This window comes from Glycine soja, chromosome 4 (genome assembly GCF_004193775.1).
Source record: "Glycine soja cultivar W05 chromosome 4, ASM419377v2, whole genome shotgun sequence".
Taxonomy (NCBI): Eukaryota; Viridiplantae; Streptophyta; class Magnoliopsida; order Fabales; family Fabaceae; genus Glycine; species Glycine soja.
The window spans coordinates 3,807,482-3,864,497 of NC_041005.1; the positions used below are offsets into that span (position 1 = coordinate 3,807,482).

The window sequence follows — 57,016 nt, forward strand, 5'->3', positions numbered from 1 at the left end:
ATTCATTTTTCGAAACTAATTTGACCATCTCAAATCTTTTATAATCAAAAGATATCTGAAAATTCTTATTTTCACTTAGTTAATTCTTCTTTTACCGGATTAATTTATTTTAGGATAAAATAATAACTTCAGTTACAACTTCATATCCAAACTAAAAACAACTTTATTTGTGTGTGTGTTTTTTTTTTTCTATTGTGCTATGTTATACACTTATACTACTTGATTTTTAACCCACTTTTTAAGGAAGAGTGTCATAACTTAATAAAAAAAATTATCAGGTGATAAAAAATTTACTTAATCCCCAATGAAGTTGTTCTTCAGAATTGTCAACTGAACAAATATAAGGGAGGAAAGGAAGATAAAAAAGAACGTAACACCAAAATCCAACGAGAGACCATATTTTGCAAACCTGTTAATAATGAGAAACAATAAATAAAATTAAACTTAAAAAATGCTTATGTACCATAAAAAATAAACTAAAAAATGTTTGTCATAATAATCAGTTCACTACTTTACTCATGAATCATGATCGATAACATTTTTTATTATTATTTTGAGATACTTAATTGTGTTTAACTCCACCATTGGTTGATCTTAATAAGATGAGTGTAATAAAAAAAAAAAGTTGCCTGTAATTAAAGTAAACTTTTACAATCACTAATTAAATTATGAAATGAGATGCAGTGGAATTTAAAGTCAAATTTGAACTTGATTATTATTTTGAAAAATCTCTAAAAAATGAAACATAATTTATATATTTGATTAAATACGATTTGGTATTATGATTGAGTCGATTTTTATACCTAATGATAACTTGATCGGTGACTATATTGGGATTTTTTTAACTTGATATTTAAATAAATTATATAAATTTAAAAAATATGTATAGTTAAGTCTTGAAAATTAAAATAAGAAATTAAAACTAAGAAATATTTTGTAATGTATATTTCAAAATAGCTATATTAGTATAAATACGTCATCATGCATGTTATTGTAAAAAAACGAAAATTCAGATTTTTTTTCTTTATAACTAATTATAAAAAAAGTAAAAATTCAAAATATTATATGTATTTAAGAAATTACGTAATTGAAATATAACCTCAATTCTATGTCCAAACTTAATCATTCATTTTTTTACTGCATAATTAATCATTAATATTACCTGTAAAAGGCAATAAAGTTATTGTAAGTTTTTATATGCAACGCCATCGATCTATATATATCAATAGTTAATTATAATTTTATGTTTAGTTGTTTATTGTCCTTTTTTCTCCCTTCTCTATTCAATTAACACCCAACTTAAAACAATATTTAATGTTATTTATATCTTATTTAATGGGCACCGTAAATTCACTTGATAGGAAGGTCAATTTTAAATACAAATTATCACTCATACTAGGAGTGAAATGTAAACAACCAGCTCTGAATAAGACAACTGACAATGAACTCCCATCTAGTGACATTAATTGTTAGTGCAGGCAGCACACCCAATTATAATTTTTATTTGTTACACTACATACTCATCAAGATTTTTAGTGATTTTTTTATTACAAAATTTGAGTAAATTTGATGCCATGACAAAAGAAAAATATCTTTTTTCTTCATTTTCAAAAGAAAATAAAAGTATCTTTTTTCTTCATTTTCCAATCATAGCTATAAGAAAATTTGACACTTAGAGAATTTTTTTACTTTAAATTTAACCAAATATATTTTTTCTTTTGAAATTTGATCTCTTAAAATCAAATATATATTTTTTCTCAAAATAAGATAAACAAAAAAAAAAATACTAACAGCTTTTACCCCTGCTTGAACTTGCTGAAACTTTTTTTTCCTGACACTCATAAATAATTCTAAAAATATAAAAACCGAATGGCATAGATTTGGAAATTACTATCAGTTGCTAGAAATATGACATTGCATGATGTTTTCTCGAATGACAGATTTTATTATCATTGTGGTCCACAATGATAATACAATGGCATAAACCTCCGAGGAGTTGTCGCTCTTTTCTTTAATTATGACTTGTTTTCTCACAAAGGTGTACCATTGAAAAACAAGTTTGAAGGAGATACCTAAAACAAGGAACTAAGAGGAACAACCAAAACAAATGGAACAAATAAAGAAATTGTCATCAAAAACCATGGTCTGTGTGAGTTCATAAGAAAAAGGGTAGAAAGAGGAGGGGGAAATCTCCAAAAATGTCACAAAGCAAAGAGGAGGAAATTCTAAAAATACAAAAAATGACAGAAATGGAGGAAGAAAGAAGAATCAACTTTTAAAGGGCTTAGATAGGTTTTTAGTCATTTAAATTTGGGTAATTATTTTTTTATCTTTAAAAATAAAATTGTTTTTTATCTGTCACTCAATTTTTTGAAAAATTACTTTTAGTTTTCATTATTCATTGTGGTTATGATTTCATAATTTATGATTGTTTTTAACTACCAAAATAAATATTTTTAATTTAATTGTTTAAAAAATATATTTTTAGCAATTTTAAATTGTCAAAATATTTGACTCATATAGAATGATGACTGTTTTTTTATATACTTTGGTGGTTTTGAAAAAGAAAAAAAAAAGAATGTTGAATTATGGTGATTTTTTTGTATATTTTGACAAATTTAAACTTTCACAACAAATTATTTTTGAATAAATTAAATTAAAAAAATTATAGTGCTAAAAAATCGTTACAAATTGTCACATCATAAGCAGAAAAAATAAAGAAAGTAAAAAAAATTTAAAATAAAATTTAAGAACTGATAAAAATATTTTTAAGGACTAAAAAATAATTATTGAAATTTAAAAAATTAAAAATATATTTAAGTGTTTTTTTATAAGTCATGCAGACGCAAAGTAAAAAAAATCTTTCACCCAACTCAATAGGGGCAAATGATAAATTACTTTACTTGTTAATTGCCTTGATTAATGCAATGTGGTAATCATCGCACCCTTTAAGTGACCACAAAAATTGAGGAGGACTTACCTTTGAATGAAATGACCTTTGGACTTTGTAGATGGCATGGCTGAATAGATTTAAAAAAAATTTGGCAATATATGAAATAAAACGAAAATTTGTTGTGTATAACATTATGTTTCACAGTTCATTTATTTAGTTTTAACTTTTTTTTATTAACCAAATAGATTGTTTCACTTTTTGATAAATTATTTTAAAATAATTTGTAATATTTTTTGAGACGTTAATATTTTTTAAAACATTAACTTTTAATTTTTATATTATATTATGTTTTGATCCTTAAAATATTTATTAAACTTTCTAATTATCCTATTTAAATAAAATAGAATTTTATTATTTTAACTATTGTACTGTTTATAATATTTAATTTATTATGTTAATATTATACTTCACCAAATTGATAATAATACATTTTTATCTTTTTATATTTTGAATTTCATATTAGATGATTTATTTTAATTATGATGCTAATCAATATAATAAATGTATTTTTTTATCTGTACATAATAAAAATATAATGTCTATTTAAGTGTTTTTTTACTTTATTTTAAACTTGATTTAAAATATTTTAAAATAAAATATAAGACTAATATGTAGAATAAAAAATAAAAAAGTATCATAATTGAAACTAAAAATGTAATAAAAAATCTACAAATAAAAAATTAAAAGAGTTTAAGATTAATTGAAAAATTAAAATTATAATATCTCAAAATATACTGCTGTCTATAAAATAAAATTAAAATTTATATAAAAATATGATATAAATATATATATCTGTTATTAAATATTTTTATCTATTTTAATGTGTAATTTTATCAAAGATATGTGATTTAATAGGTTATTTATTTTCTCCTTTTAACTAATTTTTTAATTTTTAGTTAACTTTTTAACTATTTTTATTGAGTATAACTTAAGACTAAAAGATTAATGAAATAGTAAATATTATTATTCGAAACCGACCATAAATCATAGTTGCGTTGCCTTTAATCATGGTGCCATGTATAATCAAATCTAGTCCACATATAAGTGAGAGTTGTTTAATCAAACTAATATGTCATTTCAATTGCATTTGTCATCTAACCTTTTTATGTTCCCATCTAGACGCCTATCAATTATAATAATTGCATTACTTTTTTTTTAGTTCTTTACTCGTAATATTTTGTTTCGTATCATTTATCTTTTCTCATATTTTATTCACGCACAAACAGACGTGCTAGAAAGGTAAGTAATGCCTATCGATAATTAAACTAAACTAATCCCTTTATGTCCTCACACATCAATCATTCAGAACATTAAGTGGCATGCCAATAATGTGTAAGTTCTTGTTTGGACACTAATCATTCCTTACTCTTTCAGATCAACAGTGGTGCTTGTTTTAAAGGATAAAACCAAAAGTCGGATCTAAAAATCTTATAAAAGAAACCGAAATTTTATTCTTCTGCTGTAATTACTTAAATGTTTAACTTTTAGTAAATAATTTTTTTGAAAAAATTATTATTTTTATACATAAAATTGAAGCTAATTTTTATATTAAATAATGATAACCTTAATTGTTATCATAATAAAAATAAACATAACTAATTTTACACTAATTATTACTTTAATTATTATAATAAAATAACAAACACAATTAATTTTACATAATTTTTTATTAATTAACTTATATATATATATATATATATATATATATGAAAAGTTCCAACGAGAAAGGGCTTGAGTCCCTCCTTGTCTCCCTCTTGATCTGTCCATGTCTTGTTCTTTTTGGTGACTTTATAGTCATTTTTTGTTGAGTTAAAGTTTACATGAGTTTGGTTAGTTTAAGTGAATCTGATCTCGTAAACTTATGAGGACACCGCACTTACAAATATACATACATATTATTTACCAATAGATTAAATTTACATTCTTTTGAGATATGAATTTATTCCTTATTAATTAGATCAGTATTGACATGAAATGTTTATATATTCTAACATGAAAAATAATAAAATAATATATTTGACCTAATAGTGAGAATAAATCATAAATATGATAATTTTAATTAGATCGTATTGTGTCTCTTTAATTACCATACTTGTAAAATGTAAGTCTATCATGTGATATTTATCATCTGTTGAAATATTATAGTCTTAAAATGAAAATCATATTTCTAGTAGTCAAACATACCTAATTATCTAAGTTGAGGGTCAATCCAAATCAGATACTAGCCTATTAGTAATTTAAATTTAGAATTGGTTATGAATTATACAGCATTTAAATTTGGTTTTGAATTACATTGGCCTATAGTAATTTATGATACACAATAACATGCATACATTTATTTTTTAGAGGAATAACATGCATACATAATTGGTTATAAAATTGCCCTAGAGAAAATTAATTTTTTTATTTGATAGAATTAAGTTTAGAAGTAAAATGGTTTTTTCTTCATTAGATAGAATTGATTTACATACGCGACTTGTGAATTATATCTTATTTATATTTGTATTTCATAAACAATTTTACGTCATTCATAAAATAAAATATAAGATTCTGAATTCAGTTTAAAAATATCGTATATAAACATAAATTTATTTATTTATCAAAATTATTTCTTTCACACTTAACTTTATCGGAATTAATTATATTATAGTTTAATACTCATTATAGAGCATCGCATACTATCCATATTACAATGTGGAACCGACATCCCCTACTTTTATGTTTTCAAAATTTTGACTTTTTGACCATGAGAATGAAGCTTTTTAAAGTGTCATTTTTCCTAGAAATTAAATACATCATTCCTCAAAATTTAAATAAGAAAATTAATATTTAAGAAAAAAATAACATACTTTCTCCATCTCATTATAATTAGTTAATCATATATAAACAAAAAATTATCTTACATGTCTGACTTAAATATAAATAAATTTAACTAATTTTATCTTATTTAATACTATTATTCATAAAAAAATTCTTTATTTAATTTTAATTTTATTTTGATCAATTTTTTTTATTCATGATAACAAATTCTAAACAACAATATTTTAGAAATAATCTAATTTTTTATTTGAGATTAGAAAAATTAAATAATATCAATTAACTTTGTTAATTAGTATGCAATTAGTTATTTTTGTTTATATATGAGTCGAGAGGAAATATCATCTTAGATTATTTTACACACAAAATTATTTTACAAAATTAATCACATCATCATTAATTTATTTTTAATTTTCATTGCTCATATAATTAATTATAAGAAATATAAGTGCAAAAGAGTAATTAATATTATATTAAAAATTAAAATTAAAATTATAATTATTTTAGGATAATTTTTTTTTCTTCTTACCATCATTATTATGGAACGGGAAAATATGCATTAACGGTGTAAAATTATTTTAAGTAATTATTCATTATAAGCTATTGTAAGTTTATTCTTTGATAATAACCAGCTAAAACATGATTTCTAATAAATTCACAACAGTGCAATGTCATTTATGTTAAATCATGATTGTATCTGTTATTTTTTTACCATACTAGGAGGTAGATATGTTTGTAAATAATAAAGAAACTTTTTAATTTGATTAGATATTCGAAATTCAAAGTTTAAACCATCAACATTAATGAAAGAAAACGAAAGGAAGGCAGAAGGGAGTGGAGGCTATTTATGACAAATCACATCCATTATTTTAAATTGATTCGAATTCATATTAGTTCAAAATGTGTAGCACAGGTAGGGAATTTGCAGTTTCATGAATTTTTTTTGAAGTTGGAACTTGGAAGCATCAGACAGAATAGGAGGTAGGTAAATACACCCATAGAGATTCGGATCACGTAACTTCCAAACTTCTTCATTACAGCATCCTTATTTCTCTGTCACCATAGTGTCCCAAACTCTGTCAGATATGCTGTCTATTCAAATTTATTGCTCTGCCCCTTATCACGCCCCCATTTAATTTCCACATCTTTATATTCCTACCCAATTCCACTACTCCAATTCACAATTTCGCATCCCTTCAACAAAGTTCAAGTCCCTTTCTATGGCTTCAGCAAAACCCAAACCAAGGAAAAGGTTAGGAGAATTTCTAAAGGAGCAACAAGAGCCTTTCATCCTAGAGCTTTACCTCTTAGAAAAAGGTTGCTCAACAAATATTGGAGAATCTGGAAAGAGCATAGAGAGATGGTCAATAAACAAAAAGAGAGAGCCTCTCTTCCAATTTTCAAAAGTTCTAACAACTCTACACAAGAAGCTTGTTTTCCACAACCAAAGCTGTATTGTAATTAGGGACTCTGACATTATAGACGAACATGTTAATGTTAATGTTAGTGTCCCTCGTGAAGTTGAGAGCACTGATCAAACAATTGAGGACACAGATCGGTTTTCATTCTCAACAGCTACCAACTCAACCGTGTACCTCTCGTGCTCAGACATTGATGAAGATGGAACCTCGTTGTCCCCACATAAAGACAAAGCTTTGTTTTCTCCAAACACTTGCCAAGCTTCCAATATAGGAGCACTGCAGAGGTATGAACTCAGATTCTGATGTACCCTCACATCTGCATAAGTACTTTTAGAATTATTATTCAATCAGAATCATCAGAATGCCACTTTATCAAACTTTGTTAACCTTAATTTATTATACGAATTATTGAGATAAAACTTCAATTTTAATTAAAAAACACTAAAAATATTATATTTAAGTTTTGTTCAAAAATTATTTATATATATGATGGAAAGTAAGATCCAAGTTAGAAACTGCATAATGCATGTGTAGAAAACAACTGATTTTTAAAACAGTTCTATAATATAAATTGTAGAATGACAATTTTTTTTTTAAATAACTGCTTATAGTTATGTATTATAAGTATATATCAGATTCTGAGTTGTGTAATTAAGCAATGTGAAGTTATTTACGGTCTTGTTTGCTGGGTATCATGTTATAAATGTCTTGATATCCGAATTTGATTCTTAAAAGAAAATATTTGTTTATGAGACAGCAAGTGTATTGATGTGTTGTGTATGATTTTAATGTTCAATATCATATTTTGTTACTTTATCATTCGGTCTTCTATCAATTTAACCAAAAAAAAAGTGTATTAATTAGTTTTATTACTGTTACAAACAAAGCCAGCAGGCTACCGACAATGAAGAGCACCACCAGAGATGCTTAGAAGGTAGCCCTGTTCCAAACTCTCGAAACAGTAAGTTTCTTTGGTTGTTATAAACATGTCTAGCGTATTGGTTAAAGAATTTAACGTAAAAATTATGTTATTTATGTTTTTTTTCCTATATGATTTATTAAATAAATATTTTTTTTTTCTAGTTCATTAATTAATATCCTAAGAATACTTATCGTTGTCTTTTAATGATGTACTAATAATGTACCAGTTTCTGTGACGCACGCGACAATGAATCAGGATGTTTCGGGAATGGAAGAGAGAATGAGCAGTTGCTGTGTCTTTGTACCGAAGAAAATCACGGAGGATTCGCTGCTATCGGTGGCTCTGTGGAGTTCGCTTATTCAATCAGCCAAGAGAGAAAAGTGTAGCAAGGAGTTGCGAGAGTTCCTTGGGGCAAATCCAGATGTTTGCCACGTGTTGAAGTCTAAAACGTTGTTGCATAAGGCAAAGCAACTTTTATTTTATTGTGTGAGAGAAATTAGTACTCCTATAAATCTTTCGAGAAAAGATTGTAGACAACAACAATGTTTGAAACAATTGACTAGGGGACCCGAAGAGCTGGGGAAGATAATATGGGAAAGGACAAGGGAGTTGGGTGGAAATGAGACAAATCTAATAACAAAGTTACTGAGTTTGGATTCGATGGATGAATGGAGTGAGTTGAAACCGCAAGTGAGACATATTTGCGTTGAGGTTGCTGAAGCGGTTTTGGAACGCGTGACCTACGAAATTGTAGCAGAGATGATTCAAGTTTAGTCAGCAACCTTGTAGTAACAAGTTCAATTTATTTCCATTGTAATGACTCATGCCCCATTTCAGATTCTGACCCTTCTTAAATGATGCGTTGCCTTATCTTTATTTTTAGAAATTGAAAATAAAAATAAAAAATCAGACGTGCGCCCCACCCAACCCTTCCATTGGAGTATGAATTTTGATGATTTCTTTTTAATTTTTTGTTATCTGCAATGGCGATGTCATTCTTTATGCCGAGAACGAAATTTAAGTCATCTAACTAGCATTTTCACTACATCAATGTGATCACTTCTAGGATGACAATGGTAGTATTTAGTTAGAGTTCTACAACGTCTGTTTTTGTAATTGTATTTTAAAACAATGCTAGCATACAAGGATTATATTCGTATGTACAGTAATTTTGATATTAATACTTCAGTCATTCTATTTGGTGTAAAAGAATGCTTACGAATTTGAGTAGGAAAAGTAAACATCAACAACCATGCATGTGGAATTCATGTAAAAAAATGTAATAGATAATGTAAAAAAATGGGGAAAAAAAGTATAAAAACCAAAATTAAGAATGTGTTTCATGTGGTGACAAGAATATGATTAACGTATATAAAGATGAATGAATAAGGATTAAATTAAGAATTAGTGAAGGAATTAACAATTAGGATGGGTCTTGACATTTTTTGATCAAAAGTAATTAAAATAGTTGATAAGAATCCTTTAGGTATATTTTGTCTCTCCCACCAAAACAAATTTTATACTAATCAAAAGTGCTTAAATAAGTCAAAGTTTGGAAACTAAATAAAAGGTCGAAGTTTTAAAATTTTATAGTGTCTCTCCATTACAAAATATTTTTTCTCCTCACATTAAAATTATCTAAATTTCTTTTTGGGTTCTCTTTAACCCTGAGCTCTGGACAGTCACGCTTCAAAACAACCTAAACAACCTTTAGGGCCGACACAGTTAACTATTAACTTAGGGTTATTAATGATGGAATGCCATGATGTAAATGACTAAATTGGTAACATTTGTATATATAAAAGCCAATTTAATAAGCTTAATGTAAAAATTAAATTGAGAACCCGCAACACATAAGTACTAAATTATGTATTTAATTTTATTTTATGTTTATCTTTTATAACTACCATGAGAGGATATGATCTGCGTATAAATATGCATGGGTAGTGAAAGTTACAAGTGTGGCTCTAACAGCTCATCATCATCACTATTAAAATTTCTTTGTGGGGACAAAAAATAATGATCTCTCTACCCACTATGGCTGCTGCCATTGAGCCATTCTCCTTTCCATTAAAAGATGCGATTTTGCCTCAACGTGGGCTCAACGCCGCACTTGAAAAAGGAGGCAAGCCTAGGAGAAATATGTAGTACTTTTATAGCTGCATGATTGAGATGTAGTACAGACTATGTTTAACTAACCGCATACATTTAAGAGTAGCAGATGAAGGATTTTGTTTTATTACCTCCTTAGGGGCATGATCTGCTTTCAAATTTAATTCTAGGATGCAATTTCAAATAAATATTCCAAGTAGTGCATTTCTAGAAAGTCATAACTTTAATACAACATGCTATTTTCATTTCTACGAAGTATAGGTTTAGAACCTCAAATTATTTAATTTTTTTTTTATGAAACAATGACTTTAAACCAAAAATTAACCTTTTAATTTCTGTAAAGTGATTCAAATTTCAAAATCTTGGTATTTTTTTATATAGAAAACCATGGTTTCAAATGAAGATTTATTAAAATTTGTATTATTTCCTACAAAAGTCACACTATATTTAGTTGGGTAAATAGTTAAATTCATCTTTAAAAATATGATGCAATAATAAATTAATCTCTAAAAGATGAAAAAGATAAATTTAGTGTTTGAATATAAAAAATGCAACAAATTAATTTTATTGTTTAATTTTATAGATCATTTTATTATTAAGTTGTAATGTTCATGGATTAATTTGATAATAAGTTATATTTTTTGTGATCAATTTTACATTAAGTTAAAAAGTTTATGAACTAATTTATCATTAAATTGTTTATAAGACTAATTATTTTTTACATGAATTAAATTTAAAATTTTTATCTTTCAAAAAAACTAATTTATGAGCGTTTCACACTTTAAGAAATTTATCCTATTTAGATTTTGCTTTGAAATCACAATTTAATTATTTTTCAATCTCAATAGGAGTTATGGATCAGAATCGTTCCTTATTTTTCATTTTATTTTACCAACAAGATAGAAGAAATATAATTCCATTATAGCTTACTTAGAAAGATTAAAGAAAAGTCAACCTTGACTATTAAAAACCTGTCTAGCTAACACGCATAAGAAATAAATTTGATTTTTTTAAAAATGAAAGAATGAATTTTAAATTTTTTTTTACAATTGTATGTTAATATATTACTCCCACGATAGTGAAATCATATTTCCTTTTCTATTTTTTTCAGAATTCTCTTTCTTTTCTCTCAATGGCTGGCACTATTATTTTACAGGTCAATGCTACGATGGACAACTTGCATATAGTCTATTATGAACTACTTTTATGCACCGTTGGATTAATCAAATGTCCACATAGATTCAGTAGACCATATGTATTAAATCACCACCCTCCTAAATGAGTCATTGATTGATATTCCTCACTCACCGCAACTCAATCACCATTGTGGCCAACAAGAAAGACGACTCTCGAAACCTCATCAAGCAGAACCACTGCAAGCCTCCGTCCCCACTCGCCGCCACCGCAATCGTCACGCAAACTATCGCAAGCAAAAAAACGGCGACAGTAGGTTCGATTCGATTTGCCTCGCGCAACTCTACGGCGGTCGTCTGACACAACTCTGCAACTCCACTCCTCCGTCGCGTTCTCCACCAAGTACATCCTGATCGGAACCATAATGGAGCACTTGCATGTCTTAGTTTGAAATATGATGATTTTTGTTTTATTTTGGAGAGGGACATACAAATTAAGGTGGAGGATTTCGGATTAAGGTGGAGAGAGAATAAAAAAAGTAGAAAGAAGTGCCGCTGTAGGATAACGTCTCTGGTGACGGTGAGCGATATCCGATAACAGCGAGCAATTGCGGGAGAGATTGTTGGGAGAGACTTGGAAAAATTTGGTGTAGTGTGCCTAAGATAACAACATTATTCTAATAGTTAAAAAAACATGGTTCATAATAGTAGTAAGTAATAACTACTTTTCTTACTAGTTTTTTTTTATTTTATTTTCATGCAAATTAGCGTTAAGACGTTAAGTGATTCAACCATTAAAAATATAAAAATGGTCCATATTACATTCCACTGTTCTCCTGTAATGTAACAGGGCAGGAAAAATAAATTAACCACAAAATTGTATACAAATTCACAATTTGGTGGTGGAAAAGGCAGTCAAATTAATAACAAGCTACGTATCTTCATTCATCATGATGATGTAAACAAGTTACAAAACCGTGATTCTTCTCAAACACATTAAGTTCAACAAAAGAACTTTTATTGACATAAGGTGATATTGAAGTTTAGGATGACTCAACGAACTGGCCCAATGAACTGATAGACTTCATTATATTTATAAGTAATATTTTATAAATGTTTGAAAAAAGATTTTATATCAAAAAAATGAAGAAAAAATTTTCAAAAAATTCTGATAAAAAGAAGTAGAAGCAGTATTAAATTTTAGGAAATAATTACCCTTTTGTGGTTGTTATTCCAAGTTAACAATGATATGAAACTCCGTGTAGCAGTGATCAGCAACATGTATAAGAATCTATACAGTTAGCCACCTTTCAATCTAGATCAAAGAGCGACGGATAAAACAAAATAAATAAATAAATAAAACTAGTATAGTACAAAGATGTGATATATATATATATATATATATATATATTCACTTAATTAGAAGAGAAAATGGATATTTTAAAAATTAAACGAGTTATAAACATGATAAAATACACCAATTTATATAATTATTTTCACAGGGTATTTGATGGATATAGAAATATAAGTTTAAATAAAGATGAACAAAATCTATATAAATTGCAACTAAAAAAGATTCGTATGTTGATAAAAAAAAAAAAAGATTCATACGTAGTTACCACGTTAAGATCCTCTCAATTTTTTAGAGAAATGACATGTCCATTTCATTGGATTTAAAAATTAAAATTAAACGACTGAGATTGAATTTGCTTTAATAATTGGTGATGTTGGATCATGTTCCACTCTTCTGTCATGTGTTGTTTTTGCTAACCTAACCAATGGAGTGAAATGGTTGGCGTCTATGATGATGTAGAGAGGCCAGCCAAAGCTGCTGCCGCCGGTGACAGTGGGGCGAGAGGAGGACGCGAATTTCGGTGTTGATAATGATGTCAAAATAATCGATAATTTTTGGGTGGAGTTCAGAGGTTTGGGCACATAGTTGATCCTCGAGGTGAAAGAGGGCAGCATCGGTGGTTCCTCCTCCGCCATCAATATTGGTTGTGGTTTCTCAGTGGTATAGCCATTGTTGCTCTAGTTTAGAGAATATCAATATCATTACTTTGATAAGGTCCATTGGCCATTAGTTGTAAATATGTTGAGTTTAATTGTGCATTTTTCTGCTCTTTAATGGTGAAACCAATGGTTTCCAGTCGTGAAGGAGAGGATAATTAACGTAAGCTCTTAAAGTACTTAAGTCTTGATCATCATTAATTTTATATGAACATAAATAATAAAGCGATCACAATGATCCATTTCAATTGAAACAAATCCCCCAACAATTAAGAATACACATTTATATATATAAAATAAAATAAAATAAAAACCCAAAGAGATCATCAACATCAGCATATACTTCAAATAATTTAAGTGTTCTCAATGGCTTTGCGGTTACAGCTAAACAATGCTCATAACATCGTTGGAGAACTTACAAGAAAAAATATCCATATACCTCACTATGTTAAGCCAAGATCCATTGTTTTTATTACTCTTATTACTAGACCCTTTATGCATAAAGGGATCTTTGGGGGTTTCGGTGCATTTCTTGTAAGCTTTGACAAAAGGATCTCCTTTCTGATCACTCTCCAATCGGAACGATCTAATTCTCCTGGAAGAAGGTTGAACTGCACATAGAATAAAATTAGGATTCTCTGCGTCCTCAACTCGAAGTTGTTTCTTGCGTCCATTCCTAGATGATGATCGTGGAGGAGGAGGTTGTAACACTAAATTACTGTGCCTTGAGTCATTTTTCTGATGATTGACTTTGGAGAGACCAGGCTCGTGTTCCCATGAGAAGGGTACGCTTACTTTTTCTTGAAAATAAACATCGTTTTTAAGGCTATGCTCCATGAGGTGTATGCTATGCTATTGTTATTTGTGTTATTTATGCAACTCTCGTTTGTCCTTATGAAAGGGGATTATATATGCATGTTACGAGTTTCTCGATTTGTTTATTAACTAAAATAATCCAGATTCTGTTGGAGAGGGAGATAGCTTGTAGATTAATTCATTCATAGACAAATAAACAAGCAAGAAAACATTATAGGTTCACGCTATATTTGACAAATCATGATCTAATTTTGCAACCATAGAAAACTGGCAATAGGGCAGGCTACTTGGGTATGACACAACAGCAGCTAGCATAATATCAACCCACATATACGCAAATATATTCTAATGACATCATAGTTCGCAGTAGAAAAATAAAATTGAATGCCATGGAAAAACTCTTTTACTTGCGGATAATTGAAAAGTATCGAGTAATTACTCACACTTCCACTACAAAAATAATATTATTTACCAACAGTTTAATTAATAGATTAATTTCTTCTACTGTAATTTTGTCTATAGCATAAAAATTAAATTACCAATATGATCATACATTATACCAACAAACAATTCTATTAATTAGTATAAATATTTTTTTGGAAACAGCCAAAGAATATTATTAAGAGAGATTAGAGGTGTAAGCCGTACCCCTAAATCTCAGAAAGTAACAAGAAAATGAAATTCCATGAATCCCAGCAGAGTAGTATAAATAGATTAAAATATTAGTATAATGCATGCATATCGTACGTACTATTAGTGTAGACATTTAAATTCTATACTACTAGTTTAATTTTTATTAGAAGAAAATTATATTGCCAAAGACAATTTTAACACTTGATAATTAATTATTGTCTGAAAGTAAGTGACATTTTTTAGTGCATGTTGCTAAACAACAACAAAAAATGGTATTTGGAATGCTAAAGCACGTAAGTTAACAGATAAAATCAATAGTCTTGACATGCATTATATGACATACATGTTTTTCTAACATTGATTGCCTGTAATTTTGGTCAAAAGTACTTTCCATAATTGAATAACTGAAGTTGTATTATATATATTGAATATATATTGGCAGTTTCCTCCGTTAAGAAACGTTATGAGGATGATGTTAAATTTAATAATGGTATTTTCCGTCACTGCTTCATAAACGACAGACACGTTTGGTATATAATACAATACGTATTTTATGCCGTAACTGTCAAGGTCAACCACTTTGATTCACATGTACCAAAAAAACTACTTCTGTTCAAATAATAATGGTGCCACATGCCACTGCCAATGTTGTATCGAATAAATAAATGAATAAATAAATAATGGTTCCAATGCAAAAACCATAAGTTTTGGGGGCTCTGCGACTAAGCTGTAATTTATAAATTTGGTTGCCCAAGTTTGTAGCTTGGAGTTAAGTTGACAGTTTTTTTTTCATTATTATTTTGCAATTTAACATTCAGATAAGCATGCGACTAATTTAGCCGTTCAAGACAAATAAACTTTGGGGACAAATTTAAGTCAGAAGATCCTATTTAAAAACTATTTACGTAATATGATTTGATACTAAAAATTTAATCAGGGATGTCTGTTTTGCATGAAAGTTACAATTGTGATTAGCGATGAAGGCAGAACCGTCATTGCTATTAGCGAGAAAGAAGATGGCGTGGACGTCCCGCCAGTGGCGATGGTAAGTTAGGCTGATGTGGAGCATACCGCCAATGCATCTGGCGATATAGCTTGCAGGCTAGGGCACTGTGCAGATCAGAGTCACATGCACGTAGAGATCAGAGACACAACTAGGGCAGTGGTTTCTTGCCACTAGCGGGACTCTTGTTGTGAACATTGTTTCCTTCCTTTAAATAGACAGGTTGTCCCTTTAAAATTTGTAGTGATTCGTGAAGAGAGAAAGAAATATTTGAAGAGAAAGCAAAGAAAGCATAAAGCCTTTGAAGTTTGTTGATTCCACGTTCAGATTTTATTTATTTGAAGTAACAATTTGTATCATTGTTCAATGAATTTTTTACAAGCTTTCCTTCATTCTCTTTCAAGTTAAATTTTTGAATAATTTTTATCATTTACAAATTATTTATTTTGAAGTAATAATTTTTGTGGTTAGAATAAAATTTGAAGCTGAAGTTTAAGTGTAGCAATTTTTGGAATTATATTTTTTATTTTGAAATTATTACTAATAATTATTTATAAGCCTCTTTGTTCATGGTTTTTCTACCTTAGAAATTTTTACGTGTGACCCTTCTCGTTGTTGGAGTTAAAGAATTATTCATAAATTATTTAGTTGGAGTAATCATTTTTTTGTTTAAATGAAGTTTGAATGTGTAGTTTAGGTTTAATAGAGCAAGCAAATAGATTTTTTTTTTTAATTTTATCATTCACAAATTATTTATTTGAAGTAATAATATTTTTTGTTACAATAAAATTTTAAGCTGAAGTTTAAGTGTATTAATTTTTGTAATTAGAATTTTTATTTTGAAGTTATTTTTATTAAGATTAATTATTTATAAGCCTTTGTTGATGTTTTTTGTGCCTTAAAAATATTAATTAAAAAAACACAGGAAGACACACGCAGGAGAAGGAGAAGATGAAATATTATAGAGGAACTTGGGGAGGAGAAGATAAGAGTATACGCGTTTTATGCAGGATTTTTCTAATGGAGGATTTTTTTTTTATATAGAAGAGGCACTGCAATTGTGCATGTCTCACCATTAGTAATGGCGATATATGAAAAGCTACCTCCTCTGCAACCTGCTGCTGCTGCAAGCCTATGCCCTAGCTGCCCGTGCTGTGCATGTCTCGCCAATGGGAGGGGCGATTCTAGCTCCACGTCACCAAACTCGCCATTGTCAATGGTGGTATCCTCTGCATGCTGGCCACGTCAGTGTGTCTTGCCAACATCAATGGCGGCATGTCCACGTAAGCAACTCCCTCGCCAGTGGCGATGGCGATTGAGGGTATATCGCCATTGGCAACTACGTCAAGCTTGTAAAAAATGGACCCCCCTTATAAATAGTTTAAAAACAAACCCTGATTGGCAAATGCTTTCTAAATAGGATCCTTTAACGTAAATTTGCCAAACTTTGGGCCACCAGCTGTGATAATTAATCATATGGTATTTCAAGCTTTAAAATATTATATGGTGATAATATTGATGTCTCACCTCTAGCTTTTGAAACTCTATTTTCATATTTGAATATCAATCACATTTTATTATTATTTTTTTTCAAAAATACTCTCTTCCCGAAAACTGACATCCTCCCATTTCCAAAATTAATTAAATTTCAAATTTTATTTTCAGTAATGAATAGATATTTTAGAATTAATTTTTTAAAATACTACTAAAATTCTAATACTTTTCAGAAATTAATTTTTAAAAGTATTAAATCCGAAAACTTAACTTTTGAAAGAGGTTCCTCACTAAATTGGAACATACCACACCCACATTCATCTCACTTTCTCCTACATGGCAATCATTACATACTTTAAGGTTTCATTACTAACTCAAGGTTCTCTAATTCAAATTCTTTGTCTTTCTCATCTTCAATATAAAGAAGAACTTGGCTTGTGTTAGGAACATGTTTTGTGAGTTCCAATTTCTGTCTCATCTCCCTCAACTTGCAAAACAGATCCTTGATCTCCCTGTTTAGCTAAAAAAAAATAAAAAGGGAGAGATATAATGAAGAAATGGAGAAATGAAGAGAGATGATAAAAAAATGAAATTTTTTAGAAAGGGAGAGGTTGGAAAGGTGCTGGAGAGAGCTAATCCATGTCCCTCAACTTAATTAGAATATACATCCTTCGTTGATGGATTTGAAATGATACAATAATACATGACACGAAGTACATGTATTATATTTCTGTATATTTGAAACGATGAAATGATATATGTCAGGAGTAATGTCCAACAGAATCCTCAGTCCAAGCTTTAGGAAATTAAATTTTCAACACTTTTGGAATTTGGTTTTTCAGAATGTGTTAAAAATCAATATTTTGGAAAATTAATGTCTGTAATATATTGAATATATTTCGAAACTAATTTTCAAATATGTACCAATTAGTAAGTTATGTTTGGAAAGATATTGTTTTTCAAAAAAAGCTATTTTGAAGAAAGGAAAAACTAAAAATTTGAGAGGAGAGTGTAAGAATAAAAGAAGGGTTTACAAAAAGCAATCCCCCAGTATTATTTCGTAAAACATGTCCAATGTCAAAAGCTTATGAACAATTCCCGCGGTCCAAGCCCATATATATGTAGCTGAAAACCTAATTTGTATTGGGCTTCTGTTACAACAAGGCCTAAAAGATAGCGGGTTAGTTAGGGTTAAGGGTTTTGAGTGGCGTGGCGTGCAATCTCAGCTTTAAATACGACCCTCGTTTCTCCACTTCAGATCGGTAGGGAGCCATCTCCAAAGCTGAGAACGGCGTCCAAGTCCGAAGTGTCATTCCCTTATTGTTTCTTTCGTTGTATGTGTAATTTCGATGCACATTTGTTTTTTTTTCACTCGTGAAACGATGCTGAAGCTAACTTTTTATTTTCAATTGTTCTACATCAGTGTAGTTTGTACTCTTGAATTATAGGTTTCATATCTCATTCCTATAGTTTGGTTTTTTTGTATACCGATAGGAGCAAAAGGGGTTGGATGTGATGATTATAAAATAATTCCTCGTTCTGAATGCTAATGCCATGGCATGACAGACACGTTTACACCCATAGAATATGAGCACTGCCCCCGTTTGTTTACATAACTGGTTTTTTTTTTATGTTCTTACGGTTTTGCTTGGTTTTTCCATAATTATTCTGATCCCTGTGTGGGAATTGAAAAATGCTTGGTTTGCCCATATTTTGACATGTCTGCTTTGTGTTTAGCTAACTCCTCATATTGATTGAGTGGTGTTTAAATCCCTAACCTTACATCATAGTGGTTTGGGTTACGCACACCATCATATTTCAATTGTAACATTTCGGATTTTTTTATGAGGAATTGGATGGTGTTAAGTTTAATATCGTATTGATTGAAGTTTGAGTCATAGCATTTTGTAGGATCAAATGATTTTGATCACTCTTTAATTGAAATTATAACCTAATGAGATTACACCCTTTTCATATTTCTTTTACTTATGTTTCACTTCACGTATCAGCAGTTGCCCAATTTTACTCTTGAGTTGATAATTAGTGGCATATGCGAGTTGCTTCCCAAATCTATCCTCCCTTTGTCAAAAACAGAACCGAGTAATCAAGTGAACCGGAAAAAGTCACATAAGCAACAACTGATAAATTTTACAAATAGGATAAAAATAAAAATAAAAGATAAATTGTGCAATTGAATGATGATGAAATCAGGATAATTCAGATGAATGATGATGTAATCTCAATTTTATCAAATTAGAAAACCTTTTTTAGTAGAAATTTTATGGCTCTAAAACTTTAGAAGTTGTGACATTGAAATTGCCACATGAACTAATTTACGAGTATTAAACTTTAAAAGAACTGAAAACATGTGTTCCTAAAGAGCCAATGCATTCTAAAAAGAGACTGGGAATCGGAACGAGAAAAGAAGAACAATGACAACAACTTAAAATGAAAAAGAAATTCATGTTTAGTAGGAAAGAAAAACAGCAAAAAATGTTACGTCAAACAATGAGAGTCCCCACATGAGCTAAATCTGACCATATCCTTAAAAACCAACCAAAACAGTACCGGTGAATACATACTAAAAAACACAGATCAGAAGACAGCACATGAACACAGTCAAAGCAATGCACAAAAAAAAACGTACACAACCAAATTATGAGGCTAAGATTAGAACATCCACCCTCCATTCCCCGAAATTCTAACACTAACAGTGCCAATTTACCATGTTAGGGAGCAGCAATATAATGTGAATAACAATAAATAAAGTCAGCACAGAAAAAAGTTGTTCCCCCTTCAACTCCATGGCTTCATCAAAGTGCTTCTGTAGAGTTGTTACAACTTGGGCAATGAGGAAGAGTTCCCAAGAGTTGAATTGAGGAGGTCAATGCACAAACTTGCTCTTTCTAGGGTTTTATTCTTTGTCCTTGGACTACTCTCAGCACTCCTATTTCTCAAAGATCCAAATGTTGTCTTTTGCAAAACCCCAGTGGTAGAAGACCCTAATGAGGGACTATTGTCCCACCCCATCACTCGTAAGGTTGAGAGCATTGTCAGCTTAAGCACTCATTTTAACAATTTTAATGTTTGAGTTTATGTGGAGTTTAAATTCACGTGGCTTTGTAGGATTTATAAAATTAAGATTAGCAACCCATTTAAATAACTATGTAAACGATACTTATTTTAAAAATGTGTAAGTATAAACATGTTTAATTCTTTATTAAAAAAATTAAATAACATAGTTATACTTTTTTTTGACAAAACATATTTATACTTAAAAAAAATTAAAATTGGATTTAGATACAATGTTATTTTTAACTATTGATAAAAGAAAATTTCATAAAAACATAAAAATTGGATTCAAAAATAATTATGAAAAGAATAAATGGATAGAGATAAGAAATTAAGAAAATTCCTAAAAATGCTATTGTTAAAATGTTTTTTTTCTAAAAACATTCTTGTTAAGGAATAACTCATAACAATGTTCTCGTTGAAAAATAATTCATAAAAACGCTGCCATTCAAAATTTCATTCTAAATTATATATAAAGAGAAAGGACATTTTACATTAAAATATAAAAAAAAATTAGTGTGTTTATTCACTTGTTGTAAATTACATCATTTTTCAGTAACATATGACATTTTTATTGGTTATTGTTCCCTCCGATAAAGTTTGGGCCAGTAAATTGAGGATGGACTGGTTAAAAGAAAAAACGGGCTTATTTGGGCCCATAAAGGAAATCCATTCATTAATGGCCAACGACCGAGAAGCGGGGTTTAGTTTAGTGTAGCAGTGTTGTGACCGAGGAAAGGAAGCAGTGATTGAATTGGGGATTTAGGGATTGTGTACAGTAACAATGAATTTCAAGATGGATTCCGATAGCGCGAAGCTGTTCGTAGGAGGCATTTCTCGCGACACTACCGAACACGTTCTCAAACTCCACTTCGCCAAGTACGGCGTCGTTTCGGACTCCACAATCTCCGTAGACCGCACCACCCGAAGCCCTAGAGGTTTTGGCTTCGTCACCTTCTCCGACCTCTCCGCAGCTGATAAAGCCCTCCAAGACACCCACGTCATCCTCGGAAGAACGGTTAGTTTCATTGCACGTTTACGAATTTCAAGAAATTGTTTTCTTGGTATGTGTTAATAATTTATTTGTTTGATTTATGGTTGCTTCTTTCTGTTTGCTTGCTTGTTGTGTATTATAGGTAGAAGTGAAAAAAGCAATTCCCAGGAGTGAACAACATCAACACCAAAACCCATTACAGAGTAGAGGGGGTGGTTATTATTATAATAATAATAATAATAATAATAATAATAATGATAATAATAATAATAGTAATGACTATTGCAGTGACCACAACGTTAGGACTAAAAAGATATTTGTAGGGGGTTTACCTGCTGGTATATCCGAGGAGGAGTTTAAGAACTACTTTGAGAGGTTCGGTCGGATAACCGATGTCGTGGTGATGCAGGACAGTGTAACTCACCGGCCAAGGGGGTTTGGGTTCATCACTTTCGAGTCCGAGGAATCGGTTCAAAACGTTATGGTGAAGAGTTTTCATGACTTGAACGGTAGACAGGTGGAGGTGAAGAGGGCTGTTCCCAAAGAGGGGAACCATGGCTATGATGGGTTTAGTAAATTAAGAAATAAGAGTGAAAGAGGAGTTCCTAAGAGTTTTCCTCCTTTTAGTCATAGGGATATGCTCCCGCTCCCAGGTTTCACACCTTTGCCGTGGTATAGTGGTGATGGAGTATATGCATATGGGTCTAATGCGTATGGTTGCTGGTACCCTGTGGGTGGTTATGGGGGGAATGGATACGCAGTTCCTTCTGATGCTCCTAGTAACCTCTGGTATGGGCCAATGATGACTGGTCCTCAGGCATGTCAGGTGCCTTACGCTAGTGCTGTTCCAAATGTTGTGTATGTGGGGGGTAGGATTGGAATAGTAGGTAGTGGTGCTGGATCTTGGGGGTACACTGGCATTATGGGATCTGCAACAAATTTGAAATTTGATCAAGCTTTTAATGCCAATGAATTTGTTCCTGGCAATGTGACATCACCTCATGGTGTAAAGCAGGATGTTATTGACTCTTCAAGTTTGAAAGGAAGCAATGGTGGAATTTCTAGTTGACAGACTAAAAGGGTCCTTCAACCTTAATTCATGTAGGTAAATACTTACTGACTGCTTCAGGGTTGTGAAAGGTTGGCATATTCTTTCGCAAGATGTTGTAAGGGCTAGTCACTCTTCTTTTTTGTTTTAATTTGTGAAGATACTTTTTTATGTGTCACAAACATGTAGTTTAGCAACTCGTCATGTTTAGTTATGGATATTTATTAGTGTAGAGGTTTCATGCATCTGTAAAATAATTTCATGCAAATCCTTCTCTATTGTTCTTTAAATCTTTTTTCAGTGTGTCCCATTTGATTTTGCTGTACTTTCTCCCACATCCACTATCACATATCAGTGCTTCATGAGTCCTTTGCACCTTTGTTGATCGAAATGCATTTTTTGGTTCTTTGTTTGGCTTTTAGGTTATTAGCTGTTTACCTTAGAGTGATGTTAGCTAATGTGGCTCGTGAGTTTGGGTTATGTTAGTTATTAATCATTTGATGTTCACGTGGATAGATAGAGCAAGTTATAACACCATCCAAGGTTGGATTGATGTAATTTGCTCTGCAGATTATAAAGTTAATAGAGAATCAATCTGCAGTAACTTTTTTCTTTTCACATTATAGAAATTCATTATCCTACTAATGGTAAATTTGCCATCTTTGATTGAAAAAAAAGGAATAATTAAAGTTATGCTGCAAATCTATACTTCTTGAGTATGCCTTTCCTACATGCATATAACTAGGCTGATGGGTACTTGGCTTCAACTTCTCTGTGCCATTTTGTGTTATTGCAAATGATTACATAGAATGCAGATGACCACTATTGGAATTGTCTTTTTAGTTGTTAATTTCCATTCAAGGCCACAATGGGGAAAAGAAAATGAAATGGGCACCTAGGGACGTTCCATTATATGTCATCAAAATTTATTTCTTTAATATTTAATAAAATATCTTTTTGCTGGAAAATTGATAGTAGTAATAAACAAGATCTACCATAGTAATTTGTTCCCACTTACCGGTAGTGGTATATTTGGTATCATATCCAATTTTCTCTTGGGAGCTACAATAATAGATCCCCCGTATCAGAATCTATAATTGTTAGAAGCCGTTGCATTCTATTGTTAATTTGATATTGGGGGTAGAGGAGTTAGTCACGGCTCAGGTTGGGTGACAAACCAAACAAATGACGGGACGGTTGTGTTTGTGACAAATTTTTCGAGTTGGTTAGATTTGAACTTTTCATGTTTTTTCATGACATGAATAGGGGAAGTTGCGGTCTAATGAGTATGAACGAGTTTCTCAAGGATACATGGGCGTTGGGGAAGCCCAGAAAAAGGATTTGTAGAATGGAAAAAAAAGAGAGAGAAATGAAATGTATTGTCCCCCTTGAACTGTATAATTTTAGATATCTGTAAAACGAGTATTTTTTTTAATACTATAATATGAGGGATTATATCTTTCACCTGATTTATCACGAATCTAATTATTTGCTTTAAAGTGATAAATCTATGTAGTGGTATGTCCTTTTGTTTTTATCTTAATATGGTAATAGGTAATTATATTATTATCTTATTTTATCTAGTCTTTTAATAATTTTATTTTAAAAAAATCTAGCAATGTTTTTTGTGTTCATACGTGAACTTTTAAATATACAAGAGAGAAAAATATTACCCGTATTTATGAAATAAAAATGACATGTTTTTACTGAGTGTCGCAATTTTAATTGGAAATTCTATTTCATAACGTATGGATAATTAATAAAATAAAATCTTTAAACTTATGAAATTTTTGGAAACAAAATATTTGATAATAGAGACGATCTCTAAGTCTATTAATTTGCCAAGATGAATACAAATTTAAAACTTGATAAATAACAATCTGAGTTTTATGTAGAACGTGGATGCAATTTTTTTGTAGATTTTTTTTGTTATATTGTTATAGAGTATCTATCAATTTTAATGATGATTTATCTTATAAAAAAGTTAACCGGTCACCTTTAGTAAAAAAAAAAAATTAATTATATTTTTTTATCCATAACTTAGACTTATTGTTAGGGTTGACATTTATGATTTGAGAGCTAAATAACAATGTGAGGTCTTCTATAAGATTTTACGAGAATATGATAGTAGTGGGGAAAAATTGATAACAAAATGTGTTAAATATATAAGAAAATATGTAAAAATATAAAAATATTTTTAATCATTTGATAATGTAAAAACTTTTATCAATAACAATTAATATGTGTCCATAAAAAATAATTCAATGGAGTCCAACCTATTATTAGGGATATTTTGGTGAACAAAACATTATTTCTTTTTTATATCTCAAAATATTAAAATGTAACTTTCACTTAATACAAGTTAAGTTTAATACATTCACATAAAAGTTTTTTATATATATAAATAATCAATTAAAAATCATCTTAATGTGTTTTTTAATTATTATAAAAATCAATTTTAATTGTATTTATATGAAATCCAGAACTGAATGAAAATTTCTCCTCATTAATTTCACATATATGTATAATCCCCCCTCCCCCTCCTCTCTATATACAAAAAAGAGAAGTTATAAACTTTTAGGACATGTTAAGATATATTGTGGGGGAAGGTGGAGAGAGATGGAAGAAAAAATATTAAATGTGTCATCTATATTAATAATAAATGAAATGTTTTTATTTGATATTTTATTGAATAATTTTATCCTTAAATTACTTTTTAACTTCCCATAGTAATTTTTTATTACTTTTATATTATTAGTTTTATATTAATTGTATTTAACTTCTGTTTTTTTATTATTTAGAAAAATTTAGAAAGACATTTCCCCTGGTATAATATAATGAAAAGTATAAAGAGATAAAAAAAAATGAAAGCAAAACTTGAGATATTTATAAGGCACTCCTAAATAGCAATCTTCTTGAAAGAATATACACAAATTACATTTTCTTAAAATAAAAAAAGTTGTTATACATAAAAAGTGTACTACAATGGTGAATGGAGCAGTATTGGAAATTTGGAAGCTTAGATGAAGTATTTTGTAAGACGTAAGAACTGTACTACTTGATATAACGAAATGTAATATAATATCGGTGAAAAAAAGACGAAATAGGATGCATGGAAGAGGCCGTTGAATTGTTGGTTTGCTCTGGCGCCAGCCGTCGGGAAAAGAGGTTTGGGTACTGCCTGCGCCTGCGCCTGCGGTGACAATCGTCAAATCAAATCACGCACCGTCGCACCCTAACCCTACAGCTATGCTTTCTACTCTGTAGTCTAAATTCTACCCCTTACTTATCTCATTTTCATAAGATTCTGGTTTTTTGTGCCAAACAAGTTTTCATGCTGCCCATCTCCACAAATTTGTTATTCTTATATATCTATTTCTATATAAATTTTCTGTAAAAATAGATTAAAAAAATAAACAACTTATTCGTTTATGTCTATTTTTCAGAAAAAAGTATTTATTTTATATATATAATTTTCTTTAAAAATTCTAAATTGTAATTAATATAATTTTTAAAATAATTATTATAAAAAATTAATAGGAGCATTTTGATGATTTTTTATAAAAAAATAATTATTATAAAAAATTAATAAAAAAGTATTTATTATAAAAAAATAAACAACTTATTCGTTTATGATTTGATGATTTTTTACATTATCAACATATAATTTTTTTTTCATAATATAATAGGAGCATTTTTAACTATGCTTTTTCTTCCACTTCATAATTAAATTTTTTATGAAAAATATACATAATGCATATAATACAAATTAAGAACACGATTAAAAGAATAATAGAATAAGTAAATGCATATGATTTATATTGAAATATAAGTATTAAATTTTATAATATACATGAGTGTATGTGGCAAATTGTCCTAATAGGGCTAGTTTTACAAATAAATTTTTATTATGGGTATGTTTTAAAACTATTTTCAGTATGGTGTTGTTTTGCACGTAAAATTCATTCAATTCGCCAACAGCAATGACAAGTCATCCCTGGATGCAACACGTGGCACTGGTCTCACCATTGCAGTTGGCGATTTAGGGCCAGCTAGTTACATCAGGTTACGCCAGGTTGACTGGCGATTTATCCAGGATCAGGCCTGAAGCTTGCAGAGTAGAGCAACAGCGTAGGCACAGGCTTTTCAGAGGTGCATTGTTGTCGCCATTACGACTGGCGAGAAGTGTGCAACAGGTCTCGCCATTCCAACTGACGAGAAGCTTTTAAAAAATGCAAGGGCCATTTCCTACAAGTGTGTGTTTGGCTTGTGTTAGTGGGAAAAGCTTTCTTACTTGTGTTCCCTCTTGCTCGTACACGGTTTCTCTTTGTGGTAAGTGTTTTTTAACTCATATCTTCAAATATATATTAAGTTTATTTTAGTTGATATGTTAATATTATTTAGGTTAAATTTTTTAAGTTGTATGTTATTATTTGTGTTATATATATATATCCTAGGTTAGTTTTATATGATTTGTTAATATTATTTTGTTTAGATTTTTTAAATTAGTATGGTATTATTTGTTTTATATGTGTGTGTGTTTAGTTGATACTTTGCTACTTAGTTGATACTTTCAAATTTTAAGTAGTACCTTCAAATATTAATATTATTTGTGTTATATATATATATATATATATATATATTAATTTTAGTTGGTATGCTATTATTTGTATTATATATATGTTATGTTAGTTTTAGTTGATTTCATAATATTATTTTGTTTAGGTTTTTTAAATTTGTATGTTATTATTTGTCTTATATATATGTTACGTTAATTTTAATTGGTATGTTATTATTATTTGGTTTAGGTTTTTTTATGTTTGTATGCTATTATTTGTGTTATATATATAGTATGTTAGTTTTAGTTAGTATGCTAATATTAGTTAGTTTAGTTATTGTTCAAATATATGATACGTTATTAATTTTGTATATATATTGTTTAAATTTTTGTTTTCATATAGTAATTTTTAGATTTATTTGAATTTATCTGTATAATATATGTTATTTAATTTAAATTTTGTTAATTGCAAAATATTTTCGGTCATTTATTTAAATTTATCTATGTATTTTAAATTATTTGTAAAAAGATATTTAATTTTTTTTTATTTGTAAAGTATTTTAGTTAGTATTTTAAGTTTTGCATGTATTTTAATGTATTTGGAGAGTATATTTAAATTTTATAATTTTATCATATGTTTTAACAAAATTATTATTATAAAGGCACACGAAGAAAACATTAACGGCGAGCTAATCTAATTAAAAAAATACTAGAAATTTCATATTGAAAATTTTTTCCAGACTCAAAATAATTACTTCAAATAAATATCATGCCACAAATTTTTTTTTATTTTAAACACGGTTAAAGTTGAACGCTCAGAAATTTTTTACACACACAAACAATGCATTAACACCAACCTAATCTAATTAAAAAAATGCTACAAACTTCATATTAAAATTTTTTTCCCGACTCAAAATATTTACTTGAAATAAATATGATGGCCCAAATTTTTTTGATTTTAAACACAGTTGAAGTTTAACTTGAAGGCTCATAAATTTTTAACACACGCCAACAAAACATCAATATCAACCTAATCTAATTAAAAAAATACTACAAACTTCATATTTATTTTTTTTTTCGAACTCAAAATACTTACTTCAAATAAATATGATGCCACAATTTTTTATTTTATTTTAAATAGAGTTAAAGTTGAAGGCTCAGAAAATTAAAACACACACGAACAAAGCATCAACACGAAGCTAATTAATTAAAAAAATAATACAAAATTCAAATTCAAACTTTATTCCGACCTCAAAATAATTACTTCAAAAAAATAAATTTGATAGCACACACTTGTTTGATTGAGAACTTTGAACGCTTGAAGGCTCAAAAACTTCAAACTATTGCACAAGACAAATTTGGAAATTCAGAAATTTTAAAAAATGCACATGAAACTATAGGAGGAAGAAGTAGCTATTTTAGCTACACGTACATCGCCAATGGTTTTTGCGTAATGGATTTTAGCTTAATGCATAGCTATATCACTAGCTTGGGTGGTGATAATACCCTAGCCTCCTGCCTTAGTCTTTACAGCCTACGCCTTTGAACCCCTGCCCCATCTGACCCTAAATCTCCACTTTGATTGGCGACACCAGTGCATGGCTATGTCGCCACTACAGCTGGCGACACCACTGTTTAGGATCAACTAGTCATTGGTGTTGGCGGGTTGCATGGATTTTACGTGCAAAACTACACCATACTAAAAATAATTTTAAAACAGATCCATAATGGAAATTTGTTTGTAAAACCAGCCTATTAGGGCAATTTGCGTGTGTATGTCAAGCAAAACATGATATATATGGCAAGATAGGTATGACAATAGCATTTAGTTTCAGCAAAGTTATTAACTTTTATGAAACATTGAATGCGTCTTAGAATTAAATTATTTCAAGAGTAAAATTTCTAGAATTTTTTGTTGTTTTAATAATTCAATCATTAAATTGATTTTTTAATCTATAATAAATTTATAAATTATATAATTTTTAATTTTTAAATAATTTTTTAAATGAATCTATATACTAGCATATAATATATTCATCTCTAAAAAATAATATTAAACTAAGAAAAATTTAGTTTTTCTAAAAAAAAACATTTATTCTTGCACTTTTCTTTCTACTTCTGGATGGATGAAATTTTAAAAATAATATTAATTTTTTTTCGTGCTTGTTCTTTAATTCCCCTCATAATTCATCTAACTGGACAAAATAGTATTCGTGTGTGTTTATTTTAATTTTTAATTTTTCTAAAAATAATTAATGTATAAAATCTCTAAAAAAAATTGCCGAAACATTAATTGTAAGTGAACAGTATAATAGGCGCATTTCTTTATAATAACTCAACTAAAACTATATGGATTTTTTTCTTAAGCTTTTGATATAATGACAAAACATTTTGGTAGTGCCGGCGATGTTGCAAGGAACGTGTTAGAGGGATTTCCCACTGTTGGTCTATCTCACCATGTCTGAAAAAGTTAAATATAACAGTTTTGTATATATAGATATGAATATTTTTTATTTTAAACATTTTACTAATATTTTTTTTTCTTCCTAACACATCATAAAACTCTACTATCTCTCTTTTTTTTTTTTTTACCTCCCTAGGTGTCTAATAGCACTTGAATGTGGATGATATTTTCCTAAAACAAAACAAATAGAACAGTTTTGTGGGGGTTAGCTGTGATCTTTTTCACTACATTCTTAGCAGGCCAGTAAAGTCTTACTTTTAAAAACCTATAATACCAGAAAAAGAAACATTTTTTCATAGTCATATTCCACTAATAAACACATGAGAATGCAAGTCAATAGATAAAAGGTGTTGTTGTATGGATGACAATGGAAGGGCATACATTATCTGCGCCCCCTCTCTCAGTAGCCATTTGTTTGCCTGTGAGAAAAAAGAAATAGACAGAAAGGAAAAGAAATAGAGTAAAAAAAAAGCAAAATATAAATAAATAATTTTGTATTTAAGATAAATAAGAATGAATAGAAAGAGCAAAAAGATAAGTTTTATCTTTATTTATTTAATTAAAAATTAAGAAGAAGAAAAACTAAATTGCCATTTAATAACTTATAATAATGAAAGGTATTTTTGTTTTTGTATAATTAAAAAATTCCTTCTCGTTCTGTTTTCTTCCCATACTGGGGGGAAATATTGTAATTTCGTTGATATGAACTTTGGCTCTCGTTAGTAGCTTTTTTTTTCTTCTTCTTCTTTTTTTTTTTTTGCTGTATAGTTTAACAAACGGTGAATTCAAACTATTGATTACGAAATCTTACTTTTGATATCCTTTTCAGTCTTTAGCGTACCGGTGGGTGCTGTTACGATGCAGTTAGTTAATTTTGTTGATTTATCTTGACTTTGGTTAATTAATTGTTATACCCTTTCTGGGATTCCTCACATAATTGGATTTATGGTAGTTTATTGCGACATTTGTGACAAGGATTGGAGGAGGCTAATTCCAGCAAAAAGATCAAATGCTGCTGTTAAGCATACCATCTCTCAAAGGATTTCATCCCTCATTAAAAAAAAGAATAAAAAGAGAGAAAAGAAACACTCTTCTGGTGGTAAATCGTGAGAATCTAATGTGATTGTGACAGGACATACAAGCTTAGATTTTGACATTTCATCACAGGTGGTGAAGGATAGAAAGAGGGATTGGTAGTGACAAATAGAAGGAATTGCTAGCCTTGGATTGAATTGAGTTTAATTTTGCATGGAAGCAAACCTTTTTAATGAGGAAAGAGAGTGTAATATGGTAGTAAAGCACTAGGAGACTAGTTTAGAAACCTAATTACATGACATAAGATTTCAATTCAATTGAATTTTACAATGGCCAAACATGGTGGCAGAGTGGGAGCAAAGTGCAGGGGGCCACAACAGCTAGACTTAGATGTGTAGCCATCATTGATCTCATAATCCAATTTTCTTTTTTTCTTTTTATTACACGTCGTCCTTCCTTAGCTTTTGTTCTGCCATGATGCTTTTGGATTTTCTGATCTCACGTGATCCTCATTACTCTCCTTCATTAATGTTTTCTTTATGCACTTCTTTGGGATCTGCCTCTGAACTCACTCCAGCTAATACCCAATTCAATCAATGAATTAACCATAAATTTTATGGCTTTGTCTCATCTTTGTTCTTATTTTAGTCCTTTTTCTTTTAATTTAGATTCTTTTTGTGGATAAATATGTTTCATGAATTTAATAACTACTGCGTTATTATTATCAGTAGAAAAATATGTATAGTCTGCTTTCTTTATGTTTGATAAAAAATTATGTGCTTTTTATTTAATAAATTTATTTTTCTTATCAATAATAACCTCCCTCTATTTCAATTATCTTGTTCAGCAATAATAACTGAAAATTCTTTAGTTCAGTTACAACCTTTTTTATTAGAAAAAAAAGGCTTTCATGTAATTCTGATAGGCCGAAATTATTTTTATTTTATTTACGATTATCTTCTTATAGATGAGATAATTATATTTAAAATAGAATTAGATACTAAATGTGGAAAGTTATTTTAAGATTCAAATTAACTTTGTTTTCCGCTAAATTCCACATATGTTGGTAGGTCGAAAGCAATTTTTAATTCTTGTTAAATTAAAATTTATAAGAATTTACATGTAGTAGTACTTTTTTTCTCAATCTTTGCTCATCACATTATAAATTCTCTTCAAATTTTATGGCTTGAAGTTGAAAGTGCTGGTGTAGTCTGCTTGCTGAACAAAACATCTGCAGTAGGTAGTGAAGTAAAGTAGGTCGTAAATTTTAATATCTAACTTCGAATTTGAACATTAAATCCAAACTTATGTGGTTATTTATCAAAATGTAGATACATGGGAATATCTGTCCTTTGAATTCTTTATTATTATTATGACTGCAGATTTTCCGTATCCAACCATGCATGGCCGCTGCTTCAACTGTTCTGTGCATCTGAACAGTGTTTTCAATTTTTGTCTTGTTAACTTTTGCTTCTATAAATCGTGTGACAGGGAAAGCATGGAAATTAGATAGCGCACACTTCAAAAATTTATCTTTGTCACCATCATTAGCATTAAACACACACACACAGAGGAATTTGGCATGAGTTTAGTTGAGGGTTGGGAGGGTTGAAAAGGAAATTTGCAGACTGAACAAGAGTTTGCATACTACTAATTTATTTCTAATATACAATTTATGATTGATATTAAATGAGTTAAATTGAGTTTTATTGAAATTAATTACACTTAACTTTATCTTTGACAGTGCTTTTGAATATTGCGTCAAACAAGATTTTGAGTTTATTTAAACTTAAAAAAAATAATAACTTTAAAATAAGTGTTTTTGTGAGTTTATTTAAACTTAAAAATCATAACTTAAAAATAATTATTTTTTATATAAGTTTTTTTTAAAGAACCAAATAAAATTTGCTTCTTAAAATAGATTTTTTTTTAAAACAGAAGTAATTTAAACAAATATACTAAAGAAACAGAAAATGCGTATTTTATTAAAATAAATACTTATTTTAATAAATAAGTTTAAACAATCTGGTCTTTTAATTCTAAAATAAATTTTGAGGTGAAATAATTTCTGGATTTTTTTGTTAGATTTACAGATTTATAAATTTACTTTTAAAATAAGAATTTTTAAGTAAGCAAAATCAATATTAAAATAACAATTTTATATAAGAGTTTATCCCTCCTCTCTAAATTTACGTACTTTTAGTCGAATTCAATACTTTTACTAAATTAAGATCATCTAAAACTAAATTTATATGAGACGAATAAAACTCATTTGTAATTTATATACTCTTGTGGGCACTAGTTGACTATTCTTCTGATATAGCTGGACCTGAGTATGATTCGATTCTCTCGAGTGCAATAGTGCGTTTTTTTTCTAAAAGCCCAGACTCATCCAAATTATGAATTTTCGCTTATGTTTCTGTTGCCTAGGCCTAATTATAAAGAATACTGGTTTATTTGGTCACCTTGTATTGTAGTTCTTGTTGGCTTGGTGTGGGCTTAATGGTATTCGGCACCATCCCAAGAGGCAAGAGGCTTTGTTCATACTATTAACTAATATATTTAAAACATGAAGACAATTTTTTATCCTGCTTGTTCAAAATTCAGTTCGTATCTTTATTCTTTATATATTAAAAAAGCGGAAATAATATCAATATTCATAATTGTGTGACCAAAAAATTCATCTCTTGTTAGATTCAAAGTTGATTGGGTTGATTTTTGTTTAAAGTATGTTTAAAAATAATAAGGAGAAGAGGAAGTATTATATATTTCTAATAAAATAAAAGATACTATGGATAAATGTGAAAATAATAAATGTCATTTCATACAAAACAAGAAGAAAAAACCATATTTTCTTTGCGTTTTTATCCTTCGATTTTTTTTTTTTCGTTTTTATTACTAAGACAAAGAAAAGGCCAAAGAGTGTGAATGAAATTACAGAAATGCACTATTGGGGCACAACCTACCAAGTCTACCACATTTGCTGCTAATTGAAAGGTGGGTGAAAGTGAAAGAAGAGAAATGAATTGTGATGACCAAGAAGCAAGCACGGTAAAGTGCTTTGGTAAAAGGTCGTAACAAAATAGAGAGAGAGTTAGTGGGCTAGTTTTATTGCTCATATGGATTTGGTGATGATTTCGTTATAATAGCACAACGAATCATTCCCACCTCTGTGCTCACGCAGAGACCCTAACCTTCTTTTTTTTTTTCACTCTCTCACTATTTCCCTTCCCTCGCAAATTGGGACTTATCTTTCAAAGCAAAATCATTTCCGTTTGAAAATTTGTCTCCATGACCATGAAACGAAAACTTCCATGCAAAATCTGCGTGAAACATTTTTTGATTTTTTCGACTCGACAAACAACTTGCACTGCCAAGCACAAAACATAGTACCATGGAAAATATGCGTTGCATACACCCAATTATTTGCTCATTCGCGGCAAAAAAAGTTTACATGAAAATAAAAAGGTCGAAAAGAGGTACTTTGACCAGCCAAAATAAGAATAGTGAACAAGAAAAATACAAAAATTACATGCACCGCGTGAACTAGATTACAGCGAAGGTAATTATATGACTAGGTGAATAGTGCTAGTAAGAAATTATCTAGTATCAAGATTACTACACTGGAATGCAAAGGCCTGTCTTGGAGTAGCAGGAAAATTAAGGAAAAAGAATGCCCTTCATTAATTATACAAAATAGAATTAGAAATAATGAATATAACGATATAAATACTCGTGATTTAATCTCATTTTTAGTTGTTTTAATTTTACTAGCTAGACCACGTAGAATAAAGTTATTTAACCCCAATTTTAGGTGTGTACTACATTGGTGATGCCACTAATTACTCCATGATCAATACTCGTGTTGCTTGAATGATTTTTGTTAATTAGTTAGTTTTATGTAGTGCTAGTTGGGTGTTATAGGATAGATCATGTGGTGATACTACAGACTTAGGTCTTTTGGGCCCACATGGTATTAATTCATAGTCTAAGGGTTAATTACACTTAATGTTCCTCATGTTTTCCCAATAATGTGTATGTAAAAATTGAACATCCAATAAGTTTAATGTGTGTTGTCAATGTCAACTGAGTCACTCACAGTCATGGAGATTGCTTGAGTTTTGAGACATATTAACAAACATTCTCTCTTCTTAACACTTTTCTTTGTATATTTTATTTGTTTTTCAACTCTCAACTTTTTTATTTTAGGCATTAGTTGTGAGATTTCGATGTGTATCAAGCCTTGAACGTACTGGTTTAGATGTGTTGTTGTTGTAAAAGATATCTGGCTTTTAACGTAATCTATTTTGATTTTGTAGATTTTCAGAAAATATTAATGACATTTTCCTTAAAAAATATGATTAGTGTTGATACCAAATTTTGTTATAATAATTCATTCAAGTTTTTGGTGACACGTGAAATCGGTGATTGACATTGGCCATTTTGTTGTTGTTGTTGTTGTTTTAAATAGGTATCTAGTTTGTTTCATGTGTAATTATACTTTCTATTAGCCTTTTGTTAGATTATTTCATGTAATCAACGTTTTGGAATGTGTAACATTATTATTATGATATTTGATGTTTATATATTTGTTGAATGAATTTTGTTTTGTATGGTTGCCTCCTCTGTTATCTATGTTCGGCTTTGTCATGCTTTATCGAGAATGAAAAATAAACTAATTAAAACCTAAATTGCATACTTAGTAATATAGAGTCGTTCATCTATTTTATTTTTCTGGTCCCTTACTTCAGAGATAATTTTATTTAAAACACTATCATACACTACAAATAATGGAGACCTAATTTGAATGAAGATTTAAACTTTAGTTTACTACAATAAGATAAATTAGTTGTTTCCACTAAATAGAAAAACAAAAATTTACATGTAATTCTATTAACTTGTTAAGTAAGATGATTAATTTATTAATCTTTATAAGTAATTTATGTAATAATGTAGAAGTGTATTCTAAATAATTAGCCATTGTAACATAAGAGTTAATTAAAATACATTTTCCACGCAATTTTCGTTCGGGACCCTTGCTATCATTCCTGGAATATTTCCAAGCTTACCAGAGACCTACTTTCCACTTTTTGTCTGAAGGTAGGTGTTGACTACAAACTCTAAGACAAACGGGAAAATAAAGGGTTTCCCTATTAGTTTAGCGTTTCAGCATATGATTGATTATGGTTGTCTATTTAAAGAGCATATATAAGTATTTGCTGAAGGCCTGAGACCAAACATTTAGTTTTAAAGAATACTGTCCAAATTCTTATAATCTTATGACAGAAATTACAACTATTAAAAATAAAGCTTTATTTGTTCATAACTTATGTTGGAGATGAAAAGTAAATTATATAATGTAGCATTGCATAACGAAGGAAATAATTAAAACATGTATTTGTTTCAAGTAAAGTTATGTCCTTTCTAGTTTTGGATGGAAAAGGAATAATTCTTTTTTTAAAATATAATTTTGGCACTATTGTTTTAATCATTTCATAATTTTGATCTAAAAAATAATATTATATTATTACATCCATGATTTAACGATTAAAGTTTTCTTACTAACTATCAACCCGCGAAATTAACGATTGAACCAAATTTTTTATTTTGAAAAATAGGATGTGAAATATCTCTATTTTTTTTATAGAAGGAGCAAACTTACATATTGAGTAAAATAGCATAACTAAAATTGTATTTTAAACTATTTTTATAAATTATTCATTTAAAAATTTATGTCAATTTATATTAGTATATTCCCATTTTTTAGATTTTTTATATTACTACAAAAAAGGAAGAGCCTTTTTCTTTTCTTTTTATATTACATTTAAATTCCTCGTCAACTAGTTTGATATCTTGAACAAATGACAATTTAAAAACACAAATTACAAAATAAATTATGCATGACTATCTTCTAAGACTTCTTGATGATATAATCCATCAATAGGCTATCAATGTCATTAATTTCATTACTTGACAACAAAAATTAAAAAAAAAATTATAAAAAGTAAAATTAAAACAAAACTATTTTTTTGAAGGACTAAAATAAAAATTCTCCTATTTTATAAGGATTGAGAGGTTATTTAAGCCAAACAAAATAGTTTTTCTTACTTCCTTTAGAACAATAGGATAAAAAAAATGGGCATTGCAATGTCAAGCGTCAATTTGATGTTCCATCCAATTATGTATTGAAGAGAAATTGTTGTTTCAGAAAAATACTAATATATATATATATATATATATATATATATATATATATATAAACTCACCTTTTATCATTATTTAAAATTTATTCAAGTTCACAAATTTTTATGATCTCGCTTATTTTTAATTTCTTTTCCTAATTTTATAATTTTTAATTAATAATAAAAAAATATGTTTTTACCCATTGTTTATATATACATATGAACAAAAAATATCTTATTATTTATAAGAAAATGCTAATTAGTTTTCTTAAAGCACTAGTTAATAAATAAATAAAATAGAAAGTTTTTTTTATTAAAATGTATTTTACTATGATTTTTAACGCAATCTACAGTAACTAACAAGTTTATATTTATTAATTCCTAAACAATATATCTTTAGTGGTACCGCTTTTCATATTATTATTTTTTATATATAAGGTATTTATAGAATTTTACACACTTTTCTCACTTCATTTTCTATATGGTTAAACAATATATTTTTTTCTTTTATTTTTTCTCTTGTCTAACAACAGGAAAAAATATAAATCTTTCATCTTTGTATTGTTTTTTTTCTTCACTTTTATTTAAATTAAATATATCCTTAATAAATTCATGCTAATTAAGATTTTTTTAAAAAAAAATACCTTTTAAAGATTTTATAACACCTCTTACTAATTGTTTGTAACTAAATTAAAAATATTAAATACTAATTAATCCCTTCACATGATAAATATTTTATTATGTGCTCATTTAAATCTTCAAAAACAATAACCACTACCAATATGTCGATATTTATGGTTAACAAAATATATCCTATTATAAGTGATCATTTAATTAAGTTTTTATATAGAAATTAATCATAAAAAATACCATTTTGTATTAATATCATAATAAAAAAAAATAACAAACATGATATTTTTTGCTTATAATAATTGACTCATTATATTTAATCAATTGATTTAGATCTATTGATAAACATCCCATTTCTTTGATATTACATTGAAATGTTTGTGTAAGGTCGATTTAACATGAAATTTAAAGTAAATTTTAAGATTTTTTTATTTTAAACGACATAATTATATATTAGATTTTTTAATAAAATATGTGACTTTTTTTGTTAATATATATAATTTTTTTTCATAAAAAGTAGTAAAAAATACAATTTTTTTAATCAACATAAAGCTTAAGCTTTAAACATAAGTTTTAATTACTTTAACTCATAATTTTTTAAATAGAAAATACAATTTTCTTTATTCCAACTCTTTTTTTTATGTAATAGTAATTTTTTACCCATGAAGGGGATATACCGCGTAAAAAATGTATGGTAAATGCGTGTTTGGTGAGTAGTGGGAATTTTGACATTCACAATTTGCTGTCAAAGAAACAAAGTGCCGAAGGATAATATAGATAGATTGGGTCGTATAGTCAGCAAAGGTCAGATGAGATGCCCCACGAAATAAACCTCTCTTTGTCCACATCCACAGTGGGCGTTGGGTTGTTACCCATTTATCCTGCCATTCAAGTACTGTAACACTAATCTGTCCTTTTTGTTTCATTATTTTTATCATTTTTCGAATCAAACCCCCTCAAAAAAAAAACAAAAGAAATAGGTTATGAAGTTCGAACCAAATTGGTGGAGTATAGATTAAAATAAAATACTTGATTTGAAATTAGAGTTATTTATTGTACTGTGCGAAGTGATTGCATGGGCAGATAGGTCCTTCCCGTGAAATCTATCTCTAGCTACGTAATTAAATTAAATTCGTAAGTAAATGAAATGGTTTTGCTGTGAGTTTTTGGTTATCTGAGTTCTGAATTCTGAATCCTTTCCCCAAATCACACTTGCGAGCCCACTCTAGTGCCCCATTTCATGTCATGCTTGCTAGATTCAGCTACACAGCTAAGCTAAGATATATAGATATAGCTCATCACACGCTTTCAAGTTTCCAAGGCACATAGACACAGACACCCTCAGAACCTGACCAAAATACTTACTACTATATCCTACTCACATTTTACATTCCCACCTCTTTCCTTTCCCCCTTACCATTCTCGAGATTCTCGCTTTTACTACATTACTCTCTCCTTCATTCTGGGTTTAAGGTAGGGTTTATTTAACTAGGAAGAAAGTTTTTAAAGAGAGAGATAGGCAAACCGAAAAGACGTGGTCTTTCTCATTGATATATACATACACAGATCCCTATGGAATGAAGAGGGTGCTCCCCAATCTTCGCTTGCCGAGAATTCATTCTTTTTGCTTAGTTTAAAGAGACCAGTCTTGTTGTGTTCGGAGAGAGAGACATATTTGTGTGTTGAGCACATAGAACGATGAGTTTGGTTGGTAGAGGAGCAAGTATAGCATTGTAGTTGTAGCAATAGCAACACAACACAACACAACAAAACAAAAACCAAGTCTTCATCATCTTCATATGCAGAGATTAACATGATGATTAGTTTATTTGCCAAGCAATGCCTTCCTTCGTGAGATATAAACTGCTAGCAATTTCAAATCTTTTCGAGTAACCAAAAAGAAAAAAACAAAAAGCAAGAAGATGAAGCGCATAAATGAGAGTAACAATACCGATGATGGAAACAATCATAACTGGTTGGGGTTCTCTCTCTCACCCCACATGAAAATGGAGGCTACTTCAGCACCCACTGTTCCGACAACCTTCTACATGTCCCCTTCTCAATCTCACTTGTCCAACTTCGGAATGTGTTACGGTGTCGGAGAAAATGGTAACTTCCATTCTCCACTTACGGTTATGCCTCTCAAGTCTGATGGGTCACTTTGTATCTTGGAAGCTCTCAAAAGATCACAAACGCAAGGTTGCCTTTTTTTTTGTTTTTTTTTTTTATTATCTTCAGACAATATTTTAAAATGATGCAGTACTATTTTTTATGTCATGTATTATGGCTCTTTATTAATCATTACATTGTGAACTTGGTTGCATTATTGAAGTGATGGTGCCAACTTCGTCTCCGAAATTGGAGGACTTTCTAGGTGGTGCAACTATGGGAACTCACGAATATGGAAGCCACGAGAGAGGTTTGAGCCTAGACAGCATCTATTATAACTCCCAAAACGCAGAGGCTCAACCCAACAGAGACCTTCTTTCACAACCCTTCAGGCAACAAGGTCATATGAGTGTCCAAACACACCCTTATTACTCAGGCCTTGCTTGCCATGGTTTATATCAAGCACCGTTGGAGGAAGAAACAACAAAGGAAACGCACGTGTCGGATTGCAGCTCCCTAATGCCTCAAATGACAGAAGGCTTGAAAAACTGGGTGGCTCCAACAAGGGAGTTTTCAACTCACCAGCAGGTTTTGGAGCAGCAAATGAATTGTGGCATGGGGAATGAGAGAAATGGTGTGTCTTTAGGATCTGTGGGGTGTGGAGAGTTACAGTCTCTAAGCTTATCTATGAGTCCTGGTTCTCAGTCTAGTTGTGTCACTGCTCCTTCTGGAACAGATTCTGTTGCTGTGGATGCAAAGAAGAGAGGGCATGCTAAACTTGGTCAGAAGCAGCCTGTGCATAGAAAATCTATCGACACATTTGGGCAAAGAACCTCGCAGTATAGAGGTGTCACAAGGTTAGTTAATAGTTTTGAAACTTTCTTTGTTTGTGTAACTTTTACCGAAATTTCCAATCTGGAAATAAATTGGTTTTCTTTGTCTAGTCAATCCTGTTTTTTTTAATAGATGTTGTTGATTGAGTTGTGGATTATTGCTTTCTTTTCCATTAGGCATAGATGGACTGGTAGGTATGAAGCGCATTTGTGGGATAATAGTTGCAAGAAGGAAGGGCAAACTAGGAAAGGACGACAAGGTTAGTGAGAATGAATAACAGTGGTTGACATTTTTATTAATTTTTTGGTAGTATTCTCCATTAAAGCTTTTGGTCCCTAATCTGACATGTGCCCACTAACTTGTGTCATGTGTTGATGTTTGTGGACGACGATTAAATAATCGAACTTTGCATGTTTCAGTGTATTTGGGTAAGTATTCTCCCACACTTTTTGTTTGCAATTTCAACACTCTTGCTACTGTTTATAATTGTTACGTGGTCAATTTTGTTTTTGAACTAAAGGGGGTTATGATATGGAGGAGAAAGCTGCAAGAGCCTATGATCTCGCGGCCCTTAAGTACTGGGGACCTTCAACGCATATAAACTTTTCGGTATATTTCATTTCGTGTAGCATTTTTTCTCCTTGATTCGAATCTTTTGTGCTCGAAATCACACTCTTTTTGTTTACTCTGGCAGATAGAGAATTACCAAGTTCAACTTGAGGAAATGAAGAACATGAGCAGACAGGAATACGTTGCACACTTGAGAAGGTACACATTTTATTAATTAATTAAAAATTTTGTAGGGAAAAGCTACCAATAATTATATGATAATCATTGTGATTGAGTATTTGTTTGCTTTGCAGAAAAAGCAGCGGGTTTTCTAGAGGTGCTTCAATATACAGAGGGGTCACAAGGTTGGTGTGGTTCTGCCCCCTTTTTCTTCATTAGTAGTGGAACTTTAGTTTGATGATTTGTGTCAAGTTTATTTTTTAATATTATTATTATTCAGGCATCACCAACATGGAAGATGGCAAGCGAGGATAGGCAGAGTTGCTGGGAACAAAGACCTTTACCTTGGGACGTTCAGTAAGTCCTAAATTACTGTCAATTCCTAATTACAAAGGGTCTTAGCATTTATATTAGAAGGCTAATTTGGGGTGTATATTTACCCCTTTAGCTAGTTTAAAAAAGTGACTCCATATGGCATTTATTTGATTTCAGCCTCAATCTTTCTTTTCCCAAACTCTAGTGACTAGTAGTGCTTTTATAAGGCTGAACATACCTCTGCATAGAATGCAACATAGCACCTTTTCTTAAGGCTGTTACACACGCTGATCAAATATGATAGAGATGGATAAAGGGTATCCCGACAAGAATATGGTTTAAGGAAAGTTCAAATTTTGTAGATAAAGGGTATCTCGACAAGAATATGGTTTAAGACTAAAGTTCAAATTTTGGAAATGCGTCTTTTTGATTTAGAGAAAAAAAAATTAAATTAATGTTCATTTTTCTTTTAGGCACCCAAGAGGAAGCAGCAGAAGCATACGATGTAGCGGCGATCAAATTTCGCGGCGCAAATGCAGTCACAAACTTTGACATTTCAAGATACGATGTGGAGAGAATCATGGCCAGTAGCAATCTCCTCGCTGGGGAGCTTGCAAGGCGTAAGAAAGATAACGATCCTAGAAACAAGGACATAGACTACAACAAGAGTGTAGTAACAAGTGTGAACAATGAGGAAACGGTTCAAGTTCAAGCAGGAAACAACAATAATGAAAACGACTCAGAGTGGAAGATGGTTTTATTTAACCACCCTTCACAGCAGCAACAGGCAAATGGCAATGGCAGTGACCAAAAAATAATGAACTGTGGAAATTACAGAAACAGTGCATTTTCTATGGCCCTACAAGATCTTATTGGGATTGATTCGGTGGGTTCTGGGCAGCATAATATGCTGGACGAGTCTAGCAAAATTGGGACTCATTTTTCAAACACGTCATCGCTGGTGACAAGTTTAAGCAGCTCAAGAGAGGCTAGTCCTGAGAAAAGGGGTCCCTCGCTTCTGTTCCCAATGCCTCCAATGGAAACAAAGATTGTGAACCCCATTGGTACCAGTGTTACCTCTTGGCTACCCTCACCAACGGTTCAAATGAGGCCATCTCCTGCTATCTCTTTGTCTCACTTGCCAGTTTTTGCTTCTTGGACTGATACTTAAATGGAGATAGGCACGGTCCATTTTTCATGTTATGTTATGTAACTAAAATTTACTTTTTTGCTTCATCTTTTATTTCTAATTTGATTTCCTAAGTTTAAAAGGTTTTATTTTGATGTTAGATTAAATTGATCGTTTCGTCGGTTTTTTTTTAACACTAACATTAATGTGTGGCAAATGTTCATTTTGATAATGGCATTCTCTCACTATAGGTGATCAAGTTAGTGTAATAAATTGACGGAGATATTAATTTGATCTTAATATTAATACCTTGAAGGATTAAAGCAAAATTTTTAAACTTGGATAATCAAATTAAACCAAAAAAATGAAGGTAAAAATTATGTCTTAGCCATGTTATGTCATGCATGTAAAATGTAATAGAAAAACGATGGGGAGGGGTGTTTTGGAGGGATGAGAAGAAATGGTTGATGGGGACCAAAGTTGGGTTTTGGGGTAACATTTTGCGTTTCTACTGTGCCAAGACGTGGGTGGAGGAATTTTGGGGAATTAATGAAAAGCAGGGTTGGGGCCACCTATCTGTCATCTTTATGTAACAAAGTGTAACATGGCCTTTACAAACATAGCCTTTTGGCTATATGCTGGAATGGAAATATTCATATTTGAATAATTAAAGGGGGAGACTAATGATTAAATTCCGTGAAATGATGTTTGGCAATATGGAAGTGGCCCTTACATTATTGATTTTTCCTTTATGGAGTTGCATCTTTTCTAGGTCCTGCTAAGTACAAAATGAGCTCAATGTTTCCAAATAATGAAATGAGAGACCACTACTTTGACCACACTATCTCGTTTTGTAGCTAATGTGTCCCTCAGTCTGCATAATACTACTACTATCATTGCATTAACCGTTCTTATCTCAGCTTTCTTCAAAGGCAGCTAGCTAATGCTCCATTCGTTATTCAAAAAGAAAGGTGATCATTGAAGAGATTCTTGCATGAAAGTTTCATGTTAGCCAAATTATCATAATTACCTGGGTACACCACTAACTCTTTTTTTTTTATTAAATAAGAAAAATTGACTACATGGTTAAAAAATTCTATAGCTTTTCTCATTCCAATTGCCGAAATCCAGAGATGGATATTGGGACGTAAAAGTGATTTCATGTCTTGATGTGGATGCTTTGGTGCCTTAACACAAGTTGAGTCCATCCTGTTATCGAGTGCATTCCCACGTGCGTGTGTATGTCTCCCTCGTGTGTAATTATCTGTGCTTGATTGCACTACTATTAGAGTTGAGACCATAACGAGGAATCAGTGCCGGGAAAGCTGGAAGTAGTTCTATCCTGAAATTGGGAATAGCTGTTTCTTTGCATCATCTATAATAATGCGTTTTATAATCCGAATTATTTTATAACACCGTATTTTTTTTTTTTGAAGATTTATAACACCGTCTTTAACAAGAGAAAAAGACAGGTTCTTTTTTTTTTTGATAATTTTTAAAAAAAATGAGTGATCACCTTAAGAATCTAGCTAGCTATCTTCCTCGTTAATGAGTAGTATCATAATCTTTTTTTATTAAATAACTTTTTATAAAAGAAATAAAAATTAAATTATGCTAACATTATTAATAAGCATTACAACTATTATAATGTTTTCATATGAATGAATAATTTTTTTTTAATTAGTACTCTCAATACACTTATAGAGTATATTTTTCTTCGAAATAGTTTCTCTCAGTTATACGGTTGCAAAATAGTGGAGCCATGTCAAATAGAGGGGTTAGGTACACAATTAGTACTATTTACTGATAGCTTTGGACACAACAAATAGTTATAGCTAAAACCCAAAATAAAAAACATGCCACACTGCAGATTGTTAATAAAGCAACGCCTACTGTTCCAATGAAAGGGTAGGGCGTGCTCCATCAACGTCGTTTAATAATAATTTTACTTATTTTCCGTCGACAAAATGCGAGTACTTATGCGGATGCATCCAACAACGAGATCTAATCCTTACAAGTAATGGCACGTTTTCGACTGAAAAACAGTGATTACTATACTTTTTAACATTTTAAATAGTTTTTATTTTGATTAAATATTTTATATGGAAAAAAAAGTTGTGAGGAAATAACAAAACTGAAAAACAATGGTAGCCATTTACCAGAGTTCTCGTTAAATGGTTTGTTTGGAATAAATTGAAGAGAGACAAAAAAGAAGGAGAAATCCTTTTAATTTATCTTTTTTAGTTCAAAAATTTGAACAAGAATAAAGGGGAAATGACAAAGTTAATTTTTTCTTCAATTTTTATCTACCTCTTTTGATATTGGAAAATTTGAAGAAAAAATATGAGAAAATGATATCTAATTTTTAGATTATGTTGATTAAATCTCAAGATTTTTTTTAATCTCTTTTGCATTATTTACAGTAATATGTAATTGTCTATATTTTTATCTTCTTAGCAACTAAAGAAATTAAGTGAGGTTTTTGTTCTCCTGAAACAGACCGAACAATTTTTCCTCCCCCTTCCCTCGATTGAACCAAAGGTATTGTGCAATATATTTATACCTTGTTTTAAGATAAAAGTTTTCAAACATAAATCAATTTAAAAATAACTTTAAGTAAAACTAAGATCATATAGAATCAAATTTGCAAGTAAAACTAAATTAATAAACGTCCAAATTACTCTTTTTTTCACAGATAGAGGGAAAAGAGTATTTTGTACTCTCTTTGCTTTCGATTATAAAAAAAAAATATTTCACACTTATTAAAATAATTAATCAATTAATTTTATTAAATTGTGTCAATTTTAATTAAAAAATATTTTTTCTTAAATTATTTTTTATTGGAATTTCATATTAAACATAAAAAACTTTAACGTTATTAAATAAAAGATATTTTGAAGATAAATTAATTAAATAATATAACAAAGTTTATTAAAATTTACTTATAATAGAGAGAGAAAAGAAATATATTGTTGTGTACATTCAAAACTAGAGGGAATAATATTTCTCATATATGAACTATTTCAAGGAGGTAATATTGTCGCCGAATACGTTATAGGTCAACGAACTTAGTCGTTCGAAAAAACGGTGCAAACGGCGAGGGATAATTAATTTTATCTAATCTTTTGTGAATCCAAATTAATGTATGCGGAATAGGAAAAAAAAAAAAAAATCTTTGCTGTGACAAAGGGAAAGCGGGAATGTATAAAAGTGAAACACGGCAAGAAGCAGATTGCATGAAAAGCTAAAGGCTAAACTAGAATAAGAATATTGATGGTCAAAAAGCTAACAAGTCTCGTGGAAAAGAATGGAAAGTAAAAGTTGTACCTCACTCTCAACAGAGGGAAAAAGTAAGATCCACTTCAGTTTTATTGTTTTTCTTTCTATCCATAGAGATTAGTCAACAAATATCATTACAAATCTTATTATTGTGGACAGCTTAAGCAAACAAACACAAACAGAAAAAAAAAAAAAAAGGTTCAGAAAGGACAGCTATGGAAAAGCACTTGCTCTTGCTCATGAGCTGGATTAATATAGTGCCAGTTTATCAGAATTTGAAAACTTAGTGAAGAAAATTTCAGGATTACGTACGTACATTGTTGCATTGAAAGGACTTGACGATAGGAAATGAAATTAAAGAACGTGAATGTGGTAGGTGTGAATTCAAAATAAATACAATTAAAGTTGAATAATAAGACACGCGGAATATATATATATATAGAAAGATGAAGCTAGTTAGCACGTAGCGTGTTTCATTTGAGACAAGGTCTGAAGGCATAGGTCAACACCAACGGCCAATGAGCTTCCCTTCGAGGCAAAGAAATCCCATATCATTTTGTAATTTATCCCATTGTCAAGAAATTTTGCTTGATTGAAGGGTGGTAGTTGCTCTGTGACATCCTTTGAACATGGGTGCACAATGTTCATTCTTGTATTTCACACCAGAAGCAGCAAGATATATAGGCTCTTGTTGGGAAATTAGAGAGACCTTCATCAATTAACTATAAGTCAACACAAGTTAATTCAACGCTACATTTAATCTGAAATATTAAGACATTAGGTGTGCAAGTGTATCTTAGTTAAGTGTTGCTCAACTTGCTTATTCCTATTTAACTTGAGACTTTTTTACTCACTTATACTTGTTGATGCTCTATGATGCCACAATAGCATGAAAAAGAAAACCCATTAAAATAGTAACATTAATTCTTGAGTTTCCAATTGAGTTTATACAGAAAACCTCTTTTTTTTATTAAAAAAAAAATCTCTTAATTTTTCACTTGTGCTTGGCTACTGTACGTTCGTGTATTGATAAACTTTAATGTTTAGCCGCAAGGTCCCCCCACAAAAATATGATATACTAATACAAAAATAGGATGCATGCAATGTAACAGAGATGGTCCCGGAAACATATATGCTGTAGCCTTATCTTATATCACAACTTGATTGAAACTCCAAATTAGATGTCGTATTCTTCAATAATAGGACCGAAATATAACGTTGTGAATGTTTTTGTGCTGTTACTGAAAGGGAGAGAATAACGTGTGTCTCCTATGGACGAACCATGTTTCATCCAGGGAGGCCTATAGTATTACAAAGGCTCCTATGGACGAGCCATGTTTCTTGGGAATCTCTGGAAATATGGTAGTAGAAAATGGAGTAGCGTTTACCCTATACAATGTGAACAACCTTTCTATTAGTCAGAAATTTTGTGCTACGTTTGTTTCTTTTGATAATGTTTTTGTTGTACAGCTAGTGTTGTTGTGTCCAATAGAAGAAATTATGGGATCTATGCATTTCTATGAAATTAAATAAAATATACTAAATAAGAACGTAACTATGCAAACAAAAATGGAAAATCAAATGAATGAAAACTGTGAAATATAGGGAAGAACAATAACAATAATTCCTTAGTAAGACAAAACACCCTTATGCTCGTTTAAAAAACATTATTATTATTATTATTATTTTGCATGCAAATATGTGCCGTTAAATATAACCATTCAATTTATAAAAAAAAAAAAATAATCATTCAATTATACGTGACCTGTTCATAACTAGTACAAGGGCATGAAATGGAAAAAGGTTCGTGAATATCAAAGTCTATTCAACCTTGCAAAAGAAGGAAAGAGTGCAAGTATAGTAGGTGATATGTGATAATAACAAATAATACAGAAAAATAGTAAGTGTTGATATAGTACTTAATTAATATAAAGACATTAATATATCATCAACTGTCAGGACTTTTATATATATATAAGAATCACAACTAGTGCTCTTATCAGCATTTTGGGCATGCCGCTTAACCGCACTGAGAAAGATCCACAAATAAATATTGAGTTGGGGGTATCTACAACGATTTCAATGCTTAAGTTTGTTGAACATGACCTCTGGACATGTATTCCTGTAGGAGTTGTGATGAGGACAAATCCAAAAAATAAATGGAATTTAAGAAGACAAAGCAAAAATAAAAATAAAAATGACGACGATCAAGACTAGTTAAAGCCAAAGACAAATATATCTTGAAGACACAAAAGAAAATTATGTAAGACTTTAAATTGTAACCAAGTCTGGCTCAAGGAATCAAAATGCGAATATGAGATTTCAAGCGTTTTACAACTAAAAAGAAAATAGTTTGTGATTAAAAAAATCACATTCTAAGCTAATTTGGACCAAGGAATTTATTTCTCCTTTATTAGAAATAAATTCTATCTTACGGAATTGAGTTCTAAATGAGAAAATTGATTCATAAACGCAAAAAACATGCAAGGGGTTGAATTAATTCTTTTAGAAGGAATGTATATTTGGAGTAATATTGATAAATTTGATTTTGAATAAAATTAATTTAAAAATAATATGATTTATATTTGAATATTTTATTATAAAATTAAATTATAAGTAAAATTCAGTACAGAATTTTGGATCTAATGTGAAAGTTGTTTCAAGAATCAATTTTACATCCCAAATTAATTTTAAATTTTTTTTGCGATATGAAACTAAACATATAAAAATATATTTAAAATTAATCCTAACAATTCATTTTCCATCGTCAAATCAATGACACACGGAATGGATTCTCACGTTAAGTAATCCATTCTAAAAGTGAACCCAATTCAATGGACCTACTCAGACAGGCCGTAAATAGAATTGTGCTGGCCTAATAATAGGTGCTCTAAAGGAACATGCTAGGTGCACCCAGAAACATTGCTGGTGCACCCAGCAATTAGGTGAATGGGCAAAATTGCCCTTGTATTAAAAAAATAATTCCTTCTTTCGAAAGAAGGTTCTTCCGGAAGAACAAATTTTTCATCCGGAAGAACCTTCTTCCGGAAAGTTTTCGAAAGAAGGTTCTTCCGGTAGAACAAATTGTTCATCCGGAAGAACCTTCTTCCGGATGAATAAATTGTTCTACCGGAAGAACCTTCTTCTGGAAACTTTTCGGAAGAACCTTCTTCCGGAAGAACAACAATTTGTTCTTCCGGAAGAACCTTCTTCCGGAAAGCTTCCGGAAGAAGGTTCTTCCGGAAAGCTTCCGGAAAAAGATTCTTTCGGTAGAACACAAATTGTTCTTCCGGAAGAAGGTTCTTCCGAAAAGCTTCCGGAAGAACCTTCTTCCGGAAGATTTCCAGAAGAATCTTCTTCCGGAAGAAGAAATTATTTTTTTTAACGCAGGGGCAATTTGGCCCATTCATCTAATTGCTGGGTGCACCTAGCATGTCCCTGCTCTAAATTATAGCTTGCTAGAAATTATAAAAGACAATTACTATTTTCACTCCCCCCCTCATTGTTTAGACACTTATTTTCAATTTGTTTTCTAAAATATCTTCTTTCAAAAAATTCACTCCCTTATTAATATTAAACCAGTAGGTTGTAGCACAAGGAGTACCCCAAAACCAGTTTCAGAATAATACAAACATCAAAATCTTTAAGAAATACCTCCAAGAATGTAACTTGTTATTTGCTATTGAGAAAAAAAAAGATCATTGTTAACTGCACTTCCTCCCTATTGTCATCGAGTTCACAATACCTTTTATTCTAAAATCCAATTACCCATCCAAATGTCCATTTATCTACACTTATACTGTTATACAGGACCGAAAAACAATATAAATAAAGCACACAAAAATTCTGGACCTTGAACCTGGACTCACGTGCTCCTTGCTGCTAGCGCCATCAATTTGGAATTGTTGATTATCCTTGGAGAATGTTTGCATTTGAGTGTATAATCAGGACTTGTTCTCACATTTTATAGAACCAATCCGAAACAATAGATAAGGATATATATATGTGTGTGATTGAATTTGAAAATAAAAAATCAAATACTCACCGTCACCCTAAATGGGACCTAAGTTTGTTTTTTTAGTCCCATAATATTTTTTTTTAAAAAAAAAATTTAATCCTCCTTGAGATAAAAAAAAGTCACAAGTTAAGCACCCAAATCGTAAAAAATCAATATAGAGGAACTAAAAAGAGCTTTTTTCAAAATCGGGTGACTAAAAAAACAAATTTAAATTTAAGCCTATGGTAAGATATAAACATATGTTCCAAAAAAAAAATTGACATGTAATTTTATTAAAATGATATATTTTAATATATTCGAAATACTTTTTATACTAAAAAAACATATAAATACAAAATATTACATGTGAATAGACTTCTTTTTAAAAGAGATTAAAACTTGGTTAAGTTTAATGTTGGGTTAACTTAAAATTAAGAATTGAGAGCTTTGGAAAAAAACCAGTGAAATTAAATTATTACCAAATAAATTAATTTTTTAAATAAATATTCATTTTCGTCTTTGAATTTATTAGGTGTTGATAGTTAGGTCGCTGAAAAATGAAAAATTAAAATTTCATTCCCAAATTTATAAAAAGTGTAATAAATTAGTCCTATTTTAGTTTTTTTCATTAACTCAAACGATTGTACCTACATGACAAGTCTTTGATGATAACATGATAGATGATATATACCATATGTTATTCATAAGGTTGCCACATGTTATCTACACGTGACTGTATGTCAAAAAATTATTTTTCAATTTGATATTTAAACTTGAAAACTTGCTAGTCTTTTTAGTTTCTGACTTAACCACTTACTGATATTTTGGTTCCTTAAAGCATTTTTAATTTTTTTAATTAAGTCTCATTTTGAATGCAATTATTAACATAAACATTATAACTATTGAGTATAAGAGGATATGAAAAATGAAAAATGTTAAAATCATTTTCTTATATACTATTTTGTTGTAGTTTTCTCATTGTTGTTCAATGATTGAATATTAGAGGACATGACTCATTATAATTTAAAAACCTAAAATATAGTTTACTTATTATCTACTCAATGAAGAATGTAATTATGTATGTCATGTTGGAATATATAATACATACAACCTATAAAATTGAATATAAAATATAGTTCATTCATTATAGTAGTCATGTTGGAGTATATAAAATAAAAATAAATACAATAAAAGGTGAAAAAAAATTAATTTTATCTCAAATTTTGATTGAATAAAATGATTCATTTTACATCTCTTTGTTTTTAAATTTTCTCATTAATAAAATAAATATACTGATTTTTTTTAAATAAATTATTTGCTAGTATCTATTTATTTAGATAATACACATTTTTAATTTGATTCTTATGAAAAACTAATTTAATTTTCATAGATTTATTTTCAATTTAGTTATATTGTTGTTTGTCATTGTTGTAATATTATTTGTTAGATTTTTAATTTAGTAAGATATAATAAATACATTAATAGTGATTTCAAATATAAAATATAATATTTCTTATTTTTATACTTGACAATTATTTTCCATTCAATTTTCATCACCATAATAATTGTTATCACTATAAACAAATGTCATTTATTATTACTATGTTACTAATTTATATGTAGTGTGACACTTAATTAAAAATTTAAAAGTTATTTCAGGGACCAAAATTACAATAGGTAATTAATTTCAAGACTAAAATATGAATAAATGGTTAAGTTCATGAATTAAAATGATAACAAATTGTTAAGTTTAGAGACAAAATCAAAAAATTAATTTTTTAATACATTGTAATCATGTAAAAGACACTTGACAACCGTCGACTATCATGTCATCACCGTGTTATATAGGTACAATTGTTTAAGTTAATAGACAAAACTAATGGTTAAACTAATTTGTCACACTTTGTGTAAATTCAAGGACAAAATTTTAATTTTTTTTTATCTTTCGAAAATATAACTATTAACACCTAATAAATATAACAACAAAAATAAGTATTTATCATAATTTTTTTTCCTTCTCCCATTATTTTTTTTGGCCCCTTTATTCATGGAATCTAGTGCGATTGCACCTCCAAACAGCCCTCAAGGCCGGCATGAGTGTATTGGATCCCAAGTCAAATCCTCATTTTTCCACCTCGCCGAGAGTGGTTTATAGATCCAATTGGCTATCAGCCAATCATAAAATGTTGTCGTGAATTCACCCTTTCAGCTTTAACTCAAGAACAAGCCTTGAATTTGATAGATTTCAAAATGTGCTGCATATTATCTTTATTGCCTTTTAGCTTTTTTTTGGAATTTTTAATAGGGGAGTGTATTTTTTTTAAAGAGGACTTTTTTGAAAAACAAATTAAAAATGAGTGTTTAAGCAAAGAGGAAGAGTGGATATAAGAATTGTCTTAAAAAAATAATTAATTTTGTAATGTAGTCAGGATTAAGTGTTATGCGAGTAGTGATCAGTGTGATGCAAGAAATTTTAAAAGGTTCCAATTAGTTTGCATTTGTATTGACGTAGAAAGATTGAGTGTCATTCACATGTTGAAGATCGTTAGTTCCCCACGATAATAAAAATAAGTGCGACTTTCTATGCAATTTTTTTGGGGTTAATTTTATATATATGTTCCATTACTTCAAATAAGAATTGGTCCTATGTAAATATCTGCTCATATACTTTCAATATCCTGGGGGATGGGGTGTACTTAACAAGAATGGAGGGCTAAATAGTAGGACATTCTTTTATCAAACTGTAGGTGGTTCTATTTCTTGTGTTTATTAGTCCATTACCCACTTAATGTGAAGCCCAGAATTATGTTAAATCACTTAATCCATTGAGAAATGACCCCAAAATCTATCCCCCTTTCGAAATCCAGGGTCTCTGGGCAATTGCTTCCTGCTCCTCTCCATAATTGCTTTTTGCACCATTCTGGAATGTAAAATTACATTAGATTTTCTGGATGCTAAAAAAGATAGGAAGCAATACTGGAGGTGCAAGAAGCAATTTCCAAGAGTCTGTGACGCTTCTCTTACACTAGTTGCAGTGGTCTAGAACAATCACAAGAGGCCAGAAATAAAAGGGAATGAGTTTCTTCACGGCCCAAACTGATGGCATGTTCCTTCTTTATCATAATTCACTCATTTTGTGACCCGAATACCACTTTTATTAGCTGCTTTTTTGTTTTCATTTTTATTGAAACTAATATACCCTTCAAAAGTTACGTTCAACAACAAATTTTTACCTATTTGATCAATTTAATTTTTACCTATATTGATACTCTTTATAGTCGTGTTTAGTTTCTTCTCTCTCTCACACTCATCTTTTCCCTCATCCCTCTTCTTCATTTTTTATTTCATGGTAAATTTTATATAAAACAAGTCTTTAATTTATATCATAAAAATAGTGAACTTTCGAAAAGAATCTCTAATACAACATGTTTGAATATTTTGAAATACTTATTAAAATATTCGAATAGTTTCTCAAGTATTCAAATATTTGATCCGTATAAGAATTTAACTTAATTGGTTGAATAAGAAAATTAAAGAGTGAAATTCATGAAAATTGAACATTATAAAAGAAAACAAATTAAGAAAAAGTAATACATGCTCTGAAAAACGAGTAGGCATAATCAAAATATTAATTATAGAAAATTTCAATTTGACCTATGAAGTTGAAAAATGTAAATTTCATGCAATGAACTGTACAGTAAAAAAGAGAGATTAGCATAAACTTTTGAATTAATTTACGTACAGGAGCAGTTAGAAGTTGCTATCTGTCTTTTAAAATGATACCATGTCACTTCTAACCTCGTGCAGGAAAGCAAAGTCTCTGTCTCTCCGTGCCTTTCTCTTTCTAGTTCAGTATCTCCTTGTGTTGTTTATAAAAAAGTGGATTTTTGTGCTACCCTCGATGTTTATGCCACTACGCAGTTGGTAAAAGTGGTCTTTCATCCAGAAATTAACTAAGCATTTGACGCTCCTGATGACACAGTCAGATACCTGGTAAAGCGTACTACTGTGTACAATCCTGTCCCTTTCACAAGTCAGTGAAGGATCTAGTTTGAATATGTGTTTGTAAAATGATGATTTTGAATAACCAAATTACCAAAATTTATTTTAGGTGCCAAATTACCAGAATATGGGTTGGGAAACCCAAGGGGAAAAAATCACATCAACAATGAACAAGGAAATAAATTTGATATTATATTTCAACTCACAATATTAAAACTTATATTTATAGGTTTTTTCTTTAATATTTAATTTTCTTATTTTTATATAATATGAGATTTTATTCCACACTAGTATATCAAAAATCTCTTTCTCATATGTGAGTTTCATCTACATAATAACTTTCACCTCCAACAGAAATCATTTTTATCCACAAATATTTTCATGATAATCATTATAACCTAGGTACTCTAGATATTTGTGTAAGATCTTTGCTATTCATGAAGACAATTCAGGTATATTAGGAACGCATTCTGTGACTAGGGTGATGGAAAAACTACTTTTAATTACTTCAATGAAACTTAGTTCAAAATTCTAAATTATGTTTTCAACACACATCCAAACATTTTGGTCAATGCAAAAATCATGTTTGATCCTCAAGTTCGGAGCTTCAAAAGCACATCCATACACACTCTTAGTAGTAGAATTTGATGCCTTTGGTCATTTCTCAGAATGCACAGGTAGAGTTCTTCGCTCTTGTCCTGTCTTTTAAATCAAAACTAAGCTACAATGCTTGATGTTTAATCACTTGGTATGAAGCTTCAAACCTTCTAAGCCATTCAATGGGTCCTGCCCCGATTGTTGTTTGAATCCAATGGAGGAATGGGAATTTTATTAGTTGTTTTGTGAACAAAGTAGAAAAGGGAATCTGCTTTATTTGTAGTTTTGTTTAGCTATCAGTCTATCACGTTGCTTGTCTATGTCCACTTTTTGCTCTGGAAGGTTCACTTTCTGTCTGAGGGGAAGCCTTTTTCCCTTTTTTTCCTGAACATCATAGGAATAGGCCTGATCCTACGATCTTTAAAGGAAGAATAAGTAACTAGCTAGTGACTCACGAGTGGATTATATTCCTTTTTGCTCTGTGTCAATGCCACAATGAGGGTCTTCTTTTACTTTATCCTCCTCTCAGTCCTATAAAGCTGCCAATGCTATTTGTTCCTTGTTGAGTCCTGCAAGATATCTCTCGAGCCTACCTAGTCAAAATTCTCTTTCCCTTTAATCATGATGCACTTGTGTTTATTTCAACTCTAGTATAATCTATACTACGTTGAACCGGGATTATACTAATTTATTGATATATACATTATTTATAGTTACTTTCTTAGTTCTAGGTGTTTAGGCAATACTGGATTCAAGAGATGGGTGGCCGTGAAAATGCATTGGGGCTTCAAAGTGTCTCAGAAACGACAGTAATTAGTTCTGTGTCTATGGCTATGCCTTCAGGAGTCGTGGCTAACCCTTTTCTTGCTTCTTCTGCTTGGGATCCACTTGTTCCATTGAGTCAAACTTTGGGAGGCTCTCTTATGGTTTCTCATAGTGAGTTTGCCAATTCAGCTTACCCTTCTGTTTTGGAAAACCAGGGAATGAACTGTGACTCTCACTTTGTTCAATATGTATCTGACTCAAATTTTGAGCACATGGCCCTTAAGGTTCCCTCCTTTGGCCAAACCGGTTCTTATGATATAGCTAACACAGGGTATCTGCCAAATCATAATCCGAGTAATGAGTCTGGAATGGAAAGGAGTCCAATAAACAATGAGCAATCTAAGCTCGAAGGTTCAACTTCTGAAGAAGGAGCTGCACCTGATGAACACAAAAGAAAGCGTGGACTTGACTATAATTTTACTTTCAGTTCAAATAAGGTAGGTCCTGTGTGTTATATTTATACCAGACTCGGTTATGATGTATAAAATTTCATTGACTTTTTTGGTTTAGGAAGCTAATTTCTTTAAGTGTTTCTTTAAGTGCTAATGAATGAAATGTTTTTTTAAAAACATTGTTTAGAATGCTGAGGGGGAAGCACTTAAAGATTCTTCTGGGAAGAGCTGTGATGATGATGTGAAAGAACAATGTGAAAAGAAGCCTAGAGTTGCACAAAATAGTACTGCTAACTTATGTGGAAAGCAATTGCTGAAGCAAAAGAAAGATGACTCCGAGAGTGAAGAAGGTTCCAAAGAAAATTTCATTCATGTGAGAGCCCGAAGAGGTCAAGCTACAAACAGTCACAGCCTTGCAGAAAGGGTAACCATCATCTTAACACATTAATGTTTATTACTAGAAACCCGCTTTTTATTGATAAATTAGAGTTATAACACTTTTTGTTTGCAGGTGAGGAGAGAAAAGATTAGTGAGCGAATGAGGTTGCTTCAAGAACTTGTTCCAGGATGCGATAAGGTTATTTGAGATGATTGTATTTGTCATGATTTCTATTCATAGATGATTTCTGGTATATTAATTTTATGTTATCATTGGCTTTCAGAAAACGGGTAAAGCGGTAATGCTGGATGAGATTATAAACTATGTGCAATCACTGCAACAACAGGTTGAGGTATGCTGTTATGTATTTAGTCTTGCACTCTTACAAATAGCAGCTTTTCTGTATTTTTCTGGGAATGGTGCTGATTCTAGGCTTAGTTATTCTTGGTGGGATCATACCCCAAGTTTTGTTAGGGGTGTAATAGGACGGCGCTTCCCAATTACAGATTCTGTTAGCTTCTCGATTGGGTTTTGGCCTAGTCCCTGCAATTTGTTCATCCTTTTTTACTCTCTTTTAATGTTATTTGGCGTGATATCTGGGTGGGTGTGTATGGGTGCCAACATAGTTGGGATGTATACATCCTTCATACATCCTACACTAACTTTTGCTTTTTTTAAAAAATGTTGATCCAGTTTCCTCTGTGCACATGCACCATTCCCAGAAAATTATAAAAAAGTAATAATAATCATTCTGCAATATAATATATAAATGGATCGCTTAACCTCAACCATCTATCTCATTTGGGATTTAAGTTAACTTTTTGTGAAGCGGTCTGGTAATAGAGTAGCAGATGCATAGCTAATTTAGTTTTGAATGCCATGGAAATTGAAAAATACTGGATAGATTGAGGAATCACCTCTTACTTGCTGATTTACATAATTTTAATGTTTGAATAAAATGATCCAGTTTTTTCATCTAAAAAAAAACCTCAACCATCCTATAATGTATGTGGTGATTGTTTTTTTAATTTAAACGGACAATTACAACTTTCACCTGTGGTCTAATCTAATTTCACCACTTCTTTTTTATATAGCATTTTCAATTTTGGTTAAAATTGACACTTCATCCCTA

At 30.2% G+C, this 57,016-nt stretch overlaps 4 protein-coding genes and 1 non-coding gene across 8 annotated transcripts in view; all 5 read left to right on the forward strand.

Moving 5' to 3' along the window:
• The first annotated feature begins 6,666 nt into the window (after nt 1-6,666).
• Nucleotides 6,667-9,060, forward strand: LOC114408788. The gene is made up of 3 exons (XM_028371951.1): nt 6,667-7,475; nt 8,079-8,152; nt 8,340-9,060. The coding sequence occupies exons 1-3, from the start codon at nt 6,991-6,993 to the stop codon at nt 8,885-8,887; spliced, it is 1,107 nt and encodes a 368-aa protein (XP_028227752.1). The 5' UTR covers nt 6,667-6,990; the 3' UTR covers nt 8,888-9,060.
• A 9,760-nt stretch (nt 9,061-18,820) lies between these two features.
• Nucleotides 18,821-18,910, forward strand: LOC114410992. The gene has a single exon (XR_003666380.1). It is a non-coding gene; the product is annotated as a small nucleolar RNA snoR8a (small nucleolar RNA).
• A 2,165-nt stretch (nt 18,911-21,075) lies between these two features.
• On the forward strand, nt 21,076-22,753 carry LOC114408789 (RNA-binding protein 1-like). Its single transcript, XM_028371952.1, has 2 exons — nt 21,076-21,404; nt 21,523-22,753. Exons 1-2 carry the CDS (start codon nt 21,171-21,173, stop codon nt 22,447-22,449), a joined length of 1,161 nt encoding a protein of 386 aa, XP_028227753.1. The 5' UTR covers nt 21,076-21,170; the 3' UTR covers nt 22,450-22,753.
• Nucleotides 22,754-38,395: 15,642 nt separating this feature from the next.
• LOC114408790 (AP2-like ethylene-responsive transcription factor ANT) lies at nt 38,396-42,573 on the forward strand. Its single transcript, XM_028371953.1, has 9 exons — nt 38,396-39,496; nt 39,630-40,263; nt 40,417-40,499; nt 40,660-40,668; nt 40,761-40,849; nt 40,935-41,008; nt 41,104-41,154; nt 41,250-41,326; nt 41,758-42,573. Exons 1-9 carry the CDS (start codon nt 39,220-39,222, stop codon nt 42,453-42,455), a joined length of 1,992 nt encoding a protein of 663 aa, XP_028227754.1. The 5' UTR covers nt 38,396-39,219; the 3' UTR covers nt 42,456-42,573.
• An 11,579-nt stretch (nt 42,574-54,152) lies between these two features.
• The window catches only part of LOC114408791 (transcription factor bHLH74-like), a 3,990-nt gene continuing 1,126 nt past the window's right edge, over nt 54,153-57,016 (forward strand). The window contains exons 1-4 of one of the 4 annotated variants that reach the window (XM_028371957.1): nt 54,153-55,550; nt 55,693-55,929; nt 56,017-56,082; nt 56,168-56,236. In XM_028371957.1, coding sequence (XP_028227758.1) covers nt 55,047-55,550; nt 55,693-55,929; nt 56,017-56,082; nt 56,168-56,236 — 876 coding nt within the window. In that variant the 5' untranslated portion in view covers nt 54,153-55,046. The remainder of the gene's footprint in view (nt 55,551-55,692; nt 55,930-56,016; nt 56,083-56,167; nt 56,237-57,016) is intronic. The other 3 variants (XM_028371955.1, XM_028371958.1, XM_028371956.1) reach the window with 3 other exon arrangements.

Excerpts from the sequence above, each read along its gene's own strand:
- LOC114408788 (XM_028371951.1), top strand. The coding sequence starts at position 6,991 with ATGGCTTCAGCAAAACCCAAACCAAGGAAAAGGTTAGGAGAATTTCTA. Across the intron at positions 7,476-8,078 it reads AATATAGGAGCACTGCAGAG|CCAGCAGGCTACCGACAATG; the intron begins GTATGAACTCAG and ends TTACAAACAAAG. Across the intron at positions 8,153-8,339 it reads TGTTCCAAACTCTCGAAACA|TTTCTGTGACGCACGCGACA; the intron begins GTAAGTTTCTTT and ends ATAATGTACCAG.
- LOC114408789 (XM_028371952.1), top strand. The coding sequence starts at position 21,171 with ATGAATTTCAAGATGGATTCCGATAGCGCGAAGCTGTTCGTAGGAGGC. Across the intron at positions 21,405-21,522 it reads ACGTCATCCTCGGAAGAACG|GTAGAAGTGAAAAAAGCAAT; the intron begins GTTAGTTTCATT and ends TGTGTATTATAG.
- LOC114408790 (XM_028371953.1), top strand. The coding sequence starts at position 39,220 with ATGAAGCGCATAAATGAGAGTAACAATACCGATGATGGAAACAATCAT. Across the intron at positions 40,850-40,934 it reads CAACGCATATAAACTTTTCG|ATAGAGAATTACCAAGTTCA; the intron begins GTATATTTCATT and ends TTACTCTGGCAG. Across the intron at positions 41,327-41,757 it reads CCTTTACCTTGGGACGTTCA|GCACCCAAGAGGAAGCAGCA; the intron begins GTAAGTCCTAAA and ends TTTTTCTTTTAG.